This window comes from Glandiceps talaboti, chromosome 16, assembly GCF_964340395.1.
Source record: "Glandiceps talaboti chromosome 16, keGlaTala1.1, whole genome shotgun sequence".
Taxonomy (NCBI): domain Eukaryota; kingdom Metazoa; phylum Hemichordata; class Enteropneusta; family Spengelidae; genus Glandiceps; species Glandiceps talaboti.
In genome coordinates, this window is record NC_135564.1 from 6,860,229 (window position 1) to 6,922,860 (window position 62,632).

Consider the following 62,632-nt stretch of genomic DNA (forward strand, 5'->3'; position numbering starts at 1 on the left):
GTGCACGGTTTTCACTTACATTGCATTGAACTCACAAGAAGATTCAGTTCATGTACTTTGAGTGGTTGTCAATATGTATGCGACATATATTGGTGAGATCAAAGACAAGGTATTATTTATTTTTATGTATTGAGTCAAATTAGTTTATATGGGGGGGGGGTGCCTAATTAGCTTGTATTATATGTTCAGTGCGAGACAATATTTTACGACAAACAAGACTAGATGAAAGACAAATGCAGAATTCTGAGCCACAATTGTATTCATTCATACAAAGAATAACCCCAATTAGCAATCTACATTTTCCGACCTTCATGCGATCATAGGCATATTTTCCTGCTACATGAATATACCGTTATTTTCTATGATAAATCAAATTTGTTTCCTTATTCATTCTCGAAATGCTCTCGAAATGGGGTGTTGATATTAGTCGACGATGTTTTGACTAAATATTAAATGCAGTAGTGCTATATAAACAAAAAACCTTGGGATTTTGTCGGAAAGCGTCGTAAAAACAGACGTATTTCCTCTTCTCGTGTCATTTGCCATGAATCTTTATCAGGAACCCCTTCGCACTCTTTACCTTAATGGGGTTTTTACTTCTGTAAATATCATATCTTTTAGTTATTTAGTTATTAATACTCATTCATTCATTCATTCATTCATTCATTCATTCATTCATTCATTCATTCATTCATTCGTTCGTTCGTTCGATCTTTCATTCATTCATTCATTCATTCATTCGTTCGTTCGATCTTTCATTCATTCATTCATTCACTCATTCGTTCATTCATTCATTCAAAAAGTGAATGTTGAAACTTTATGATTAAAGTACTACGAATCGAAATTATAATAGTTTCACTAACCTGTCAATGCTTAGAGCACAGATGTTTATGACCGATGCCGTGCAAAATACAATGTCAAATGTTTTCCAGATATGCCGACCAGTCTGACCGAATAACCAGCCATCACCGTCTAGAACGATAGCAACATACGGTGCCATTACGAAACACCCGACACACAGATCTGCCATTGCCAGGGACACTAGGTAGTAGTCGTTAACTTTACGAAGCGTTTTTGAGTTACAGATAGCGGTCACAACCAGTAAATTGAATAAAATTGTACAAAAGGTGACGGTTGACAGAATGACGCAAGTACACATTTTCTCTACTGACGATATATGATTGACACTGGCGAACGTATCTGTAAATTCAGTTTCCATTTTCAGCAGAAATTTGGATTGAATGTTTTTTGAGTAACGCGTCTAGACTGAATGAAAGAGCAATCGCCGAACTTGTCAATGCAGTCGAAAGGTTGAAATGACGAGGGATTCTCTTAAAATATAAACTCGCACTTCCAATGCTACCTTGTGTGCGTGTACGCATGTGTGTAACCTTCCTCCCGAAGGGAATCATCTATTGTCTGGTTTTGAACCCCAAGAGACGGCATGATAAGCCAATTAGTCACATCTAATTTGAACTGAACATATACATGTATTAGCTATTTAAGCCAAATTATATCCAATGTGTGTTATCTGGAAACTAATTCATCCAGTTTTGCCTACACATCTCTTTTGCCAACTATTGATTTCAAGGTGATTTTAGATTTCAACAGGTTTCTGAAGCTTTGAATTGTGAGCAAACATCTTTAAAGTGAAAGATATTGTAACCAGAGTTTAAACCAGAAACTAAATGACTCCAGAAAGTACAAATGGAATTTTTGACGGTTGTTCCTAAACACACTGTCAGTTCATTTAAATTGTAAGTGTATGTGTATGTGTATTGAAGCACGAAGGAAAGCAGACAGCTCCCTCTCTTGATAGAAATGTAAATATCTGCCATAGTGAAAAAAGAATTAAATTAAAGGCCAGAGTTTCGATCAAAGGTACTTGCATTAGTATTATCTTAACATTTGATGTTATAAGGATTACATAGGATCACTTTTTTTTTTAAATTTGGATATGTGCTTTTTCCTTCCATATAAAAGGGAGGATATGTATTAGGGGTGAAAAGTCTGTGTGTGTGTGTGTGTGTGTGTGTCTGTCTGTCTGCCTGTTTGTCTGTCTGTATCACAATATTCTAAAAAAAACCGGGCTGGCTCATTTTAAACGAAATTTGGTACACGTGTCTCGTAGGGTAATGGCAAGAACTGATTAGGTTTTGGTAAACATCCAATGAATATTAATGAGCAATTTGCGTAATTAATAGTTTTCGGTAAGTAGGCTATATCTCGGGAATGCATGCTTCAAATTCAATATAATATGGTTCATACATTTGCGATACCAAAGCGCATCTGTCCTGAAAATATTATTGATGTAGCTTTCATTCCTTCCAGTGTGATGGAGCTATATTATTATACACTAGGTAAATATTATTTTTGTTTTAAATTGTTTTCTTTGAAATAAAATTTTTCATACTAGCTTAAGTATAACATAAATTTAAATAATATCACAAAAAATGAAACTAGTGACTGAGAATTTGATTATATGACTAAGAAACTTTTAATAAGTTATTGGCATATTTTCGTCAATTAGACCTGTAGACCACAAAAAAGAAAGTTATTGTTTCTGGTCAGGAAACGTTGTCTAAAGTGGTGTGACGATGCGAATTTTTTAAAAATTGTTTATGATTAGTTCTGCAGTTGTCTTCCCTGAAGTAGGAATTAATGTAGGGAGAGTTGTTTTGCGTTTTCCCTTGGAACTGCAGTCTGCATTGGCTGGACAAACACAAGAAAAAAATATCGAAGCGGGGTATTTAAGTGATGCACACTGACCAGAAACAATTCTTTTTTTTCTCTTGGTCTTAAAAACTCAAACCTTGAGATCTATGCTCCAACTTTCTATAAAAGCTTCCCATTATTACAAGTTGTGGCTGGCCGTAAGATTGCATCTGCAGGCAATCATGCTGGAGAATTAGCCTACATAAACGCATACCATCTCTTCACTATATCAAAATTGAAAATCTTGTTTTTACTTTGTTCGATAGTCCGAGCAGCCTAGGAAGTTGCCGGTGAAAACTGTGCCAATGCCAGTGAAATCATAAATATCGGCATTCAGCAGGTGACATTCTAGATTTACTGGTATATAAAAGGTGAAATTTCAAATTTATCGGCAATGTTGAAAGTCGCACTTGCAGGTAATTTATACCTCGCAGTGTAGACGAAATATCATGACTGACATACTCTGACTCCTGGACCAATGTATCAAAACATATGAAGACAGACAACGTTGTTGACGTTAGTTTTGATTGACACTTCCATTAGATAACAATGGACGACCAGTCACATGAGCAGTGTACACTAATTTGATAGGTTTGTTGTTGTACATGACCATGTCGGCAAGCCTTAGATTTCGACACAATTTGCCCTTTGGTTTTTCATTGGCTGCTCCCGTTTGCCCGGACATTGGTTTTAAAGATATTAGTTCAACATCCCTCCTGAAATCATGACAGTTTGACCGATTTGACACCGGTTCCAATATGAGTAAATGACATATAACCCATTTCTTTTCTCCATCTAATAAGCCAGGTACGAGTGATGGAAATGATGAAGAACCCGCTAATTGCAACAAGACAACTGGCGACATTTCAAATGTGGTGGCTTGAAAAGTTCAATCGTCACAGTCTGGAAAATTTAAGATGTAAAATTGGCACGATTGTTTGAACAATTTGAGTGGATGAATATCCATACCAGTGAAGACAGCACGTACCTAATATATGACAGTATTTAGAATATGGTGTTGATATTGTAAATTCTCGAAAAGAGAAGCCTGATTTCGTTTTGGAAGGGGGAAAATTGTGAAAATTGTATGATGACTATATCATTTACACACGTTATTGTAAGTATAACAATGTTTAAAAAACCGTCAATAGATGTTGTTTGCCCAGTGAAAGCGAGAAATAAAATCTATTACGAAAGATGAAAAACGTGACTGTGTACGTCACGGTCCCAGTGAAAGCGAGAAATAGAATCTATTATGAAAGATGAAAAACATGACTGTGTACGTCACGGTTTGTTTTCTGTAGTCAATCTATGAAATTCGTTTTCAGTGTAAATAAGTCATACGTCACATACTCACAAATGTTAAATGTCAATGCATGTCCTCCTACAACATTACGACTGTTTTCTGGCATTATTAGAACAGTTGATTGCATATTATGGATTTTCTGAACATTTTGTGATACGTATCATAAATTACGTCATCACATCGTTTATAGTTACTAGTATATCTAAATAGCACGTTTGAATTCAGTCAATAGGGAACTTGCAAACCCACCATGTTGAATGATGCATCATGGGAAATGTGATAATAAATATTAATCAATTAGTATTATACACAGTATTGTTACACTGTTTGCAAAATAATCAATTCACATTTACCCTGACCATTGTGGGAGGTTTTTTTTATCGTTAGCTCCAGATTAGTACGATAACCACAGATAATCCCATAGTCCTTTGCGTCTGAGCATGCTCAGGCTGGATTGCAAGTTTCCTATTGCAAATGATGGTTAAGTGTACTTCAGTAAGTACAATACTACGAGTACCTTATAAATATGCAGCAAAATGTGTACACAAATATGTTTAAACTCTTGTGCTCCTTTAAGCGTACTCTTTTGAGACTGTTTATGCAGAATCTCACGCTGAGTGTACAATTTTATCCCATATTAAAGTTAAACACAATAATAGCCTTGAGCCATTTCAGAAATGAGTAATTTTTATCTCAGCATGATAAACCCCCTTTGTGGGTGGTCTGATATTATATAATTAACAGAAGTCAGATATCAAAATAAATCAGCTGTAGGGTGTAAGGGTGCTGCTCAGTTCATTTTCAACAAATTTCTTAATTCATTTGGACTAATTATATTATTGTTATCAGTACACATTAGAGTGAAAACAAAGAACCTCAGGCACAGGTAACATCTTGGTTAGTGTTATAACCAAACACAGGTGCAGCTAACGAAGCTGCAGTGGGAGGGGATTTTTTCACATTTTTAACATTTGGGTTACGATGGGAACACCAAGACGTAGACCATGGATATATACCATTTGTTAGCCTGTTTACCCAATTTTGACAAAATTTGCTTAATCTTTCACTTTCCCTTATTTGGTTTGGCGTAATTAACCAGGGATCGCCACCAAAATATACTGAATCCGAACTCGTCTCATATTCAATCTATCCATAAGGTTTGTCTAAATGATAACAGATTGTTTATTTGTTTAATTTCAAATCTGTGGGATCGCGATCAATGTCTATTCGATTCACCCTTGTCACATCGGCAATCTCTACATAAATTATCGTAGTAATCCATCTCTAACTTTTTTTTAAATATCTTGCAAACAAATAAACAAACCTTTTTAATAAACAGACAAGCAGACGGATAGAAAGACAACCTGAGAACTAAACAGACAGAAAGACAGGCAGGCAGACAGACAGACAGACAGACAGACAGACAGACAGACAGACAGACAGACAGACAGACAGACAAACTGAGACAGGCGAGTGAAAATATAACGAATCCACCAAAACTCCCGTTGGCGGCGGTAACAACTGTGACCATCTGATGTGGGAATGGGCCATTTCACTAACTTCTGATTACATTTTGAATAAGGATGGGTATAAAAGTCTTTTGCATTGAATGGCATGGCAATAACGCATTTACTTCAAAAAGTATTATTCCATGAGTACTATAAACCCTTACTTTGCTTCAAATATTCTTAAAACGTTTACTTTAAAGGTACAAAATGAATTAAGTTTCCAATTTTATTGCATTTATTTTACATTGTATGGAGAATGTTAATTTTGAGCAATTTAAAACTTACAGGTTAACATTCGCTTGAAAATCTATTTCTATTTACATGGACAAACATGATATCGGAGGAATTCTGAAATTGTTTTTATCAAGGATTCTGATTAGATGTCATTCTGTTCACTGTAGGAGGTAATGGCTTTTGTGACTTCTGTCAATGACACACACAATAGGATATAAATGTACCAACAGCCTTCACGTTTTACTATATTTAGAGTTTCAATAAGTAAAAATACCACCAACGGCATTGTAGCACAACTACAGTTTGAAAAAAATGCTTATCCAGATGCTGTTCCATGGTAGGTGTGGGTGTTCATTTGCCAAATGTTTATCCAGTTGCCTATCCAGCTCTGTTGTTACCTTTACCATATACACCATCATTTGGCTGTTGCTATGGGCATTGTCTTGTTGCTAGGCATATTTGCATTCACCTATTAGATGTTTAGCCACTTGCCTAACCATCGCTGTCGATGTCTTTGCAATATACATCATCATATGGGGCATTGTCTTGTTGCTAGGCATATTTGCATACATTTTTTGAATGTTTATTCACTTGTTTATGAATCCCTGTCATTATCTTTGAGATAAACACCATCATTTGGCTGTTACTATGGGCGTAACTCCTATTTTTTTTTAAATTCAGACCAAATTTACATCACCTTGAATTTAACAATTCTGTATTAGGAAACACCAACAAACATCCCAACCAAATTCCCACGAGATCTTTGCTTTTGATAAAAAACCACACGTTTTAGACATTGAAAACAAATATGCATATAAACAGAAGGATCGTACAGTCTTAGGCCTCACTAGACTAATACCATCAATTTTATGACTTGACTACACCCTGTAGTGTTTCAGTTTCAGTAACTGTTTACATATGACTTTAACATGTACCGTTACTTATCTTTTTCTTGAACAATTCATCAACTTGACCCTAAAAGTAATGTTTCCACCTAGATTTTCACTGTAACCAGTCCAGTTGTTATTGCCTCATTTACACAACATGCTTCTCCATGCCTATAACACTACTGAATTGAATGAAATCAGAATTCACTTTAGCAAAACAAATGTCTCCTATACTAGGATCACCATGTCATGAAAGATCCTTCATATACACATCCCTATGTACAACCCTGCAAACTTTCAGGCCAGTCTGCCAAGCAATTTTGGAGTTTTCAAAAATCATTTTTTTACCCAAAATGCACATTTGTGATACTATCATTTTCTTTGAACAATTTTCCATCTATCAGCCTTTAAGTAATATCCCTCAGAATTCCAGGGCAATCAGTGTGATAGTTTTCGATTTTAACTCTTTACACACACACACACACACACACACACACACACACACTTCACCATGCCTATAACACTACTGAACCACTTCAGATGTGCTAAAAAGTAAGTTGAATTCAAGTGACACATAGTAATAAATAAAAAAGACACAAAGGCAGTGCATCCAAAATAAATGGATTTTTTTAATTCAAATGATAAATGACTTTAATTCATTTACAGTGAAAGAAAAAATGGACCTACAAGTTTTGAGATGAACACTCATGCTGACAAATTTCCTTATGTTTTCCTTTTTTGTGGCTCAAACAAAGCCTTGTCTATCTACATAGACAAACGCTGAATATGTCAAAAGTCTTAAATGCATTTAGATATGGCAGTTTTAATTGCTTTTATGTCCTTGTGACCTGAAGTCTCTGTTTGTTTGTCATTTTGCATACTGACTTAATACAATGCTGAAGTCGTCTTAACAAGGTCCAGGGTTTCCCTTTCTTCAGTAAACACGAAAGTGTATAAGTTCACCTTGAGGAGTGAAAATGGGTTTGCAAGAAACCAAGATATGACGTCTACTGTGAAGATCTTTGTGTGTAGAAATATCACTTGAAAGAAATATTAGCATTCAAGTACATTTTGTATTTTTATAGCCCTTTTATAGTAAGGTTCAAAAAAGTCATGAAACAACACATTGATTCTAGGACACACCTTTCACATTACATTATTGTAAATTAATGGTGTCCTTGGATTGGAAGACAAAGTAAATTTAATATGATGTGATGGTGAAAAATGAATGAATGAACGAAATATGTAAACATGACATGGTATGAAAAGTCACATTTAGAAATGGAAAATAAATATATTGGTTAAAATGTATAGTGTTGGATGACACACACACACACACAAGCATCCATCCATACATCGATCAATCAATCAATCAATCAATCAAATTCATATAGCACGATTTCCTGAGCAATGTTCTATTCAGTAGCGCTGAATGGCTAAAACACACCATATGCTTTGGTGAACAAATAGGTTTTCAGTTTTGTTTTGAAACAATCCAGGCTTGAGGCTTGGCGAATGTCAAGTGTCAAAGAGTTCCATAGTTTGGGGGCGACACATGACTGTAATTTGTTGTTGCAAGCAGACATACATACATACATACATACATACACACATACATACACACATACATACATACATACATACACACATACATATACACATACATACACACATACACACATACACACATACATACATACATACATACATACATACACACTTGTGCACATACACACATTCATACAATCATATGAAATGTAAAGCAATTGAGAACAAAAAATCATTGCTTCTCAATTTACAACTTTGAGTGATCCATGCTATTAAAATTCAGGAGTGTATACAATACTTCTGTATCAGTACTCAATAGGCCAGTAAGAAGGTTGTTCACAATCCTCTTTACTCTGTCCATCTCCACAAAACCTGTTGAACGTGCTCTTGCGGTCAAACCCCAAAATTGTTCGTTCATCATGAATGCGGAATGAAAATGTTGACACCGATGTCCCCATAAAATACCTTGTGATAAAATAAAAAATGATTATACTATTATTAGATTTTTTCAGCACTGAAATAAAAGGAATGTCTTGTGGTTGTCTGTATTTGACATATTTGCAATAATAATTTAATCTATGCATAAAATGCACAGTCTATGTTGTATTTTAGAATTTTGTACATGTATGTTTAGGAATTAATATTCTTTAGGTGGAGATATTAAATCATCGAAAGATACAAAAATAGCGCCCATGGAGTTGTAGCACAATTAAAAATGTTTACCCACATGCTGATCCATGCTAGGTAGGTATAGGTGTTCATTTGCAGAATGATTATCCAGTTGCCTATCCAGTCATGTTGTTATATTTGCAATATACGTGATCACATGGCTGTTGCTATGGGTGTGGTCATGTTGGTAGACATATTTGCATACAATTTTTGAATGTTTGTTCACTTGTCTATTAATCGCTGATGATATCTTTGCTATATACATCATCATATGGTGGTTGCTATGGGCGTGGTCTTGTTGCTAGGTATATTTGTATACATTTTTTGAATGTTTACTCACTTGCCTACCAGATGATGTTGTTATCTTAGCAAAATATTGTTACTAAGGGCATGGTCATGGTTGCTAGGGCCAATTGAGTCAAAATGTTTTGAACAAAATCTGAAGAATTACACTTCTAAAAACAAATTTCAGTCTCATTGACCAAGTACATTTTTGAGATATAACTTTCTTGACCAAAATTTCCATTTTTACACCTAATTTGCATATTGCTGATGATATCATTATATACTTAATATTTCTTCATCTATACACCCCCAAATGCATCCCCATTAAATTTCAGCCCAATCTACCAAGCAATCTAGCAATTTTAAAATTAAAGATCGTTGACCAAAAATACACATTTTGAGCCTTAATTTGCATATTATTGATGGAATCATCAAGTCATGAACAAATCTTAATCTACACACTCCTAAGAACACACCTGTGATGCAATCATTTTGCTTTGAACAATTTCCCAACTAGACACCAAAAGTAATGTCCCCATCAAATACCAAGGCAATCGGTTTGGAGGTTTTTGAGTTTTAGTCGTCCACACATACACAGACGCAAATACACACACATGCACACACACACAGACAGCCGGACAGACACCTCACCATGTCTATAACACTCTCGAATATTATCAGTTCAGTTGTGCTAAAAAAAATTCAAGGATTTGGCTTGATTTCAGATAAGATATCACACATCTATTAATAGAGAATCAACTAATTATAGCTAAGATTATAACAGATTTAGTAAAGTTTCCATAGATACAGCACACAATGCTATAACTGTTCACATTCTGCTAAATTTACACCATTCAGGGGTAGTGATAACCCCATGAGCATTTTCTCACTTAATAAACCTTTTTGACATATAAGACATCAGGATGACTGAGGTTACATTAGGTTACATCGCGATGATTAATGAATGGTGGCCATGAGTTACCTTTGCAACCATGTAGAACTGATAGGCAATTAGTGCATGTGTACAGGTTGCAATGTGAAGGCTTTAATCCTATGCGCTGAAATGGCTGCAATGGATTGTGTGCTCCCTGGGGAATTGAGGAAGACTAAAGGGCCGTTGTGCCGTTCTGATCCGAGCCAGGGGTAATAATTGTAAAGCGCTTTGAGCACGGCATGGGATAAGCGCTATATAAGAACCCAACATTATTATTATAGCTTGGGTCCACATGGGAATAGCGTACTAGCTTGGGTCTACGTGAGAACAAGCATAACAGCTTGGGTCTATATGGGAATAGCATACTAGCTTGGGTCTACATGAGAACAAATGTGATAGAGTGGGTCTACATGGGAATAACATACTAGCTTGGGTCTACATGAGAACAAACATAATAGCTTGGGTCTACATGGGAATAGCATGCTAGCTTGGGTCTACTTGAGAACAAACGTAATAGCTTGGGTCTACATGGGAATAGCATGCTAGCTTGGGTCTACATGAGGACAAACATAATAGCTTGGGTCTACATGGGAATAACATACTAGCTTGGGTCTACATGAGAACAAACATAATAGCTTGGGTCTAAATGGGAATAGCATGCTAGCTTGGGTCTACATGAGAACAAACATAATAGCTTGGGTCTACATGGGAATAGCATGCTAGCTTGGGTCTACATGAGAACAAACATAATAGCTTGGGTCTACATGGGAATAGCATGCTAGCTTGGGTCTACTTGAGAACAAACATAATAGCTTGGGTCTACATGGGAATAGCATGCTAGCTTGGGTCTACATGAGAACAAACATAATAGCTTGGGTCTACATGGGAATAGCATGCTAGCTTGGGTCTACATGAGAACAAACATAATAGCTTGGGTCTACATGGGAATAACATGCTAGCTTGGGTCTACTTGAGAACAAACATAATAGCTTGGGTCTACATGGGAATAGCTTGCTACAATAGTGTAACAGTTTGGATCTATGTCTAAGCTTGCTATGTTACTTACCTTGCATGTGCACAAATCCATTGATCAATAATTGCTATTCCGCCATCTTTGTATTTATCCAGGACTTCTGTAGGTGGGTCATACTTGAATACTTCTACTTTACCTTTCAAATGTTTTTTCAGTTCATTCATTTCTGACAAAAGAGCAGTTATGTAAGTTAAATTTTTAATTTGGAAACATAATAATCTTGCAGTCATAAATAAAAATATTCCAATTCAAGAATTGCACCCCTGATACATGTATTTAAAGACAAATAGCTACTATGGCTTTTTTTTAGTGTCTTTACTGAAATGACTAAAGTCCACATTAAATGATTAAGAGTAGAAATTAACTCATTTTGTGAATGAAATGGTCATTACCATATTTAGGGATCTAAAAATCACCATAACTTGTTCTGGCCGAGAGTCCCATAGTTCAGCTGTTAGGTGTCGTTATGGTTGCTTCAGAGTTTAGTCCCTGTTAGCTGTTGCTAACTGTTCTATGTTTGCATTTAACCTGCTTTCACATTTGCATTTGAAAAGCATATGAAATAAACTAATAACTTTTTGTTACTTTGTTCAACAAACTCAACCCAATTCTCAATTCAAACCAAAGGAAAAACAAGGGATCACCTGACAAATTATTTAAATAGAGGTCAAAATGATATCAAATTCTAAGAGATGTTGAGAACAAACATATGGAACTGATTACTGTAATAACTCTATGGGAAAATAAAAGATTGGTGATGTCTTTGAAAAACAAGACAGTGAACCCCAAATTTCTTTTATTATTTCAAAGGGACCAAGAACAAGCTTTCATACGGCAAATTTAGAAAAGATTCTAGGAACTGTCATTTTCAGGAAAATTGGTTCCGAAGGAGCATTCTTATCAGAGTAGCCATAACATTAAACTGGCAATGAAATGGAAATAAAATCTTCAGCTAATTCAAAACAAGATGTGTGTGTTTGTGTGTGTGTTATGGGAAAAGCTAACATGTTGTCCACTACTGTGATTCATAACATTGACTTCCGTGTACAGATGGCTACATATAAAACACATACATTGCAGACTTGCGACTTCTTAATAGTTTAGAAATGAAATTTTTACTGTTATTGACTTCAATAATTTATTATACGAAAATAATTTTTATCCCTTTACTTCATACCAATATGCAAAGGCCAGGGTTTCAATCGTAGCTTTAAGCATGAGGGTTATCTTATCAGTGAAGCAATAAAGATTAAGTAGAAGCATTCTTTTTGTTCTGGGCAAACTTTTACTATAGCTCTGCCAGATATCTTTTTCATACGGATTCCTAATATACAGTGGGCCTTTAAAGGATGGCAACACACTCTTATGAACTTCTATATGCACAGAGAAAAGAACCAGTTTCCTTCTATGCAAAGAACTTCTCTCTAAGTATAAAACGGTTATGTCAATGACATTATTTTTCTCAGCCACCTAAGGGACGATTGCACACTGTGTTACACACGCTCCAATACACAAACATTGGAGGGGGCCTGGTCTCTATGTGATTTCTGAACTTCATTTTTGCATTATTGACCAAATTCTGAAAATTTACACGCGTTCAATGATAACAGGCTCTGTATTTACTACTGAGATGTTGATAAGTTGATTAAAATTTACTTCTAATGTGATATACAGAGCTGGGTTTCTTGCATTTTAATGTGTTTCCCATCATGTTTTTACATTGCATCGAATGTAGTGGTGTAGCCACTACAATTTTCATCATGGGTTACCTCACAAATATAAAATGTGTCAATGTCGCACATTTGAAGGATTGTTTAGGAGGAGGGGTTTTTGTCCGAGATGAACAAGTTCATTTATTGAGCTTGTGCAACATTGTGTACTCATCCCTAAGAGAACATCTTGTTGTACTTCCTCTGACATGTAATGATGCATCCAAATGTTTTTATTAACACAAATGAATATTTGTTGTACAAAATCAATAATACTGATAATACTGAGCAGATTGGCTTGAAATTTGGTAAGGAAGTTCGAAAGGGTGCCTAGATTAAGAATTCTTCATAAACATATTGATGTTACAGTTGATATGAAAATTAGGAAAAGTGTAATTTTTTACTAAAACTACTGGGTAGAAAATTGGTTGGGATTCCGATATTTACAGGAATCTTTGGATGGAAAATTGTTCAAGATGGAATATCTCACAAGTTGGGGATTTTTTTGTGGCTTGTGTGAGACAAAAATTCCCCAACGAGTTTGAGATATTTCATCTCTGCCCACAGGTGTGTGGGATTGTTTTTCTCATGTCTCTTTTACTTCTGGCAGGAAAACAAGGTAAAACCAGTCTATTACTGACTGTAATAACAACACCAAGGTCGTCTTTGCTTTTGTGTGTGTTTTGTGTCACTCCACAAAAACACATGGTTCTTTTCATTCAAATTCACATTCATATATTTCAAACCATAATTGAGATCAACAGTGTTTACTCTCAAAGACTCACATCTGTATTACATACAGTAATAAATATTAAATTATTCAAAAACTTTGATCATTTCTGAGTTTATTAGTTAATATGTTTTTATCAAATTCTGATGGTTAAGTCGTAAACATGTTTTTCTCAGAATTCAATAAAAGCAACAAGTAGATTTCCTGTTTTCAAATTTCTATAATATATATACAAGTGTAAACTCATTGAAATTCATTGACCTACTACGTACCAAGCTATTGTTACAGAAATGACCTCAGAAATATGACGTGCAATTTTTCCAATTAATTGTTACTATGGATACATAAAATATCAAGTTTACATTCCATTTTCCTGACTGCTGTCATATTCCAAATACATCACAAATTACTTGTATATGAAAATATATTTCCATATTATCTGTTATATATTCTTCTTTGTGTGTGTGTGTGTGTGTGTGTGTGTGTGTGTGTGTGTGTGTGTGTGTGTGTATGAATGTATGTATGTATGTATGTATGTATGTATGTATGTATGTATGTATGTATATGTGCATATGTGTGTGTGTATGTATGTATGTATGTATGTATGCATGTATGTATGTATGTATATGTGCATATGTGTGTGTGTGGGGGGGGGGGTGTTCCTGTGTGTTGTGCAATTGGATGACTCACCTTCTTTTGGTGCATCTGTTGCAACATAAAGTTTCTTAAGTTTTTTTTCTTTTAGCACTTTCTTGATCTGTTTTGCTGCTTCTTTCAATGAAGGTACATCTTTGCTGTGACTATGTACGAAGTCTTTCCTCCTCAAATGGACTGCCATATATGGACCCCCTACAGCTGATCCTGTTTCAGGCTACAAGAAAAAGTCATAAAATGATAGCAATCTCATTGAATACTTAAACAAATGTCTGACTGTGTGTAATAAATATGCCACGTTCACTTGCAATGCATGTGTTCTCACTGAACAAGGTGATATGGGTGCTGAGCCCTCTTGTAATATCTGTGTTCTCTCTGAACAAGGTAATAGGGGCAATGACTCAAATCTCTTGCAATTTATGTGCTCTTTGAACATGGTGATTGTTGGGGCACTGAACCCTCTTGTAATTGCATACCAGTACAACATACATTCACCTATTAAAATAGAACTACCAAATCAAATAATACAATTATTTTCTTGTGAATTCCACAGTCAGTCTATGCCATATAGTTGTAATGTATTATACACTCAGTAATCTCAGAATAGAAATAATTGGCATAATTTAAATTTCTAGTTTAACTTTCATTTGGTTCCAAAATTACTGTTTTAAAAGTTCAGTCTGCTGTGGCAGTCATGACCATATACCTGAATGGACTTGCAACACATACATGTAACTGCAACTTTTTCAGGTTAAAATTCAGGGATTCTACCCTACATTTGATGCTATACAGCTAGCTGTATTAAACAGGTACATAGGTATATGACCGAGTATGACTATTCTGTTGAAATTTTTAACAAATAGGTTTGGCAAAGAATGAATCCAGCCAATGTATAATAATTTGCATAGTTATTAAACATTTGCATATTCATGAACCAATGAGATTTACATACTTTCATTTCTCTCCAATCATCTGCCAAAACTGTCTTATCTCTTTCATCGTCTGAATCAAGGTATTCTTTCCTAAATTCATCTCCAATGTCTCTCAGATGTTTAGCAAACCTCATACTCCGTCTTGCCTGAAAAACAACAACATATGGTGGTTTATTAAAGTATGACACTTAGATATTTTTAGCGTATGCAAAGTGTATGCGATGCAATTACAGGAATGGAGAGGTTATTACTGTTATTCGTTTTCATCCTTGTGTGCAGGCAAAACTATAGTAAAAGGACGTTGTAGTTATTCAACACAATGGTGGGCTACAAATTAATACAGTGACATGTATTGTTATAAATTACACCAAGAGATATTACAAATTTCTGAACTGAGTTTATTGCAATTTACTCAAATACTATTTCAAAGTACTGCAGTATTAGAAATTACTGCAGTATTACAATTCTGCAGTACATTGTATATTACAATTTACTTCAGTATTACAAAGTACTTCAGTATTAGAAATTACTGCAGTATTTGAAATTACTGCAGCATTTGAAATTACTGCAGTATTAGAAATTACTTCAGCATTACAATTTACTGCAGTATTAAAATTTGTTGCAGTGTTACAAATGACTGCAGTATTAGAAATTACTGCAGTATTACAGGTACTGCAGTACAGTATGCATATTCACACAATATCAAATTCAAATGCCATAAGTATTATATTATTTTTCCATATATTTTCCATGCTTCTAAGAAACATATTTTACATTTTGTATTATGAATAATATATATATATATCTGAGGTATATAGCTGAGGTATCCTTCACAACTTGAAAATTATCATGTTGGATTTGTTTAATTTCCCTTGAGTAGTACCACTCATTGCAGTGATAAAAATACAAAGTGTGTCAGGAGTGTATATATTTATCGTGGATAAAAATACAAAATGCACCTCGTGTATATCGTCTCCCATGAAGTCCAGTGAGGGCCATCTCTCATGGGTTCAGTGTTAATGCAGGAGGAAACCGGAGTACCTGGGGAAAACCTGCGTTGTTCGGTAGAGTCAAACTGAATGACACTCTTCTTACTTACAGCGTGGTAAGAGGCAAGTGGTTTAACCACTTGGCCACCGACAACCCTAATTGTAAACAACTGTTGTGTCCCTAATTGCCTCCATGCTTGTTCCTAGGACAAATGTTTACATTTTTAATGGCTTCCAAAGCAAGCTAAGGTATTGAAGAAACTTAAAATTCTCTTTTGAATGGAAAAGTCTTCTTCATACATTTTAGAATACCCAGATACAAACCTCCTGGCTCATACAGAGGTTATGAAAGAGGCAAATAAAGGAGTTACTATAATAAGACAGTGTGCTAGCTTGAATGCACTGTAGGGCAAAGTGTAGGTGATAATTACATGCCATCAGCTCTGCTCTTCACACATACAATAAAACTGGGGTTGGGAGGTTTCACAGACAATGAAGAGGCTGGCAGAAGTTGCCAGAAACATGGTGACAGTATGGCAACTGATAGCGCAGCAGAACAGGGGAGAAAGCCAGCATGATGAGTCTATCACTCTGATTCTGGACAACAGAAAACAAAGCCTATGTTGTGGCACACTGTTGTGAAAAAATAAAATGGTTAAATTTATCACTTACATCCCAGTAGTCTTTCTGACCGTAGTTTTTGTGTAATACTTCTTCAGCACGATCAATAAATACAGATCTAAGTGAAATAATCATATCATCAAAAGAAGGGAAGAAATAACTATATTGTTATGAAAGATAGATCTGTATATAGCCAAACAGGGCAATATAGATAAGAATAGTTTATATTTTTGTTTATCAGTTATATTTGAAATGGTGAATTGTTCTGTTGTTGGCAATACACAAAATATTTTTATGGGCTGTTCATTTAATTTTTGAGGCCAGGAATTCAATCTTAGGTTATTAATATTAACTTTACTAAATAAGTTGCAAAATAAGTATGTACAATGTGTTACAAGTGTTTTATTGTTTGTACAGGTGATTGTAAATTAACTGGATAAACACAAGTAAGCTGTACATCACATCCAGTCTGTGTATGACAATGTGTCTGTGGAGTCTCCATATATTGAAACATCACATGCATGAATGGTTTGATTACTTTTACTTGTGTTTACTTTGTGAAAACAAGTGATTAAATGTACATGTACTTGGTTTACCTTGTTTGTTTACAAATCACTTCCTTTATATACAAAAACACACTCTTTTACACATTTTTAAAGTGTTTTTTTTTTGCAACTCATGGACTGGGTTTTTTCAAGTTACTGTAGAAAATATAGTAACTATTTCATTCATTAACCCCCCCCACCCCCAAAAAAACAAAAAACAAACACAAAAAAACCAAAAAAAAAAAAAAACAACAACAACAACAACAAACAAACAAACAAACAAAAAACCAACAAAAACAAAAAAAAAAAAAAAAAAAAAACCAACCCAAACAGTGTTTTTGCTAAGGTTTGGGAACCCCGGTAACAGAAAAGGGGAAAGAGGTAAAACTGGTAGTGCTTCCCATGCAATGTATCATAGTTTAGGTGGGGAACCCAGGTAAAATGACGTGGGAACCCCGGTAGATTTTACCTACTTACCGCCCTTAAATAAAACACTGCCAAAAAACCACCCAGTTCTCGTATGTATGGCCACTTTAAAATATTCTTCTGGTTTGCAGATTCACATCTACTAGAATTCTATGTGAACAGCATAACAATTCACCATTTCAAATAAAACCTGTGAAAAATTCTACCATTCTTATGAATATTGCTCTCTTTAAAAACAACTCGTCACTTACAGTCCAATAATCACGTCCTCCGAAGTTACCATGGTGAACTCTTTCTGCTCTGTCTATGAAGACGGATCTGTGAGATATGAATTGTCACATGTTGCACAACAATGCCGAATTATCACAATAGAAAATAGTAAAGAGAACTTAAGAGAAAAAAACTGTATAGAACTAGACACGGTGAGGAAAAATGCCTAGAATTTTTTCTCAGTCATTTAGAATTTAAAATGACCAGGATCCTATATGTATACAAATGTAAGTTTTCATATATAATCTTTGTTAACCAAAGAATCGAATCAAATCTTACATAATTTCAAATCATGGTTGTGAAAAATGAAACTTTGTTCATCACCATGTACTACCTACAGTGGACTGATTACCATCAGGGAATCACAATTGGTACTTATGCAATTCTATTAGATCATCTATGAATATATATTTAAAAAGACAATACACCAACATCACTTACACAGTGTCTGCTCTGTATTTCGTTAAAATAATTATAATTGTTTTTGTTATTATTAACAAAATACAGAGCAGACACTGTGTAAGAGATGTTTGTGTGTTATCTTTATTGTGTCTACAGAGCAGACACTGTGTAAGGGATGTGTGTGTTATCTTTATTGTGGCTACAGAGCAGACACTGTGTAAGGGATGTTTGTGTTATCTTTATTGTGTCTACAGAGCAGACACTGTGTAAGGGATGTTTGTGTGTTATCTTTATTGTGTCTACAGAGCAGACACTGGAAGGGATGTTTGTGTGTTATCTTTATTGTGTCTACAGAGCAGACACTATCATGTAAGGAATGTTTGTGTGTTATCTTTATTGTGTCTACAGAGCAGACACTGTGTAAGGGATGTTTGTGTGTTATCCGTATAGAGCAGACACTGTGTAAGGGATGTCTGTGTGTTATCTTTATTGTGTCTACAGAGTAGACACTGTGTAAGGGTGTTTGTGTGTTATCTGTATTGTGTCTATCTCATCATAGAACCTTGTGATCAGTCTCACTGATCTTGATACAACGTTTAATAGTATTTGCAAACTAGGATAAAATCTCCTGTAAAGAGTTTATATTATACCATTTATAAGCCAAGAGATTGTCTTTGAACACAAAACATGGATTATATACCCTGGTCCTTCTACATCACAACAACCTGTGTCTACATAACCGATAACAGCGGTGTTCGAAATATGCACCAAAACATTCCAAATTGCCATTGTTTTTCCCCAATTTTTCATGAATTATGCTCGAGGAGGTATATTAATAATATTACTCCCCAATATTTTTTTATCATTCAGCCAGAAAATACTTGTGACCTAAGGGTTTGTCACTACTCAACCAGCGACTTGTAGTGACAAGGCCCCTAAGATCACTATACTTTTCTTGGATGAATGAAGAAAAATATTGGGAGAATAAGATATAATTATTAATGGGCATTGCATCTACAGGTTAGAACAAGATGCGTTGTTATGAGGGCACCTTAAATCACTTGTGACATATACACTACTCATGTACAATGAATCCTTAATTAGTTTTGTAGCAAATGATGACAGGAGCATCCACAACTACATACATGTACATGTAACTACAGGTATACTAAAAACTATAATATCAATAACACTAACCTGGCAGTGGTGTTTTTCAACAGAAGTGGTACTAATATTTCAGCAAATCCCTGCACAGAAATACACTTGAAGTTTTTAGCATACGCTTCAGTATACCCCCAGAAGAAACCCCTGTAGACACCATTGGAATCTTCCCTATAAACTGGATTATCAACACAATCTCTCTCATCTACTTTTTCCTCCCATTTACCATTTGTCCATCCCTCTTTATATCTTTGTAAGTAGTATAGATCATCTATCACTGGCCCTCCAGTTTCTAAAAAAAAAAAAAATATTTTTAAAAATGCAAAGAAAAGAAGTGATGTATTTAAGTGGATGTGGTATAGGTATCGTAACTATGACAAATGTTTACAATACATAATATCCTGTTTAAAATGGACAATATAATATATATAAATATTAGACTTTCCTAGAATCCAGTCATGAGGACATTTTGCTATCACTTTACCCCTACTACACCTCATATTTTGCTAGAAAAGTTGTATATTCAAATTTAAAATTAAGTACAATAACAAACTTTTGCACACATTTTGCTTTTTGCAATGTATTGAATTAAAAACACACACTTGGTCTGTGTTGTTTCACATTGATTTTTCAAGTAGGACCCCATGATAAAATTGTTTTACAAATTAAAAAAATTAAAAATAATAAATACATGTATCCAATCCTCATCCATATGGCCACTTTAACTTACAGAGACAGGAGTGGAAACAGCAAGAATCTTTATACTTGGAAGAAAGTACTGGTAAGTTGAGTAAGTTATGTCATGGAGACTTACCTTTTATATACTGTTCAAACTCAATGACAGGCACATGTTTGCTTAGACTGTCTATATCAAAAAACAAAGACCAGGGGATTTTCATTTGACGTAGATGATGTGATTGCCAGTGATATACTCTACCCCATGGTGGTAAGACTAAAGTCCAGTCTTGTGTCTCTCGAAGTTTTTTAACTAGATTGGTTACTCTCATATAGACATCCCTTCTCAGATTAAACCCTTCACCTGGGTTCACTTCATACAGTAAATATCTGCCAAACAAAATGACATAAGTAAACATTATTGCAAAATTAACACAAACTTAAAAAAAAAAAAATTGTTTTCCTTTATATACATGCATAAGGATTGTACAATTTCCAAATGAAATAACTGAACATAAATAGCCACATTTAAATAACAATATATATATACTGGTGAACTGGTGGTCCCCGGACCAGTGCTTAAAAAAATACAGTGGTCCTGCTGAAAGAATTAGTGGTCCTAGGTTCCACTAATGTGAAACATTAAATCTTACCTATGAATCTGTTCATTCAGACGACTTTTTAACATAGTTATTAACAGTAATGTACTGGTCCATATATATAGACTTAATTCAAAAGAATAAGGATGTAATAAGTCGTGTTATACATTGTATATATATATATATATATGTGCAGGGTTCAACTTAAATCACAGCTTGACTAATTTTCCTTATTATATTTTCATGTTAATAATGCCATGCTATAATACATGCAAAGAGAGTTAAAAAACAAACTTTTGAAATTACTGAATTTGTTTTCCCTGATAACAATTGTACAAAATCTTAAATTATGCTTTCCTGTATAAAGGTCCATACATGTACATGAGTGACACAGTGAACACTGTATGCATATACTGAAAATTGGATTTTGGCAAGAGCGCCCTCACATTCACAAAAAAATTTGAGCTTGCCGTGTATACATGTTATTTTGTACACACATGTGGTACAAGATGTACAGTATTTAGCTAATATACCCTAATACAGCTTTTCTGAACAGTGAATATGATGAACAATACGTATGACGGCAAGGCACATTCACTTTATATCAGGGAACTTATAAGTTATAATTACCAGAAGTTGTCTCTGACATAAAACCCTCCAATAGCAGCTACATAACATGTCATTTTGAATTCTATTACAATATACATGTAAATAAGTGTCAACTGACTAAAATTGACAATTATTTTCTCCCAAGTATATTCATATGTATATTTTGAAGTGTAGCTCACAGTATCTGACTCCCAGAATGTAATTTTAATTTGTTACAAGGCAGTGAGGATTCAACACATGTGCAGTACCAGCTGCACTCATGAACAACTCCTATAATATTTTGTTAGGCTGCATTCACAAGCATCACAAGAGGGGGTACTTGAACATTTTGGGGACACATGAGAGGGGAGGGGTAACTGAAAAAATGCTGTGATTAAAAGGGCAGGAACTTGAAAATATATACTGTCATTGAATGCCCCAGCTGCTATTATTGTAATTGGCAGGAACAGCAAAAATGTAGTCTTCATTACTCAGACACCTCTGACTTCTGCCACCGCTCATATGTTGAAAATGGCTTTAATGTTGCTTTTAGTAACACAGTTCCTATATTGGTAATAGATGTATGTTGTAATGAATAGCATGGTTCCTAGATGTCTGTTGTAATGAATCATAGCGTGGTTCCTAGATGTCTGTTGTAATGAATAGCATAGTTTCTATATTTGTAATAGATAGTGTAGATGTAGTTGCTTTATTTGTATGTATGCCTATGAAATTCATCATATCTATCACCACCTGCAGTTGACTTGTCAACAACCTACTGGCACAGCTTTAATTTTTGTTTTTCACTAAGTATATTTCTACTGTAATAGATGGTGCCTTTGCCATATGGGTTTCAAATTTATCATATTTATTATCACCTGCACTGAATAAATACCTTTACTGTCAAAAATGATAATGGCTTTCAATACTTTTGCTGTCACTTTAAGTTTTCTATCATAATAAACAATTTAGTACTTGTATTTGTATGTGTAGTTCCTATATTTGCATTATCTATGCATTTGAAATTTATCAATCATGTTAATTATTACCACCTGCACTTGTGAATGATTCTATTTTTTATTTTAGAAATGATAATGGCTTTATTAACTTTGCTTTCACTTACTATGATATTTCTACAATAATATATAATGTAGTTGATATACTTGCATTTATAATACATGTATATGTACATTTTTGTACATGTATGAACTTAGTCTTATTTACTGTCACCTGGACTGTGAATATTTTAATTTTTTATCTTAAAAATTATATCTGGCCCTGTTGCTTTCACTATGTATACCATAAAGTATATGCCTATAAAAGAGATAGTTTCGCCGCAATTACAAGTTGTACAGTGTGTTATGTAACCACCAATGAAATTTCAAGGCAAGCCAACATGACACAGAGTATACTGTACTTTTGATCATCTGTCAAGCAAGGAAGCGACCGACGACTACTACACTATCTATACGTTCACAGAATGAATGAACGACAATTACCCCACGCCACGTAAGCACTACAATGACAATGTCATTAGGGAGAATATACTTATTACTATGCAAATGACTCAGTGGATAATCGTTCGGTCTGAAAGTGAAAACGTGTAACTGTAAGCACCACAGTGGACCTATGGCACTGTAGTTCCTATGGCACCGTACTATGAAAAGTGGTACTCCATTTCGTTTTCAAATAAAAAGAGTCTGTTTCACCCTATAGGTCTAAACTTTACACATTTAGATTACGAGTCGCGTCCCGAATCATACATCGCCCACAAGAATAGACCAGAAGTCCATCGAACTATGCAAAGGAAACTATCCTTGCGATTCAATGCAAACCTTCGATCGCAACATAACAAGTTACCTACTAGTGTCTACTCACCGTCGAGGACGAGCAACACCAACATTGAGAGCCTGTTGTGTCCCCGGTTGAAAAGCTAGGTTATCACCAATTTCTTCGTCAACTGCATGCAGTTCAAGTACCGTAATCGCTAGATAAATAATGAGGAAGGCCAACTTTGGGTTTAGGGACGCCATTTTGAAATGCGAAGTGATGTGCGTCTGCGCAAATGAATTGCCCAATCAAATCACCAATCATAGAGTTCTACACGCTATCGCAGAATGTGTCGTCTGCTGTACTGCGAAATTTGACAACCAGCTTTGACTGATGAATTGATTATCCCGGGATTGATTTTGGTATGTATGATGTTATTCATAAAGTTTATATCATTTTCCATTTTAAAAATAGTAACCCTGTGCATGAAACAACAAAGAACTTTTCAGCCTGTCGCCTACACTACACCTAAACTGATGATATGAGAGACCACTATAAAGGCCCAGTTTCACGGGGCGACGCATGAAGCAATTCGTCGCATGCGACGAGCTAGCAACTACGACGGTGCATGGGTGTGCGTACACGAAAATTAGTTGCTTGACGAGTCGCAAGGGCCAAGGGCTGTCGCAAGTCGTGTTGTTGGCGAGTTACAAGGCTAACTGTTGCACTAGCTGCAATAATTGTAGCGTCTTGTTGCGGTTTTGTGGGTTTTTTCGCCTGTTTTGGTGACTTTTTAAGTTTTTGTGTTTAACCCGCACCTAACGTTAGTTGCGGGTTAAACACAAAAACTTAAAAAGTCACCAAAACAGACGAAAAAACCCACAAAACCGCAACAAGACGCTACAATTATTGCAGCTAACTGTTGCACATGCGTAGACATACATTGTATAACGGTTACAGGTCATAAAGGTCAAGTCTTCTAGCGGCAGGAAATGAGAAGAAATGTTATAAAATTGATAATATTACCAATAAAATGACTGAAAACTTGTAGCGCTATCGACAGTAAAACTATTTTATATTCAAGTCGAAATTCGTTTACGGCGATGTTGATCTTTCCGACGTCACTACTTGCATTCAAGTTAGAAATAAAATAATATTCAGAAGAGATCAAGGGTAATCCAGAGGCAAAGGACTATGGGATTATCTGTGGTTATCGTAATACTTAATCTAGAGCTACCGATAAAAATAAACCTCCCACAAAGGTCAGGGTAACTATGAATTGATTATTCAACATTCAACATGGCGGGTTTGCAAGTTCCCTATTAAACACTAGATTGTAAACGAAACTTTTTTCATTCCGATTTGGGTTTACAAGACAAGCCTTAGAATGAGGTGACAGGGCTCGCTATCACACGCGTACGTATAGAATAGAATGTGCTGTGGAATAGAACTGACAAGACAAGGTCCTTTCCATGTTTGTTTCCAATCAGTTTAGGCCCAGAGCCTATCCCCGAGTCACCCAGGCAAGGCAACGGTAACACCCCTCCGTAGCATCAGGCGACCTCAAAGTAATTACTCGTCCCTACTTCTCTCGCTTTAATTTTTCGCCACAGGGAGCCGGTACATCCCTCAACATAGTCTACATACTTATGTAATTGATTTCCATGACGATCTATGATCATCTGTGATGCACGCTGGGAGTGAAGTATGGCACGCAATAGTATGTCTTGATTGAGCAAAATAAATATTTTGAAAAAATGACAGACAGACAGACAGACAGACAGACAGACAGGCAGACAGACAGACAGACAGACATACAGACAGACAGACAGACAGACAGACAGACAGAGACAGACAGACAGGCAGGCATACATGCAGACAGACAGACAGACAGACAGACAGACAGACAGACAGACAGGCAGGCAGGAAGACAAACAGACAGACAGACAGACAGAGGGACAGACAGACAGACAGACAGACAGACAGACCTTGATATAAGTTTTTAATATCATGTGGCAGTATGAGACAGAATACATTGGACATCCATATGAAGCTGTAATTAGGTTTAGAAACGATCATAATCTTCTAATAGTAATTAGAACAGACATAAATGTCGGCCGAGGACTAACTTAAAAGACAGACAGACAGACAGACAGACAGACAGACAGACAGACAGACAGACAGACAGACAGACACAACCACACTGATATACAGATAAATATTACAACTAATAACAAAGTGATATTTCGTATGTCGGATATCCGATATCCTTTTAATAGATGTAGAAGAACCGATCCAATCCGTCCTCAGTAATAACAGCCTTCTGCATCGGAAGCCTGAGCGCAATATGATTTGCTTGGCCATGGGGAGATGCATCAATTCGAGCGTATCCTTTAATGTAACAAAGTAGGGATAACAGCATGGAATTTTTTGTATAACATGTATCACGTTGAAAACAACCTAAACGTAGCTGTGGATACGATAAAAAAATCGCCGAAAATCATCCGATAAAAACACGTAATTCTGCATCCGACGTTTTTTTTTATTTAGTCCTCAAAGAAATCAATTACAATATCGATTTGTCACCATGACATTCGGAATAAAACATCTGAAAAATATAGAAAACCCGGTCATGTGATAAAAGAAATTCCTATCAGTAAAGATTTCTTGAACTTTCTCGTTATTTACCGATTCTGTTTAGTATTGACAACTTTGGTATTTAAATGTCCCCTTTGTATCCTTTTAATTAATTCATCTTTACATTGTGTCTACCTTGTTTCGCTGACAAATTGTATAGTTATTGCCGTCAGAAAGGAAGCAATCTCCTTAATATCGATAGCTGTCACAAAGTTCTTTAAGCTGATTTCCGTAGCGGATATAGGCTGGTTAAAGACAGCTTAAGTTAATGTATCACCCTCAATAAGGACATGTAGCGCCACTTCACTTTCAATTATATCTACGGTATTCACTAATACTGAAGTAATCGTGTATTTGAATGATCAATTTCACATTCTTTGTGATTTTTCATTCCCTCTCTTTGCAGCTATAAATGATATCAAACGATGTGTAGAAACCGCCCACGACATCTTGCACGTCATGATGTCTTTTACCGGCTATTAAACTGATTTCAAACAACGTCGAAGTAGAATCCGCCAACAACACCTTACTGGGTCTTAACACATCAACTTGGTGTCATTTTCAACTTTTAATACCAAGTGCAGTAGTACGTTCTTCTAGTCATTCGATAAGAAAATAAAACCGAGCGATGTACATGAGCGAAAAAAACCATAACATTACAGAGGAAAGGGCAGTCCACTAAACATCACTGCACTGTACGAACGAAGAAGTTTAAAAAATGAGGTCATGAAAATTTGACTTTAATCGGCTTGGTTTTTTATAGGTAATGTTCATCTAAATAATATGCTATGAGATAATAATTGACAAAGGTCATTAGTATTATATGTACTTCATGATTTAACTACCTATTCATCACATGATTGGTGTCTCTAAGATACAGGATGTGAAATTTGATTTGTCATTTCGATTTATAACCAGTCATGAATTCTTAAGTCTAATTCTCTGATCGATCCACTCGACCTTTCAACTACGAAACAAATACCATAATAAATTAAAGTTCTACACAAACCACATAAAAAGACACATACTATTTTTCTCTGTGTATAACTATCTATCTATCTATCTGTCTGTCTGTCTGTCTGTCCGTCTGTCTGTCTGTCTGTCTGTCTGTCTGTCTGTCTGTCTGTCTGTCTGTCTGTCTGTCTGTCTGTGTGTGTGTGTATGTATGTATGTATGTATGTATGTATGTATGTATGTATGTATGTGTGTGTGTATGTATGTGTGTATGTATGTAAACTATGTATGTATGTATGTATGTATGTACGTATGTATGTATGTATGTATGTGTGTGTGTGTATGTATGTATGTATGTATGTATGTATGTATGTATGTATGTATGTATGTATGTATGCATGCATGCATGCATGCAAATCGAGAGGATGTTTAAGGTATAGGAGTCACAAGTTAATCTGTGAATAAACCTATCAAGATACACATATATCGCCCATTATAGCATGCACGAGCCAGTTTAAACAAGAAATGGAATACATACTCTGGTCGTACTACGTCACGACAACACGTTTCTACCCCATTGCATTGGCTCTGCTTAGTTCGAAATATAAGTCAAAACGCTCAAGATTACCATTACTTTCCCCGAGTTTTTTATTCATACTTCTGGCGATTGTATAATTATATTATTCCTCAATATTTTTCTTCGTTCAGCTGGAAAATAATCGTGACATAAAGGTTTTCACTACGAGTCGCTAGACGAGTAGTGACAAGGGCCCCTTAGGTCACTCGTAGTTTCATTCGTTGAATAAATGAATGAAGAAAAATATTGGGGAATTCGAATAACATCTAAGGGACCGGACAGAATTTACGGCAGGGGGGGGGGGGGGGCTGGGGAGAAATTATCTCTGACTTGGTTTTTTTCCTGGCCCCCCCCATCCACTGTGACCAAAATTTCACAGCCCCCCCTTTCAAAAGTATAAAAATTTCATGGCCCCCCCCCCCAAAAAAAGAAAAAAAGTGCACAATATCCTGTCCCCTACAATAACTAAAAAGAGTACAATTTTTTTTGTTACTGTAGTAGACTGTCGACAGTCGCTCGCGCCTTTTTCCCCCTACGTTTTATCTAAACTCCGATCCGGCGCAACACTAGTCTAATCGCAAACTGATATCGAGGGCCGAAGGCCCGAGTCACAGTGATCGAGGGCCGAAGGCCCGAGCGACTCGCTTGGGCCTTCGCAATTCGGCCCTCGAAATCAGTTTGCGATTATACTAGTGTTGCGCCGGACCGGAGTTTAGATAAAACGTAGGAAAAAAAGGCGCGAGCGACTGTCGACAGTCTGTTACTGTAGCACAACTGTAATATTTCTTTTGGTACTACTATTATGTTACTATTTCAGCCCAAACAACTTAGTAGTTGTAGAGGAAGTTTTTTAGAAAACAAAACAAAATAAAACATTTTGACCATACATGTAATCATACACATGTGGTATAATCTTGTTTATTTCCCAACTAGACACCATAAGTAGTCATCACTTAATACCAAGGCATTTGATGTGGTGGTTTTAACTGTCATTCGCTGATACATACACAGAAACACAGACACAGAGTAAACACACATTCACATGCGTGATTTGTGAAAAACTGTAGTGGGGACATTTGTGGGGAGTATCTAAGGACATCACATCACCTACATAGTGTATTCAAATATCTATTTATACTCATAACACAATAACTATCTAATGTCAGACATTTGTGATGTCATGAAGTGCTAGCAAACTAAGGATTTTATGCACACTGAGGTCTGACAAATATAGCTTTCACTTTCCTACACCAAATGCATTACCAATACATATGTAAATGTAAGACATTTGTGACTTCATGAAAGTGCAAAAAAATTCAGAATGTTGTGGAATACTTAGATGTAATCAATATGCTTTCAGTTCCAAAACCATACATATTTAAACCTATAGTGTCAGGCATTTGTGACTTCATGAAACATTGGCTTGGTTTAGTGAAAGCCAAACAAAATGATGTTTCTCATATAAGTGACATTGCAAGAAGATTCCCACAGAATGAAGTTGTTGTTAGCGAACGACACAGGAAGACAAGGAGAAAGAAGGAAAATAAAAGAAAAGTAAGAAGATGGAAAGAGAAAAGAACAATTAGTCAAGCACAAACACTGTTGTTAACTGTTTTTAGTGAGCAACTTGTGGATAAGGTTGTAGGAAAATACAGCCAGAAGGCAACTACCAAAGTTAGTGCAAAGTCACAGATGAAAAAACACTTAACACCACACAGACATCTAAATGCTTTACAATATTTAGTACAGATAGATGCATTTGATGATGCTGAGGAGGGAAATAGTTTAATTTCACTGGTTTTAGATAGAAAGAAAGTCTTGCCTCACATCTTCAGACTCTAGTGAGTCTGAGAGTGAAACTCAAGAATAGTGTCAAGGAAAGAAATAAAACACCTATCTAAATTAATCTGGCCAGACGTTTTTGTATTTACATTTTTCACCAAAAGGTCACTTTTTAATCACATAAATTACAGGTCCTATGCTAGTATATTACCATATATATATGTATCATTGATGGTAATTACACACTGAACCTGTTTCCACAGTGCTAAAATGTATGTATGTATGTATGTATGTATGTATGTATGTATACATATGTGTGTGTGTAAGTGTGTGTGTGAACAACTTGGAGTATATAAGAGTAATTCAGGGTGTATCAAATTAATCTTGAGTAGTGTTTTTATGCTTCACTAAATATGTACATACAAACGTACACACTTCCATTTTAATACATAAATGAAAGTGTAGACATTCAATATTAAAGGCGATATCAAGTGCTATCTCATGCAATGTTAACTTTTCTAACATATTCATTTTTTTCAATGACAAAATATTTCGCGGCCCCCCTCTCAAACCATGAGAATTTTCATGGCCCCCCCTTCAAGCCTCCCATTTTTTTCATGGCCCCCCCAATTTCTCCCCAGGCCCCCCCCCCTCTGCCGTAAATTCTGTCCGGCCCCTAAGTACCGACATTTCATGTGTGACAGATGTTCAATTACTTATTGATCACCGGGGAGTCAACATAACACGACGCATAATTCGTGAAAGGAAACAAGAAACGTAGAAAACTGGTGATATCTCATCGTCCTATATTATAATATTTCACCAATTGTTCACCAATTACAGACTTAGCATCGTTAAGGATAGTAAAAAGGTCAAGTGCTATCTAAAGTGTACAATATTGCAAATTGCACCCTTGTACCGTATTACTTCAGATGTATCAAATAAGTGCATTTTCAGTTGAAGATTACCTGTTTTATTAGACACTCTCGCTGACAACCCCAGCACACAACTTCAAGCCCCACCTCTGGCCCGCTTTTACACCCCACACACCCCACACAGGCTTACACACACGCTTACACACACACACACACACACACACACACACACACACACACACACACACACACACACACACACACACACACACGTACGTTAATTTTCTTTATGTGTAACAGTCATTGCTTTGTATATTAAAAGAGTGAGTTGATATGTTTGTAACATTGAACCATGACCAGTGAGCTTGGATTGATTTATTTCGAACACTTGAGGAATTGTATGTAGGCGTTAGATATGTAATATCATGTTGTTCTTCCCATGGACAGTAAGATAGACCGGGGTGCACTACACACCGCATTGTACATACTAGAGGAATTGAAGTCATGGTACTTCGTCCTGTTCATCTTAAGCTTGTTTTCAAATAATTTATTGGTAGAATGCTATCAACGTAAAACACGAATTTAAGTCCATTAAACATGAATTCACGACCTCTTTTGATATCGATCTTTTCGTATTAAAATGCGAATAAACATTTGTTATTTAGGTCTACTTCTACAAATGAAACCATGCATGTATCCATCAGCGGTAACCATGGATACGCTGACAGTACTTGCTAATTGTTGTTTTATCTGATATACAATGACTATGTGAAATGCAAAGGAAACCTCAATAAGCGAATTAACGTCAATTTCTTCAACCTCCTGCAGATACTAAGAAGCCATCATAAGCCATCCTCTTTAGATGGTGAAGATAAGGCACAGGTGAAGTGGTAAGCCCCACACTTGTATTATATAATTATATATCAGCATATGTTATACATGAAGCATAATACAACTTAGTATGTAATTGTCTGTGCTGAAATATCGATAGGGACAAACACTATACAACTTGTGATAGGGGTATATCCAGTTACAATGGAAGCGGCTAATAGGGAACATGCAAACCCGCGATCTTGAATATCCTGACTGTTGCATCATGGGAAATAATATGATAAATATGAATCAATCAGCATTGCAAACAATCCTGTTACATTGTTTTGCAACCACAAATGATTTACCATGACCATTGTAAGAGATTTATTTTATCGATAGCTCCAGATTAGGTAATACGATAACTACAGATAATCCCACACACTTTTGCTTCTGAGCATGCTCAGTCTCGATTGCAAATTCTCTAGTAGGTAAAACCAAATCATCGCTGTCAGTTCATCGTTTGGTAAGACAACAATTGAAGAACATATATATATGTTATGTTAATGCGCTGACATGCCTGAAAGTGTGTGTGTAGCTTGTAAGAGTTCTTTCGCACCAGACGATAAAATGTAGCAATGCGAGTAGGAATTTTTGTTGCACCAAATAACGTTTTGTTGCTGCTCAACTGATTTTTATCGCAGTGTGTTCAATTTTGAATCTGACGAACTTCTGTTTTTAAATCATTCTGTTTTGACTTTGTTTTGTACTATCCCCATTTCTATCCCTGACTCTGTTCTTCTCGAATTCACGGCTCAAAAAGAGTCACTGTTATGTGAGAAAACTCTAGATTTGATAGCGAGATACAAAGTGTTGTCGCAAGTGTTATTGATAAACTGTTGCCAAATGAATCTCTAGTAATTCCCGTTTCCTTCATATTGTTGGCTGTCTACATAGCCATATCGTATCATATAAAAAATAATAATTAGCAAGTATTGAAAACGTATCCATGGTTACCACTGACAAGTACATATTTATAGGAATAAAGTACAAAGGCAAAGACATTTCATAATGATATTCGACTATGTACGTACATACACATTCCCCAATATTTTTCTTCGTTCGGCCAAGAAAAAAGAGAAGTCTCCTAAGGGACCTTGTCACTACGACTCGCTTGACAAGTAATGACGAACCCATTATATCACGAGTATTTTGTGGCTGAATAAAGGAATATATTGGTTAATGATATTATTATACACTTATGAGAAATCGCGAAAAATACTGGCGATTTGGGGCATTTTGACTCGTAGTTCGAGCACCACCAGAACCTGTGACATAGACACGGGTTGTCATGATGTAGAACGACTAGGGTTTATAATCCACCTGGCTTGTGCATGGTATGATTCTTGTTTAATACCTGATGCCTGTTTATATAGTCAAGCAGATATCTACAAAATGTTATTTTAAGGTTAGTCTCACTGGTATCATGGCGAAAGGATATAGAAATCACGTATCTTTGACCATAGACTCTCCACCAAGGGTGGCAGGTCTATGCTTTGACTGTCGCCAGACAATAAAATATCAAAATGTCACTGCGATCCAGACGACAATTTTTTTTTACCCAGCATATTTCCATTGTACTTTAGAGTCCCGATACTGTGACAGTCGTAGAAAAGAATCCATGTACAACACGCAAGTCTTTTGTTTCAATTTGCATTTTTAATCTAAACATAAAACAAAATTAATCTCATAAAGTATATATTTGTTTAGAAAAAAATAGTAATTGAATCTTAAAGTTTGCAGATGTGTTTGCACGCGAGGTAACTCACGTTGTTAACATTTTGCTGTCAATCGAAAGTTACTTGTGTAAATAAATAATGCGGTATAAATATCATGAACATTTGAATTAATATTTGAGTAAAAATGATAATATTACGGCTAACGGCTAGTCTATACTTCATTTTGATCAGAAAATATAGAGCATGTAAAGAGGACGAAACAAAAAGTCTTGAACTCTGCATTCTCAACTTCTTACATTACACAATCAATATATGAAAAGTAGCAATTCAAACAAATTAACAGTTGTCATAGTAATAAACTCGCAATCTTCAGCTTCATACCGCTATTTCCTATGACCAGAAATAATCATATGAATCACGAAATAAATTGTCCTTCTGTACTAGCACGGTCAACTTCTATTTAGTTCGTGACTTTCTGTGGGGGTGTAAAGCCCCTCCTTAAAAAATTTACAAATGACGCGATTCAGCTTTAGCGTAGGCTTTAGTTATTTTACAAGAAGAGTCCTTTACTGGTACCGTGCGAAGAAGTTTGCAAGAAACTTTTCAGGTCCCTCTGAAATAAAAATTCAGACGAAAAACAATAAGTTAGCATTAATAAGTAATAGTCAGATACGAACTTTCAACCAACCAACCAACCAACCAACCAACCAACCAACCAACCACACACACACACACACACACACACACACACACACACATACATACATACATACATACACACACACATACACATACACACATGCGCTATTTTTCCTTTCAATATAAACCCGTTCATCCCATTATTAGCGTCTGTCTTTGAATCATTACTCCTCTCTGATAGACTTTTCTTTTCGCACGTTGTTTCAATGTAAACATCACATGGTGTTTTTTCGCTCAATAGAAATGGCACAAAATGTGTTTTACGTCTGAAAGAGTATATTCTGTATGTATTATAAGAACGAAAAAATACCTTCGAATTCTTTGTCCATTACTGAGGGATATCCAACCTGTTTAATGGCACCATCCCAAGATCGACCATACCTGTAGGTGAAAGGAAGTCGCTATTAACATATGAAGCCGTGGAAGGATATGTTTCCAACATTTACAGTCTTTTCAGAAGGTCTACACAGATGTAAGAACAATGCAATTCGGACGTAGACATAGCTAGTATCTTATGTATTTCAGCTGCATAGTTGTATGACGTCAATGGAGATGTGACAGAATAGCATACTCTCCTCATGGCCTAACATTCGTTAGAATGTTCCAGTTGTATGTGAAGTAAAAGTGTAATAAATGAGAGGAATTGGCTGAAAAACAAGGAAACAAATCTTAATCATTGATATTATATCCTGCTGTACTCTTTCAATAACTAAAACAGCTGTCACAAGAACAAGTCACTAATCAAACACAGGAACGAGGGAAAAACTAACAAAATGAACGGTATAATTTGCATTGCGATATTACCTCGTCATAACCTTTCATTTAAAAAAATCATTTCTATCTTTTATTTCATGCATGCATGAATAGTTTGTGTTTGAAATGTCAGATTATCTAGGTTTGGTCACTCTCACTTAAAAATATCTAAAGTTGAACCCAACAATACACTCCGTCAGGATTTAAACTTAATCCTATATTAAACTCAACCCCATGTATCCAAAGAGAAGAAAGATGATATTGAAAGGTGGAACGTTTCCTGCCACCGCCATCTGCTTCTCTAAGTAAAGTATACACTAATCGCTGACTCTCTTTCACAATCTCATCAAGAATGACAGTTATGTATGATTCAAACCATTCACGGTATATCAGATTAAATGATACTCTTCTTCATACAAACGCCTGTCTCAAAATGCTATTATACGTTTAAGACGCCGAAGGTTATACCTTCATTTGTTTCAAATACTATAACTTCAGGATGAGCTTCTATGCAACACTCTGAGTGGACATTTTCGAGATTGTGAATTTTATAAGACTGTTGAACGTTTGGATAAGTATTTCTATTCCGAGTTTAGAACACAATCAGTGTAAGGAGCTTGCTACATTCAGAGTGATGTTTACTGCAGGACTTCATTAACCTTGGCGGTATAAGGAACGATTCCACAGGCTAAACAATGCAATCCATGGAATGTTTGGTATCAGCAGATAGTTCGGATGTTATTTTCTATACCATATAATCTATTTTGATTTTCTATTTTCCTAAAACGACATCATTTCACAGCTCAGTAAAAAGGAAAAGCAACAAACAAACAAACAAACAGACAAACAAACATACATACATACATACATACATACATACATACATACATACATACATACATACACACATAATCAAACAAACAAACAAAAAACAAACAAACAAACAAACAAACAAACAAACAAAACAAACAAACACATATATAGCAGAAAATTCAAAAAGAAACAAAGGTGCAGGCCAAAGGTTGAGCATCGTGGTGACTAATAGTACAAAGCTCTTGCTGTACCGAACACTCCAAATATGTAGACATTGCATGTTGCATGTATCAATTACTAATATGTACATCGGAGCAAATAGACATAAACATTTCGGACAAGTAGATCGGAAACGTTCAGTGCTCGTAGTAACTTAAATATTGTTTCTCCATAAGTATTTAAAAAAATAAAAATAAAACGGCCATTTTATAATTTGATTGCAAATCATATGCACCATTACAGTTACCCAACAACATAGATTTGGACACCTACTGTTATAGAATCCAAGTTTCAATTAAACAATTGTTCTTTACATTGATGTGTGGCTGATATTTATTGCTTCTAGTATATTGTAAGCTTTATTTTTAACATTTCAAGCAGTCATTTTTGATTGATAATGTAGTCCGTTTGAACGCTTGAGGAACTGAAATCTTTAAAGAACTATGATCAGAGTGTTTCCTCCTGTTCACCTGGGTCTCAATCTATTACACCAGTCACAAAAGGGAAATGCTGAGCACAGCTGTTGTCCACGTAATTACAATCCTCACTTCTAAGCTGATTCGAAGTTTAAGCCGAAACAAGGTCAGCAATTTCAACAGTGGCCTGTACGCTTAATTGCCTTTCTTATAAGTTTAAGTGATACATTTAATTTTGAATTCAGAAAATAAAATAGTGTTCGCTTTGAGGTTGTACATATTTTTATAGATAGAAGTACTTTCACACACCAAAAGTGATTTATCTAAATACCCAGAGTGAACAACAGCAATATGCTATAAAATACAAATAGAAAATAGAGCTTAAAAGAAAGTGAAATGTGGAAAAGATAGAACTGAGTCAACAGATGAACAGAACTGATTGTAATGATTGCATGATTGAGGAGAAGACACCAATCTACATATATGTATTATGATCTCTGAGAAGTACATATCAAGGTATAAAGATGTTAGAAGTTTCACACTTCTTCTGCGATCATCAGACGACTATCAAATTGAGATTTCTAAGGTCTATATATATCTACACGTAGAATCTGTATATTCATTGCTTAACACTGGTCGGACTAATCTACTCCTTATGGGGGTATATCCATATGTATGTATGTATGTATGTATGTATGTATGTATGTATGTATGTATGTATGTATGTATGTATGTATGTATGTATGTATGTATGTTTGTTCAATTTGAGTGCATGTACATTGGGTAAGAGACTATGTGTCTGTGTCTGTGTCTGTGTCTGTGTGTACTATGTCTGTGTCTAGTGTGTCTGTGTGTCTGTCTGTGTGCGTGTGTCTGTCTGTCTGTCTGTCTGTCTGTCTGTGTGTTGTATGTCTGTCCGTGGTACGTCGTCAGTGGTGTCGGTAATGTGTCAGAATGTCGGGATGTTGAGATATGGTTACATTTGCAAATAATAATCACGGGGCATGTGTGATGAAAGAGTATCAGAGTTTGACTCGCGTAATTATTGGCAGACGTTATTACCGGATGAGAACGAACGGATGTAAGTGAAAATAAACGACCTCGCAAATGATAGGGAAGGTCGTTGAAAACAGACAAATCAAAAGAATTCAATACGAGAGTTTTCGATTCAGCGAATGACATTTACTAACCCGTTAGCCTTCAAAAGAATATAAATATATTAATTTGGAGGTTTTTTGATGACTTGTTGGAAGTTGTTTCAAGAGTTTTAATCTGTACGAGTATAATAATTCTGTGTATGGGCTCAGATGTCACATCGTGTGTCTGATGCAACTTGTGTATTTCTGAAGTGAGTGATAGACACAAACAGCGTGGTTCAAACTTACCTTTGTTTGCCACAGTATCGGAGGTAGCTAATCACATTTGAGACGTACTCTGCTAACGATTGCTTGGCACCTTTGCGTGGCTGATCACCACATACGATTTCTGAAGTGACTTGATGAACAACAAAACTGATGCATACCGCAAGGAGGATAATCTGACAATTCTTCATCATTAAATACTTTGATAGTCGCTCTATCTTCTGTAAGAAGGAAGACATTAAGAGAGTAAGACGTTTTTAGGATGGGGACCAATTATAAACGGATTTTAAGTAAGACGTCATAGGCACCCCGACTGGAGATTAAACAGTTTAACTCTGCGTATTAGTGAGGGCTGTATATGCCTGGTCTAGACACAAAGACTGCAAAGAGATATTTCGTTTTAATCACGAATTACTATTATTTACAACACAATGCAATATACTGATTAACGTACACCTGGTTTTACTGTACCATATCGGATTCTCGCCATCCTGCTTGGCGACTAAAATATTGCTTTAATTCAGGAACAGCTTAGCTTTCTGGCGATGCTTAAGGTCTTATTTGTCAGTCATGAATCAAAGCAATTCTATGGATAATATATCATCTTTCAACTTTATCACGTATACGAAAGATGTGCAATTTGCAAAGGATATGCATAAAACGATATATAGCTAAAGGTCATTCGAACTTTTAACATTTCTGATAGCGGTAGTTCTGAAAAGTTTTAAAAGAAAGTTGCCTGGTTACGAATGAAATACTTGATTATTAACGATTATTAGTGGTGTCTTTGACATCCTGCATATCACCTATATAAAAGAAATGCGTATACGTCATGTGACCATGAATGCGGAATCTGGGCAGAAACCTACATATCATCTCACATACGTAGGGAATCGTGGCAACAACCTACACATCTTTTCACGTACATAGTAATCTGGACAGCTCTCTACAAGTCATCACGTGCGTGCCACACTACACAATATGTACGTACGGGCATCACCCAGCCTGCAGGTCATGTCACGTACGTACATAATCTGAACGCAACCCAGAACGTCATGTACATACAGAGTATATGCCGTACACTTGGAGAATTGTGTCGTACCTTTGTTTACTTATTATAGTGAAGAAAATTAGACATAAGGTCATACAAAATAGACACAGGTGGTTAGTGTTCAAAATGATTTCAATGAGCATACAAGCATTTAGCTTACACCGTCATTATTGTCTATCCTAGGTATAAGTGGTCTTTGGGCATATATTTCGATGGCAGTTGAAAGAAAAGATTATCATTTCAGGTTTGTACCAATCATATTGTATAGATGAGTTGTGCCTCGTTCAATATTGCACATCCTTGAAGAAATAAACCATGTGTTAGTCGGATTTAAGGTAAACGCAGAATATATAGATACGACAATCATGTAATATTTTGCCGTTTCACACACTAGTAATAGTTGAACCGTTACATATGAATAGATTATGTCAGTGAAACATTATGGTCAACCTTTTTATAAACAATTTCCCAGCAGATGAGATAGGTTTGTTAAATCTATAAATTGTTATATGTATTTCCTTCTACCCCTCCAGGTTCCTCGCTTTAGTATACTTTGTGTTCTAACACACAATTACAAAAGTTTGACGAACAATCTGCCTGCGTCTAAGAACGATTATGTATAAATGTTTGTGAAACCATATTATTGCTTTAAAAACTAGTAATGGCCATTACCTTACCAAATTATGATTTATTCAAATGTTCACGGCTCCTGAAAGGTAGTCAGTGCACATTCTTCATACATGAACGCATATGTTTATCGCACATTCGTTACTCCTGTCCACTTACCAGTACCCATACGCTGGACGAAATCTTATTTTATCAAAGGAACCAGTTTAGTTTGCTTTTTATTTTTCTTTCGTTTATGATAATGCTTCTAATATCATGTTTGATCGTTTCCCTTCACTATCCATCTACCTTCCCCCTCCTCCCATCTCTCGCTATGTCTTTCTTTGCCTGTCTTTCCACTCCAATACTATCATTTCGTCTCTATCACTCACTATTTCGTTGATTTTGTGTAAGAGCTAATGATTTCATATTAACTATAAAGTCATGAAATGATAGTAAATCATGGCACGAAAGCATCACTGATGATGTCTGTACAGTGAAAATGAATATTTATGGCTGTTTTTCCTAATTGCAGCTTTTTAGTTTCGAGAGCTCTCGTTGACAACTTTACACCTTTCTGTGTACATTCGAATAGTAGAAAATGCAAGTAGTTCTCACAAACCAGCTAAAAAAACAATTTAATATATCTTCACACTTGAAGGTAACATTTATCCAAGTTGCAATAACTAAGACTACACTGATGATCACAAGTGTCAATGACAAATCCATCACGAACCATGACACACATCACCGTAGTTAAGAAAAAACAAATATACATTTCACGTCTTGGAACGATGACACACAAGATAAGTTCCGATAGAGTCAAATCCATATTTTACAAACTATCAATTTAAATGTATGACGATAGACGATGGAGGTTTGTGTGCTATAAATATCAGTTTGAAGGTTGAAACGTTAAGTCTAGTGATGACTTTGATCGCCTTAAAGAATACTCCCTCGATAACGTATCACTAAGCGATCATACATGTTAACGTCTTACTAGTACAATTGAATTACTAGTTTTAGCTAGTTCGTTAACATTGCAATACTTTCTTCAAATGGAATGGGCTTTAAGAAATCAAACAGCAACTCAGACATACCCATCGATATTGTCCACAAGTTAGACTGTGATAAGAGGATACACCCGACCAGTGTCGTAAAGGATATATATTATATTAATTAAGAATATATGGGTCTTGTTGATGTTGTTTTTCAAATAAAATTTTCATAAATGTAAAAAATCTTTTCTACCTGACCTGAAGCGCATGACTATAAACCAATTTGATGGTAAACTGACTAAGCGTAATTTGTATTAATATGAAAACGTTAAAAATATATTGGCCTTCGATTCTGGTGACACTCGGATGTCTTTTGAAGATGTAGGTTACTGCCTTTCTCAAATTCTTGCTAAAGATATATCAAGAATTACATTATTTTAATTTTCTGTGGTTCATTCATTAGTCCTATGTTTCAATACTTTGTAGATTATTTTCAATTCTCAAGGTTTCAAATAGTCGAAAGTTGGCAAACCCGTAGGAATGATGCTGATCCTACCTGCATATAAAGTGCAGAGTTCTAGATGGACCACACTGTAGAAACTGGGGACGGCGAATTATTAATCATAACTAGGTGAATTCAGACACGGAGACCTCTAAACTAAGAACTAGATCTTTACAAACATAACCACTACGTCAGATTCAATGGATATTTCTCATTTTAAGCTGTCATTATTTAAAATGATCAGTTATGTATACATATACATCTTGGTGCAGAAAAGGACACTTTCGATGGCTTTGATGAATTATACTTTCGAAACACTTAAAGAGTTGGTCCGGTAAACTCGTTTTTAAATATACACAATTTTGTAAGTTTGAAGTCGCGGTCAGTATTCAATTATCTTGGATAAATACGTTTGCCTTTAAAAATAAGCTTTAACAAACTAAGCAGGAGTAAATATTTTTAGAAAGGCTTAACCTAATTTTTCGCTTGGATATTAGTTGAATGTCTCGACGTATCAAATCGTACTATCACACTATACTCTGGACTGTTGCAATGCGGCTAACGATATTCTATCAACCCTTCTACTTATATTAGACATACTGATAGAGAACTTGTAATGAGTATCTTTCCTAATCATTCAAATTCAGCTAAGGAACGTTTCTGTGCTTTACAGTAAGTTTATGTTCATAGTTCTAAGAATAATGTATCGTTGACCATTGTTACATTATCGGCATCAAGACCAGTGTGCTTTGATGTTAAATGCAGTAGTAGTCACATTGATATATAGCTTCTATTAATATAATTTTCGTAACTCAAAATCAACTGGTTCAATAATTATTGACAAACAACTCAATAACCAAAAAATAAAGTCAAACAGCACTAGATTTTGAACATTTCGTTCGTTTATCATTGAATAAAGTATACGATAAAAAGAAAGATCAAGTGAGAAGGAGAGACCGTTCTTACCTGGTACTTGAAGCTTGATCCCTGTAAACCCCGAGTTTCGCGACGCTTTAATGCGAAAACGCACAAAAGCCTAAAGTGAGTCTTCTTGCCGATATACGGTACAATCTTGTAGTAATTGGTATCACATGAAGATGGATTTATATACAACACATTTAATCCCACCGTTATTGATATGCAAATGACGGGGATAGGATACTGATTATGTTGACACCTTTACTAGTGTAATACTCCCACAACGCATGAATTAGTGCCATATCATTTTAATGATTGATGTATTTTTTATCCCCTGCTCATGGTTAAACCCCCACACATATCCTGATTGGTGGTACTGCTGAAAGAAATAAGACAGTCATATCCTTGTGAAAGGTCGCAATGAAACAAACATTTCACGAAGTGCTCTCTACGTCTGACGTCAAGTGTGACAGATCAGCATCTGTTCAGATTAAAAATTGGTATTTAACAGCATTAACCTTTATCACGAGATGTATTTTGGCGTTTGGACTATGGAATACATGTAAAGGATCATAAAGAAGATCTTCAAGAAACTTTCTTTTTGAATATCCGTTCTATTAAAAAAGAAGAGCACAGAGATAGTACTATCTGTGACACTTCTATTGAAGTGATTGAAAGTATTTGATTTATGGAATCTATGACAATAGTTAGAGTATAATAGAAATGTCTTGATTAATTTGTTAACAAAATATCAATGGATAGGTATGTGGTGATTTATACCTTTCTTTGTCTTGACCGATTGCGATAATTGAAAGCGTTGGCTGAATATTCTAGACGGCCACCTGATGCTGTTTTATTTTATTTCACTTAAATCACCCACGGCCATATATATAATACTAGACGTGTGTCTAGTTGGTTACGTTTGCATGATATGATTTCTAGTTGAATTGTACGTTTTTGTGTGAAAAGCTCCATAAAAATTATACAAAAACTCACGATAATGTAATAATCACAATGGTTCGCAAATATGAGGAGCAAAGTAGAATCGTGACAATCATCACATGACGCATCTATCACCTTGACGACAAGATTACGGAATAAAAACAATTAAGGAATACGAATGATCTATCAAGGAGTGAACAAGTCTGATAATTTACAGTTGAAAGGTCTCAGCTCATCTCAGCTCATAGAATGGTTAGAGTGGCCGGCTTTAAATCTGCACGTTGCAGGTTCGAGCCCCATTGCTGCCGTTTGATTCTGAATGCCTAAAGTCCTTGGGCAAGATTTGAATCACGATTGTGCCTCAGTCAACCCAGCTGTATAATTGGGCACCTGGTAGGATAGAGGTTGCAATGTGAATGCTTTAATCCTATCCTTGGGCAAGATTTGAATGCTCCCCAGAGAGTTGTAAAGAGCCGTTTAGCAGTTAATGATCCGTGCCAGGGGTAATAATTGTAAAGCGCTTTGAGCACAAAGCGCTATATAAAATCCAAAAAATTATTATTATTATTGTTATTATTATTATTATTATTATTATTATTATTATTATTATTATTATTATTATTATTATTATTATTATCATTAAAATTTTAGTACTCATGAGTCTACCACAACAGTTGCATTTCTACCAGTGTTACGAATCAAGAATTTACTAATTTTACCAAAATTGTGACTTGAAAGGCAGAAGCACCTCCATGGTCGTGTGCTACGTGTGCTACGTGTGTTACGCTCAATGTACTCAAAATTACGAACCGAGTTTTCGCAATCGGCCCAAGTTTTGGTAGTCTGTTCATGGAGTCCGTAGAAAACAATGTTGTTTCTTGAACTTTGTGAGTGTAGATTTGCATAATCAGTTTCAAGATCTACATTTTGCTGTTTCAACAATTCTTGAATTTGTTTTTCAATGTTCAATACTGGCAGTAAATACCACGTAGATCCTGTTTCCACGAGTACTAAATCACCTTAAATTAGCAGCGAGTTTAGCCTGACGGGTAGTAGTACCTTTATTGACTTATTGTAGCTTGGAAAATTAGTCTAATTAGACATAGTCATACAAAAACAGACACAGATGGTTTTACTTTCAAGTGTTCAAATCGATTTGAAGGAGCAAACAACTGGACGCATTTAGCTTATACCGATTAGAGTGGTTGGATCATTACCGTCATTATTGTGTATTATTGAGGATTGGCAGTCGAAAGAAAATGTTACGTCATCACTTAAGTGTTATACGTACAGTACCATGTAGATGAGACGTGCTTCGTTCAAAATTGCTGGTCCTTAAAGAAAATCAGATTAAATTGGACACAATACACTGATAATTATAGATATCATAACAATCGTGTTATATTTTGTCATGTTATGTACGAGTTATAGGTGAACTATTACAGGTGAATTGATCACATTGTGTCAGTGAACCATTATCTGAGTTTAAATTAAATCAAAAGTGACAAAATTTAATCATTTTTGTAAACAATTTCCAAGCAGATGAGACACTTTTGCTAAATCTTAACTATACAGGTTCCTCGCTTTAGTAATATGTGTTCTAACACATATTACTTGTAATTATTTGACGTACAATTTGCCTGTCTCTAAGAGCAAATGTGTATAAATATCATCCAAGCCATATAACTACTTAGAACACCCGGCTAGTTATCACTATTCCCTTATCTAATTGTGATTTATTCAAATTTGAATAGTTAAACTCCTTGAGTAAGATTTGAACCACCAATGTGCTTTAGTCATCTCAGCTGTATAATTGAGTAGTATACCTTGTAGGACCGTGGTTGCTATGTGCGTACGTGCTTTAATCGTATGCGCTTATAGAGGCTGCAGTGGATTGTAGTATTGTTATTCCCGTAAAGGGTAATAATTGTACAGCGTATTAATGATCCAGAGTCAAAACCGGTCGTAAACGTACTTGTCCACACAACTGAGAGATATTTGCCCGAGTGTAGGACTGATTTTTGAGTCGTTGAAATTGCGATATCAGTGGGCATGATACAGGTCAAAATCTAGTGTGGCACAGTAAAATTGCAATTTTTCTTCTTAAAACGTTACTGAACATGTCAAGATCCAAAAATAGTATATATGGCAATCACATACAACTATTTTATATGTTCATTAGTGGTTTCATGTAACTGGGGGTACGTTAATATTTGTCATCTTTGCCGTGTATCATAACATGACACACATTATGTTTTCACCATCCCTGACGTATGACGTATGTTGTATGTACGTAAATGTGACATGAACTATAATATTACAAATGCAATGTTTTCTTCATCTCAGACGTGTACCATAAAAAGATAGTATGTTTTCGTCTTGAAGTTTGACGTGTACCATAACATCACAAACACTGTGTCTTTGTCCATAACACGGAGGTGTAGCATAACATGACGTACAAAGACTTACGTTTCCTCTGTGACAAATTGCTGTTTTTGTCTTCAGCACGTGTGCCAAATACTATGTTTATTATTGACGTTTGACGCAAAAAAAATAACACGTATAGTACATTTTCGCCTTCATAGAAGTATATTTAATCATTGTCACACTATAATGTCGACATGTAATTGTACATGTAATGTAATGCCGGCTACCAGTTCTCGGGATCTGCAATAGCTTTTAGCTCATGCTAGATGGTCAAATAGAACAAGAAGGTCGACTTATTTTCATGTGCGCCTACAGTAATGCATGAAAAGCGCTTTGAGCGGAAGTTATGCATGGTGTCGACCAAGAAATCGAATGTCGGTTATTACCTCCCGTAAGGGGATGTTAAGGTATGCGCCTGTCTGTCTGTCTGTCTGTCTGTCTGTCTGTCTGTCTGTCTGTCTGTCTGTCTGTCTGTCTGTCTGTCTGTCTGTCTGTCTGTATGTCTGTCTGTCTGTCTGTCTGTCTCACTGTCTGTGTATGTGTCTCTGTCTGTCTGTCTGTCTGTCTGTCTGTCTGTCTGTCTGTCTGTCTGTCTGTGAACACAATAAATAAAAAACTGCTTCATTGATTCAAATGAAACTTGCTACACATCTTCCATATGGTAATGACAAGAACCGATTAGATTTTGGTAAACATCTAATGAACATTAATTAGTCATTTGCATAATTAATGGCTTTTAGTAAAAGCGCATATGTGCTATAAAGCTTGTTGATTTACCCATAGACCCTCGTAAAGGGTCTATGATTTACCTTAAAGCTTTAATGAGTAATTTGCATAATTAATGATTTTCGGTAATTAGGCTATACCTTAAGAATGCAAGCTTCAAATTTTATAAAATTTGGTTCATATATCAACCCTAATAATACGCACATGTCCAATAAAGTTTGCTTATATAGCTTTTTCATTTTTTAAATTTTAATTGCTAATTTGCATAAATGATAATTTTCGGTAATTAGGTTATATCTAATAAGTAGGCAAAATGTTGACTATCCAAGCTCTAAATTTCATATAGTTCCATATATAATTAACTTTCCATGAAGGGGTACATCATGCGTGATAGCTACAACTCAGAATTTTGCATTCCAACAATGTGGGTATGTTCAAAAATCTATGGTTTTGCCCTTACCAGAGGCATTCAGTTTAAATCTGTTTTTGATGAGGGGCCTAGACAGTAATATTCTATCTCATTACTGGGAATTGCGTTCTCAGATGTGTAGGGAAAGAAAACGTTCGCCTAACCATATGTTGTTGGATGTATGAAACAATATATAGACTGTAACAGTTCGCTTTCCTTAAACTGTTGGGGTTTTTTTCTGGGCGGCAAAATAAGTTGATGGCGCAGAGTCACAAATAACATGTATGCCACTACACACTAAAAAGTCGTCGAGTTTTCAGAACGCATACGATTTTATAGTTATACTAACATTTGAGAAAATATTCCTGTTACCGTATCACTTTCCTCATATCCTTAACAGTTTATGAAATTTGTGAATCCTATTTGATTAAAAATAAATTCCCTCGTGTCTACCTGGTCTGATCCAATCGGACTAGGAACTGTCCCTATTTAGACACAGGTGGAGATTCCGGATTGACGTAAAAGGGATGATTTCAAGCCAGCAAATAGCATTTCTAATGTTGGTCAGGTCAGTTACATAGATTTCAAGCGTCACGAGAGAGATAACCTTTGGCACATTGAATGTCGTCGATCAACGCAATGTAATTGGCTAGAAATTTCATCCGGTCTAGTACCGGTATTCCATCATTAGGCCCTTTTCACATGTAATGCCAGCTAGCAATTGCATGTTCTACCTAGATGTATAGCGACAGATAAAGTACTGCTAATGCTAAAGCTGCTTGGGATGGATTGAAAACTATGATGGGGAAACAACAAAGTAAGCAGCAAACTCCATATCTGTCCTTTCAAACGAACTGAATAACTTTTATGCTCGTTTTGATACGAGGGACTTTTGTAAGAAATGTTTAGAATTATATCAGAATCTTCGACTGATCCCATCACATTTCTGAATTTCTGATGTTGAATCGAGTTTTTCTAAGTTAAGTGGAAACAAGGTGGCTGGCCCTGATAGAATCACAACTAGGGTTCTGAAAACCTGTGCTAGACAACTCAGTCCTGTATTCACCTACATTTTTCAAATGTTCCTAAATTGCCATGTTGTTTCACGCACATGGAATTCGAAGACATCCACAATCATTAGGAAGTTTCTGCTTTGACCTATTATACTATTTAATTTAATTCACAGCATTTGGAACGTAAGAATGCGTACGTACTGATTCTTTTAATAGACTTCTTCAACGCGTCCAATATACTATACAGCCATAACTCAAGCATTTGATAGAGTTAAATGTTAATTCTATCTTTAGCCTCGGATCCACGACTTTCTTAAGGACACACTTCAGCGGGTTTGCGTCAATAGTTATATGTCTGATGAAATTGTACTGAACGTTGGTACTCCCCAAGGTTGTGTGTTATTTTCAATTTATACTGATCACATGAGATGCAATACTGTAATAAGTTGTCTGTTTAAATTTGCCGATGACATGACACGTGTGGTCTATGATTTGATGAAGACTCTTTATCTGAATTTTCATAACTGACATAGAAATTTTAAAGAATTGGTGTAAAGACAGCCTTTTAGAAATGAAGGTTGCAAAAATAAAAGAATTAGTTGTAGCACACAAAGTAACTGATCAATGACGACTCTGTCGAAATTGTTATTAGTTTCAAACACTTTTGTTCAGTTCTTGATGGCAAGCTCTCTTTCTCCGAATCAGTGTACATCTCGAAAAAAGCTCAACAAAGACTGTATCTCCTTAGGATATTAAAGTCATTCGATGTCAGTCAGAACGTGTTCCAATTGGTGTATAGGTATATCATTGAAAGTGTTTTGACTTTCAATATAATCCTTTGGTATGGTAACCTCACGAGAAATAAACTCTGTCGTCGAATTGTAAATACAGCAGAGAAGGTCATTTGCTGTCGTCAGACTACATTGGCAAGTCACTATCATACGACAGGAAAACTCAGTAAATTGTTAACGGTCATATGCACCCCTTCCACAACTCTTTTGATACGCTCCCATTTTGACGCTGTTACAGAATGCCTTTTGCAACGAAAAACCTCTTCAAAAATCATTTATTCCAACAGCTGTGTCTATTTTAAACTCATTGTAAAGACAATCTTAAACTCACAGAATTGTATATTGCACTTGTGTAAATTGTATTTTGAGCCTAAAGACTAATTTACGCATTCATATAAGGATAATAAAGTTATTGGATTGGAATGCATTGATGCGGAATTACGCGTAACCATAAGTCTTATGCTTTTTAAAAAAAGTTAGCAGTTATGAAGCAACAAAATATAACAACTGCTATTTTTTACTTGTCTCACACTTCAGTGCGCCTTTGACATGATATAGAGATAGTTTTAGAAACATCAAAATGTATATTTTTAACTAACACTTCGTAGCATTACACATGTGCGTGTGGAGATTAAAACAAACTAGTCCCAGAATCAATGGTTTAAATCCCACGCTGTCACCACGTTGAAAGTTTTAACGGTGCTGTTTATTTCCCAACTACTACTACTACTACTACTACTACTACTACTACTACTACTACTACTATCACCAAGGTGAATTTGTGTGAAATCGACACTGTATTGATGAATACCTGTGATTGGATCTCATTGGCTGAGCTAAGACCAGAAAATTAACCCCAAACACTATAGATGGGCACACTCCCGATATTACCGGGACCGAGAGTAACACCTCCACAATACTATCCCTAATACCTTATCCAACTGTTCTCGTTTTACTCCCGTGAGACCCCACTGTGACTTCTCTCTTCACATCAACCTGACAGTTAATTCACTCCATCGTTGTCAGCAGCGATTTGATTGACATGGTCTGATATTACGGTACCTAGCCCTAACAATAACCCTAACAATAACCCTAACCCCAACCCTATCCCTAACCGATGTGGCAGCAATGGGATGCCAATATAGTTAGTCAAAGTAAAATGTAGCCCTTCCCTTTATCCCATTTTCTAAAATATGGCCCTCGTCCGAGAACCGATTTATAAAAAGTGATACTCCCATTCCCCAGGTCCTCCTTCCTTATAATCACTGAAGGCTCGCTTACCCACGAGAGCAACATAAGTTTAAATATACTTGGAAATCAAGCCAACAACCCCCCCCCCCCCAAAAAAAAAAATGCACACAAGAGCAGTGTCACGAACATTACCGAACGAGTTGAGAATAAAAAACATGTCCTTCACCCACCTCTCTGATCTGTTCTGTTTGAAATGGCTGTTATTACCTACTTTGGAAATGCGTCATGTTTGGCATCCGCCGATAATTTTTTACAGACAATTTCAAATCAACAGCCAGTGCTGTTGATGGATGCTGCACAATCACCACTTCACATATGGTCACTTGACACTTCAAACAAATACTGTTGTTACATTGCTAAGAACGTACAGGGGACGTAGCGTGTTATATTATAGTAGAGTACTAATGGTGGTGTATACATAGCAGCAATTTCCCGATGGTTTTATATCAACACATAAAGCAATTTAAAGTCTGGAGATTTTAGACTCCTTAGTAAAATGGCACAAGCTGAGTTTATAAGCTTTTCACTCAAGTGAAAATAGAAAATGTACCTACATAAAACCACATTCAGTCACTTGCGAGCTGTGCTTAAGTAAGTTTCAGTAAGTAGAATACTGTGAGTACCTTTTAATTATGCAGCAAAAACTGTACCCAAATTATTTATAAACTCAGCTTGTGTCCCTTTAATAACTAAATTAAGAGGAGAAAAGTAGTATAATTGGAGAATCTAAATAAAGATTTCCATATAAACTGAACCCAAGTTATTTATAAACTCAGCTTGTGTCCCTTTAATAACTAAATTAAGAGGAGAAAAGTAGTATAATTGGAGAATCTAAATAAAGATTTCCATATAAACTGAACCCAAGTTATTTATAAACTCAGCTTGTGTCCCTTTAATAACTAAATTAAGAGGGGAAAAGTGGTATAATTGGAGAATCTAAATAAAGATTTCCATATAAACTGAACCCAAATTATTTATAAACTCAGCTTGTGTCCCTTTAATAACTAAATTAAGAGGGGAAAAGTGGTATAATTGGAGAATCTAAATAAAGATTTACATTGGAATGTTTATATTTTCACTAAACAATTTCAATTTATATTATCTGTCTTTTTACTGCAATATTTAGGTGATATGATTCAGTGATAAACGGAGGAGTTTGATTTAAGGCGCATAACATTTCATAGGAGCGGAGATTTAAACCCAGCGACCTACGATCCTACTTGAACAGTGAAGGCTTGTTACGGAACGTGGTTAAAGAAAGACTCACTTACACTATCTCACTCTCATGCGGATCTTCATATAAATGAGATATAATTTTTAACATGTCACACAAAAATAAACCAAAATGAACTCTAGTGTTTTAGTAGCCCCTCCCCAATCATCACATGCTACACAGATATTTCGACCCTCCCCACATTGAATTGAATTGAATTGAATTGAAATTCATTGTTTTTATTTTATTTTTTATTTATTTATTCGGAAAACCAACATCCCAAATTACAGGCTCCGCAGAACATACAAAACAAACAAATACGTACAAAACAATATACATTAAAAAGCAACAATAAAAAGCGCATCAAGTATAAAAATAATTCTGTACATTAGTTTTGAAATGACTGTCAAATATGTCAATACTCGAGTTATATTTGACAATTTCATTCATAGTGGATAGATCTAGAGCCCGTGGAATGAAAGAATGCTTACGAACATTAATTCTGGTTGCAGGTACCCGAAAAGGAAAATTAAACCTTAAATTACAATTGAACATTTAGAGGGATTTGTGTCAAATAAGAACAGCTAACCACTGAATGGACACATTTGTATAAAAAAGAACGAGATCAGAAACTCTCCTACGATTGAAAAGAGGGGGTAGTTTGAAAAACTTACACAATTTCTAAATAATCTGAAGAACCATAACGTATATTTTGTTCAAAGCACAAAAATATTTGATAAATTTCCTTTGGACACGCTCGATCGTATCCACTAGATTATTTTGCCATGGGTTCCATATAAGGGAACAAAACTCAAGGCCGCTCCGTACCAAGGATATGTACAGGGTCTTTATAGACTTTACATTATTACAATCTTGACAATGCCGCTTCATCAGGAATCCCAGATTGCGTATTGCCTTCTTAACTACATTGCATTGTCAATATGCTCTGAAAAATCCATGGAACCACAAAGAATGACACCAAGGTCCTTAATTGATGTGAACCGTGTGATTGAAATTGTATTAATTTAATAATTGAAAATGAACTTCTTAGTCTTATTCGTGAAACCGATAAAGCCACATTTCTCAATATTTAGTTTCAGCTTCCATGTTGAACACCAACAAACAACCCTGTCTAAATCACCCTGCAACAACGCGCAGCCAGAAATTGACTGGACTGTTGTATAAAGCTTCGAATCATCGGCATATAAAATTGCATTGGATGACCGAGCACATGCTGACAAATCATTAACGTACAAAATAAATAACAGGGGGCCAATAATAGACCCCTGAGGCACACCAGATAAAACTGGCAATATACAATTGTGTAGACTGTCGACAGTCGCTCGCGCCTTTTTTTCCCTACATTTTATCTAAATGTAAGTCGTTGCGGTGCACCACACCGGCGCAATACTACTATAATCGCATACTGATATCAAGGGCCGAAGGCCCGAGCTCGGCCTTCGTCCCTCGATATCAGTATGCGATTATAGTAGTGTTGCGCCGGATCGGAGCGTGGCGACGACTTAAGTTTAGATAAAACGTAGGAAAAAAGGCGCGAGCGACTGTCGACAGGCTTCACAATTGTGTAGTATACTGACATACTATGAAAGCATATACCATACGTGTAGGGTCTATGATAAAAATAATAATAACAAATGACTTCAGAGTTCGCAAGAGTTCTTGTTGAATAGATATCCCCCTTCACAAGTTGCGTCAGTGTACAGCGCAATTTATCTCTGGCATGAGACCGACGATTTCAATCACGCTAAACACAAAAGGGGTGACATGCAAGTTTTTGTATGTAGGGTCGCATGCAAGTATTTGGACATAGCCAGAAGTGTTATAGAGGTAAAAGTGTCTGCTTGAATTGGCCTATACACCTCAATTTTGTTTAGTAACATTATATCAAAATAAGGAAATATCAAAATAAGGAAATAGATGTGCCTTCAGTGGAGACTTGTTAGATTTATTCTGTGGCATGTTGACAGGTATTTATGAAATGAAATGTCAGAACGTGTCAGTTCACATCTGGTCCACAGTAAGCGTAATTAAATAATCTGGCTTATAATTTATCAGGAGAATGTTAGTGACCTTGGGTCACTTGAATATCGTGATATGGATTTAACTTATTTAATGAATTTAACGGAGCGTTCGATTTTTACGGCCGATGTGGGCCGGCGATGTTTTGTACTAAAATAGACTGACTAGTGAAAATTTTATTTTACGAGATCACAATCTTTGGATGCAAGTCACCTTTTGTCTTTCGGTATTTCCCTCTCTTTTTTGTTTTCTTCTGTTTTCAAAGGCTTGTAAAAGGATGTATTTCTTCTTCGTTTTTAACGAAAAAAAAAAGATTTAAAAAGAGAAATAGACTGACTGCTCTGAGCACTTATCAGAACAAAGTATCCCCCTCCACCCCAACAAATATAAAAAAGTACAATGACCATCCCTCTCTGTAAGCGCATATAGGATTCAATTTTGTTGCACGTTTAGTGTTAGTAACTTTACCTGCACGTGTTGTGCTTGCTCTAATGTTATGTAGTTTTGCTGTGCTTTTAAGAAACATGTAAATGAGTCTTGCTCACATTGGTATTCCTGCAAATATAATAAAATAAAATAAAATGAAAATAAAATGAATTACTCAACGGAAGTAGCCATACATTCAATCAAGCACAAGTTTTACTTCGTCGTGATTAATCCTACTGTTATCTTGAGATGTCAGTGGCGCACCCTAATTCATTTATGGTTTGATGATAAAGCTAGCCTGTTTCCTTATTGACGTACCAAATATATACGCATTCTTGCTAAACTTGCCAACATCTCGCCCTCAAAAACCAGGATTTAAGTTTCTTTCGTATATACATATCTGACATTCGCATGACGTATTAGTATATGTTATACATCCACATGCACGCGACACCGTTGGAGTTGTTAACTCACCGAAAGATAAAAGTAAATATTCATTTTCAATAGCTTTCCATTGCCACCAACAGAGATAAGATCTTTGATTTGATGACATTCAAGGTATGCAAAATAAAATTCTTGACATGAAAGGGAAAATTTGATTCGATTCGCTAGATTAGGACATGCAGGCATGCGTTTGAGTATGAATATGAGTGTCAGAAGAGCGCCAACAAGTGACGACACGCAACATGTTATAGTTTACGTAATACTTGCTTGTGGTGTGTTTAAAGTGTAATGGTCATCCAATGCGCATGTCCGAGTTTTAAAAAACATGATGCATCGCGTCATGACCATCACTATGTAATCTCTTACCAATCCCAAGTTCTAAGAGAATTTGGCCTATTTCCTGACGCCAGAGTTCAGTTTGGATAAAATCCTGTCTTTAATCATTTTAATCTCTGTTCGGAACCAAACTTTTATTTGAGCGTCCTTAGTTATATATCGGTTAGGTTTTCGTAGCGTGGGACCCCAAAGCATGCGCGTACATGTACCTCACGGACGACTGTGTCATTCTTGTGCTTTAAATTGTATTGAATATTATTCATTTACTGGACAGACCTTGTTTTCCTGCAAGTTGAAAAACAGCTTTGCTTCAGTTTTAACTTGAATCGTAACTAAGATCTGCGAAACAATCACGAACGCATTTTATTGAGAAAGCTAACTGAAGTTTGAAACAATCCATTATAATTCTACCCCTGGTTTTTCAGATATTAAAATAAAAACAACTTTTAAAATGTTAACAAATACCAAGATCATAGTAGAAATTCTTTTTAAAAAACTTCCCAGTCTCGCCAATAAAGATTTCATGTTGTAAACGTGATGCGTAAGTCGTTTACATCATGCCTAATCATTGTACCAAAATATTTATTATTACTACCAAACGTAAGGAGAACATACCTACACTGAGACTGTAATATCTTACCCTTATATGACGTGTAAGTGTTTAAATGATGGAAAATGCATATTTTCTATCACTGATATCACCTTGTATAAATCGCGGTATAGACGAGTTACTACTTTTTTTGTAACATATTCCTCTTTACAATTGGCAACAAGATTCACCTGCCAGACAAGTATCGCAGACAGTAGCAAGATTACATGTTTCTGTTGAGACATGCAGGAATACGCCGCCCAACATTACACTTGTACTATCATACATATATTACCACACGTTTGCCGTCGATTCATTTGACCATCTCATAGATTGACAATGCTAAAACATCTTATTTCAAGTTGTTGTTAATAGTTTCTCCCGAATTAGATAAGCATACAACCGAAGGACACCGTTCAATCAATTGATAATCATTGATTGCTTGACTTTGTGGTATTTTTGTTCACCATTAACAGTGACACCTGCCTTCTTGGCTTTATTTAGATCGCCATCTGTTCTTTCTGCCTTAGATATTGGCACATGAATTAATCTAATTTTTTGAAAATGTTGTAATCTGAAGGCATCTTACAAGGACAGTGACATTTCTCGATGACAGAGATCTCGAACCAGGCTGCATTCATATTTCTAAATTGATACCGTAGTTTATATTTAGTATGGGGATTTGAGACATTCGTACTTCACACTTCCACCATTCTGGTCATGTTCGTAGATCCAGATAAAACGTTCGATAACATATTTAAAATAAGAGTCCCCTCTTGTTCCAATACCTGAATTGTCCATTGCAAACAAGACTCCATGTGAGCCATCAGGCGTAACAAGTCTATCATGTTGCGATAAATCAATATGTTTGTCTCTCTCCGCCTCTCTCAGTCTCTGTCACTGTCTCTGTTTCTGTCCGTCTCTCTGTCTGTTTCTGTCCGTCTGTCAGTCCTTGCGTCAGTATCTCTGTCTGTCTATCTGTCTCTGTCTCTCCCTGTCTCTTTGTCTCTCCCTGTCTCTCTGTCTCTCTGTCTCCCTATCTCTCTCTGTTTCTCTGTCTCTCTCTGTCTGTCTGTCCCTGTCTATCTATCTGTCTGTCTGTCTGTCTGTCTGTCTGTCTGTCTGTCTGTCTGTCTGTCTGTCTGTCTGTATGTTTGTCTGTCTGTCTGTTTGTCTGTCTGTCTGTCTCTCTGTCTGTCTCTCTGTCTCTCTGTCTCTGTCTCTCTGTCTTTCTGTCTCTGTTGCTCTGCTGTAAACTCGTTCGTGGGCAGCATACAGACCTCGACCACTATGTAGCATCAAACACCTTTATGGAGATTTTAACAAGTTAAGGCATCCTGTAGAGCGAATGTGATAAAATTTGTGCCAAAAGTTGCCGCTACTGTAGTCAATCAAAGGCAATGATATGAATTTCAGTTTTATGACGACAGTTGCTCACTGGATCTATTCGTTACCATGAAATCTAATCTTTGCATATGACGCTTATAATTATCATAACGTGTCCAATAAAGCGGTGACTGTGCTAACCATTTAATTGCTAATGAAGAACTTCCCGCAATACGAAATTTACTATTTTCTTTCTTTTTGAAACATATTCTTTGATTAATTTGACGAAGTAAGTAAAAAAAGCAGAACAAAGAAAACTGATGGTATACATGTAAGTTGTACAGTTCGATTAATATTCACATAATTTGATATATATAACTAGGATTATTGCCATTTATTAAGTTCGCCTAGGATAATTAAACATCATACCATAAAGATACCATTGATGACAGCCCATAAATTCTCATAATCTGTCAAACAATATTAAACTAACCCGCGGCGTCAAAAATTCTATATACGACTGTGATATCGTTAAGGCAGGGAAATGCTTGTCATCTCGTTCTAGTAGGAAGTGTGTTACTTTTCAACAAATCAGACTTGCTGATTTAAACAGTCCTCGAATATGAACTCAAGCAACTACACACATAATTCGGGAGAGTCTGAAATATATATTGTTATCTGACAATATCAAACCGTGTAAAAACTTAACGAAAACATAAATCGTATAATACACATCTAAATGTATTCACCTCGAAGTACATGCTTGTCAATTATCTATGCAATCTGTCCGATGTATCATAAATTCATTAAAATCTGTAATAGCAGATCTAGCTCGAGAATAATTAAATCTTAATCAACCTATGTACACATTGTTTTATTACCATGGTAATCTGAGGAAAAGTATCAGTGGAGAAGAAAAACACCAATCGGACAAAATATGCTTTCAAATTATCTCCCAATCTGAGAGCAGAACCGATTACATTTTAACTCTCTCTCTCTCTCTCTCTCTCTCTCTCTCTCTCTCTCTCTCTCTCTCTCTCTCTCTCTCTCTCTCTCTCTCTCTCTCTCTCTCTCTCTCTCTCTCTCTCTCTCTCTCTCTCTCTCTCCCTCCTCTAAGACACGCTTTCCTTTCCACCTGTACTGTTCTATTTCATCCCTCCTCTCCCTTTCTAACATTTCCATTTTAATATCCCCATTCTGTTCTTTGTAAATTTTCAAGTATGTGTTTCTTTTATAAATAAGGTTTCTTTGGACCAGGTATTAGACAATGTACCGCTGAACTAAGAAATTGCAAATGATATAGGAAAGAGAAATGTAATATTGACCTTGGAATTGCATGGATATCATTATGTGTAGTTCATCTCTTTCAATGATAGATAACATGGCCTTAATTTCACAATACATGTTATATTGGTCATGAATACAGCATGCAAAGATTTGTTTCCTGAATGACATAAACCTCCCATTTTTGTCCTATTTTTAGAGGACAATAACCAGCATTATGTATGTCACCGTACTACATCTATACACCACGTCAATTCGTTGAGACTCCCGTGGATTCTTTTAAGAAATACGGGTTAATATAAAGGGTTTCGCAGCATATTCCTTACTTAATGAAATCAAAACTTTGAAACGTATACCCGTTTCCTGCCTTATCATGCGTGTCATATTACCAGACAATAACTCTGCATTTGCTAACAGAACACAATTATGATGAAAAACAAATAATGCCAGGAAAGAATCAAAGTGCGTCAACTCATGTGTGATTCCTAATCTAAATAGATTAGAATTTATGATAGCAGTGACCTCCTACTACATACACGCCCCATCAGTCATAGCTTCCGCATTGTCTCTGATCTTGTTAAGTTCCCTATAAAAGGCATCGCTTCATACGTCTATTATTTACCCGGAGTTAGCACCTTGCCAAGTCGCTAGCACATGATAAATTATTGGCTGCACTGACGATTATTCAAGGTAAGCATTGATTTTTTTGTTTTTCGCTTCATTCACAAACAAATAAAATGTGTTACTTTATAACAGAGCCGCTTTTGCTCGAAATGTCTGTTTTGATTAGTACTCTAAGGAATGGTTTTAAAAATCACCACTTCCAATATTTTCAAAATGAATGTGGTGACCGAATCCCTGTACACGTAGTTGACATTCTCCTGCCATATTTCATTGGGCATGTCCTTCTACTGTCTTATGTCAGTTAGCATCATTTCCAGATGCCACAAACCTTGTGCGAATGCTAGTAATATAACCTTCTAATAAACCATTTTCCGTTATACAGGAAATGAAAACATTCAAACATGTTCGCTTATTTTTGTTATTGGTATTTGTTTAATTACAGAGAGGAAAACCTTCTACTTCAAACACATACCATGAACACCAAGTTTATTTTTCTTCTGATGGTCACCCTGCTGTCTGTTGCTATGGCCCAACGACGTCGTCCAGTGGCTTGTAGGGACTACTGGTCAGAATATTGTGGGAAAAATCCAGGATTCAAGCGATCTCCTCCAGGTAAGAAATATCAAAGTGTTTGGTTTAAGTAGAGATGAATGTTATTTTTGTGTGTATAATCTAAATCAATTTGTTTCATGTGTAAATATGCAATCAATTTTTTACTGTGGCCATCTATAGTTATCCGCATTTTTGTGGTAATTTCATTTTCTAAATGCCGAATGAAAGTTAATCAAATACAATTTGCAGCGTCAATAAATATTTGGATTTTTTTATGTACAAAAAACTGATTATACAATAGTTCGTATCACTCTAGTGTCACCTAACTTTAAATATGACAATATTTTGTTCCTAAGCATTCTGCTCAGAATTACCAATTCGTATTCACGCACAATGTGATAAAAATTCACAAAACTGTTATAAAATATTTGACCATTATTTCGAATTGATGCATTATCCATACTAAAATGACTGTATCGATGTCATATTTTTTTAAATTTATATTTAAATTCTAATGTAATAGCTGTGGAGCTATACTTCCGCTCAAAATTCTAGTTTAGAATATATCATTAACATTTTCCGAGGGTACAGATTCCTGTTGTGAATGTGTATATCTACACTTAACTTTCGCTGAATTATGATATGTCGTGCAGCGATAATGACTACAGAATAGTGTAACAACAGAATTTACTTCCCAAGGTCTTATCGCATCTAGTTTGTTTAAATGGATCTTACAGAGCAAATCGGTGATTCCGTGTTATTAAGAAGAAGCCATTCGGATACACATTCTTGGTTAATATCCTCGCCAACAAACGTTGTTCTGTTATTTGCCAAGGTGTAATTAATTGCCCAACGTTCGGTGAACTAAATTGTCCCTATGAAGGCAATCTAAGTTTGTACAAAAGAGTCCAAATTGAGTCCTACGCACGTCTTTAACCTTTTAATGACTTGGTTTCTAGTAAGTCGGGACGTCTGTGTAATTATACCCTTAAATAGGGTGTCTGTCTTTAAAAGGGTTAACATAGAATATGCCTCAGAATGAACCTCTCAAAATTTTGCTGTTAATTTAATTAAGAAAATTACATAAGATCCCCTGGGTGTCGATTAGTTTGTTAATATGAACTTTAAATTGCATTTTGTCGTGTTAATGTCATATTACATATGCAGGGAATCTCAGTTAAAAGCTATTTCAACTCTCCTGATCGTAAAGTTTTTGTGAAGAGCAACTTAATTGAACCTCATTCAATATAGACTACTATAAACAGTTATATAATCATCTCGAACAAAAATTGTCCCGATTTGGCGTACTTAATGAGAACATTTTAAAATTAGTAGCCCTTTTATGTGTGTTTATGTGTGTATGTCTTTTTTCGTGTTTGTTTGTTTGTTTATTTGTTTGTTTGTTTGTTTGTTTGTTTGTTTGTTTGTTTGTTTGTTTGTTTATTTATGTGTGTGTGTTGATGCTTTCGAAAAGCATATGTTCAGGAACATGCTATGCACCTTCTTGGCTGTTATATCTAGAACACAACATACAACAAACTTACATAAGTATTTGACGTACAATATTAGTTGGATTGGGGAAAACACGGTTTTTTTTGTATTTTTAATTTCAGAAATTCCAGCTTCCGCGTGGGAACGGTTTTTCCAGCAATTGGTACTTGCCAGAAGGTCATCCGATGCAGAGGGTTCGAATACGAATACGTTACCCATCAATTAGAAGACTGCACATTAAATTGATATTTCTAAGAATTTTCAATTGAAATAATAGTGAATTAAAAAGTAACTTATTTAAACAAAACGTAGTATGCTGACTTTTGTGAGTTTTAGTGAAGTAGGTCTTCTGGTAGATGTGAAGTATTGCTCTACACATAGTATACAGAATTCCCAAAGTTCTGCAATTGATATATTGGACGATATAATAGAAGCCAGTTGAGTTGAAAGAAACCGTCGTTTGGCTCAACAAAACCCTGCTAACACTGAGACATGTATGATTGCAGGGCATGTATGAAGGCCATTTTATCGTTTGGCGCGACACAAATCTTGCTAACAGTATTTCTCTCACTTTTGCACCGTCTGACATGACAAAAAGCTTACCAATATCGCTACATATTGTCATTATGTGAACTAGCTTTATCTGACTAGATTATTCCCAGATCATATACATTGTAACAGCCTATGTTTTTTTTCGATCATGTAAGAGCATTCAAATGTAACAATTTGTGTCAGCTTTTGTCGTTTCAGACAGTAAGATGTAGCAATTTTGATAAGATATTTGTGGATTCAGACGGTATAATTTTAGCGCCAGAAAATAGAATGTAGCAATGATGTTGTCGAACTCGACGACGATTTGTTTCAACTGGCTTCCAATGTAATTAAGGCTTGTATGAAAAAAACTAATGGTCATTTACCAACATTGGGTCTTTGTGTCTGCAGCGGATTAACACTTTTGGACAACGTTAAGTGTTTAATTAATTTTATTACGTGTAATTTTAATAGTTTATTTGATTACCATGTTACATATACATCCTGCCCAGCTTGCAGAGAATACCATAATATTAAGGTCATCACTTTGTCGTCTTGTCGTCTGCACATGACATTTTCATCGTTACGTTTGAGTGATAGGTTCACTCCTTATGTGTTTTTACGATTTATAACTTCCGTCATATTAGTTGTTTGATGTGATGGACCACATTACCAGTTTGTGCGTATGTAATGTCATCAGCGTTAAAGGAAATAAAAAGTATTTAATAGGAGACACATACTAGCTGTCAATATCTGTCATAATTTCTGTGCAGCCAGTTCAATAATCTTCAATTTCACCAGGCTGTAACTTTACATTTGTGTTGTCACTGATGAATGCTAAAACAGAGCGAACTCTGTCCCTTTTGTGATAAGGTATTTGACAAAAGGAAGGTCACTTCATTATCAAAGGGAGTAATGAAAATTACATGGAAACTCACACGTAGTGATTTACGACAGCGAACAGCGAACAATTTGGACAGGGTCTGAAAATGAAGATAGAGATAAACCCCTGGAGATAGTTTTATTGAAAGTTGATATTCTGCACAATTACCGTCCACATCTATTCGAACTCATAATGTGGTAGCCAAAGTCTATCTATCTTTGGTTGTAGCTGTCATAACTAAAATTCAAGGCGATCTTCAAATTTTAATTGATATCCAGCGAGTTTTATCTGTATTTTTATCTGTTGAATGTGACCTGATGCAACAATTCACGAATATATTTTGAAAAGTGTATGTTTTCAGAATGGTTTCTATAATATAACAGCGCATGCGCATGCGAGAAGTTAAATCAAATCAGAGAGTAAATTTTAAATTTTTGTTCACTATGGGTAAATCAAAAGGCTTTGACTTACACTGATTCCTACCATTGCTGCCAAATTAATGTTCAAATTCCATTAAAATGGCTAACCAAAACACTATCTTTTATTTTATTTTCGTTTTTAAAAAAAAAACATCTCAACACAATTATGTTTTTCTAAACAAATATAACGAAAAACTATTGCGCTTGATAAAAAAATAAAATGGAGGAACACTGTAAGCTTGTATGTCAATGTCAATGTCAAAGTTTTGAACAAATACAACCATATGAATCTCTATTACATGTTGAGTAATTTTGCGATTCATACGCACACGCCTTTGTTTCCACGCTGCAAAAGCCCAGTTGTTGATACTTCCATGCTGAAAGTGAACTGTTTGCCAAAATGTTTTGACTATAGTTTTACACGTGCATAATTTACTTTAGTCTTGTCCCCAGGTGAACTGTAGAATCACACAAAGCAGCCAATTGTTGGTCAGTCAGACTTTATAGCGACGTACATGTCAACAAACAAACTAAAAAGCGCTTCACTCAGACACAACTGGCGAAGACCAGGAAGAAATATTTAGAGATGTTTAACATTCATGTGTAAATATCGGAAGACAGTTATGTGGCCCTAAGACTCTCAACGGTTAAATAAAACATCTTCGTGTCCAAATCGCGCTTTCTCTTTTAAAGGAAGTTGAACAAGCATGTACGTTATGTTCTCTTTATTTCTCGACTATTCCTTACTTTTAATTTAGACTGACTTTCTGCACACAGTACATGGATAAACATGAATTATGTATGGAGAAATTGCAGAATTCCCTATCCATAACGGATTTGATTATCTTTTCAGAATAATTTACTGAACAATCACCATGACAACAAATTGTTGTATAATAGCTTATAATCCACGACAGAAAGAACGAAGAATCAAAACATCACTCCAAAAATTAATTTGCAATGTATAGCTATGGCGATTGATATTTGCGTCACCACTAATATCATAAGGCAATAGTAAGCGCGAATAAATAAATTGGGGTGAGGGTGATATGCAAACTCGATTTCTAGATTTTGGTTTGTAGTACACGATATCGATTACTGACGAACATTGTAAATAATTCTTTTTAAATCCAAATAAGACTCAAAAGTGGGATTACATTTTACCCCCTAAAAACTGAGTGACGATTACTTTATTTTTTGTAACAAGGAAGTTGACACCATTGACATGTAATCGGACTGCATTAAAATATAACCAACTTCAATGATCAGTTCAAAATTGTAATGTCAGTGCAGTTTTACTCACCTACTTTCTCCAAATAATAGTGTTAGTACTGTTACTAGTATTAAGTAGATGACTGTAGATCATTATTCCATATTTATTTGTCTAATACATCTAAGTTTAACTACCAGCACCTGTCTACAATTCTCTACTTCGTCCGATTAGAATTTCAGGAACTATAATAAAAATTACAGGTAAACAGGTCAGAGACCAGGACACATAGAGGTGAATTAATGGGTTTTACCCATGTCCCTCCATTGAGAAGGCATTGCTACAAAGACAGTTTTACCTTTGTTTGTGGTGGTTTTACCCACTTCCAATTTTGGTCCAATCCCATTCAATTTTTCTATCGGTGTACTACGTCACTCAGTGTCAGGTGAACTGCCTTTATATTGACCATGCTACTCAGGTGAAAGGTCGCCAATCTCATTTACTTTTGGTTGTACTACGCCACTCGGGTGAATGGACTTTGACATTAGACGAGGGACTGTTACAATGTGCCCTGTCCGTCCGGGCGTCCATCTGTGTGTCCATCTGTCCGTAATACATCATTTCTCTGACATACAATGTCCAAATTCAATCAAACCAGAGATGACATATCATATGGGACATATGCACATCACCATATTTTGCAACATGTGCAAATTTTACCGAATGGCGGCCATATTTATAGGTGAAAATCAATATTTAACTCCAAGACCATAATTTTTATAAAGAAAAATAAACCAGTGCTGTC

The 62,632-nt window shown here is 35.7% G+C and overlaps 1 protein-coding gene and 2 long non-coding RNA genes across 3 annotated transcripts; 1 reads left to right on the forward strand and 2 right to left on the reverse strand.

Moving 5' to 3' along the window:
- Window positions 1-8,467: 8,467 nt before the first annotated feature.
- Window positions 8,468-23,453, reverse strand: LOC144447729 (GDP-fucose protein O-fucosyltransferase 2-like). Its single transcript, XM_078137808.1, has 8 exons — window positions 23,299-23,453; window positions 20,373-20,623; window positions 19,595-19,850; window positions 16,806-16,872; window positions 15,165-15,290; window positions 14,249-14,429; window positions 11,153-11,285; window positions 8,468-8,663 (listed from the first exon to the last, which is right to left on the reverse strand). Exons 1-8 carry the CDS (start codon window positions 23,451-23,453, stop codon window positions 8,504-8,506), a joined length of 1,329 nt encoding a protein of 442 aa, XP_077993934.1. The 3' UTR covers window positions 8,468-8,503.
- Window positions 23,454-32,524: 9,071 nt separating this feature from the next.
- On the reverse strand, window positions 32,525-41,045 carry LOC144447636 (uncharacterized). Its single transcript, XR_013482040.1, has 4 exons — window positions 40,949-41,045; window positions 36,850-37,046; window positions 33,574-33,644; window positions 32,525-33,177 (listed from the first exon to the last, which is right to left on the reverse strand). It is a non-coding gene; the product is annotated as an uncharacterized LOC144447636 (long non-coding RNA).
- A 15,700-nt stretch (window positions 41,046-56,745) lies between these two features.
- Window positions 56,746-59,769, forward strand: LOC144447819 (uncharacterized). The gene is made up of 3 exons (XR_013482051.1): window positions 56,746-56,807; window positions 57,184-57,353; window positions 58,907-59,769. It is a non-coding gene; the product is annotated as an uncharacterized LOC144447819 (long non-coding RNA).
- Window positions 59,770-62,632: the final 2,863 nt, after the last annotated feature.

What these genes read in the sequence shown, in the direction of transcription:
- LOC144447729 (XM_078137808.1), bottom strand. Translation starts at nt 23,453, where the DNA reads ATGGCGTCCCTAAACCCAAAGTTGGCCTTCCTCATTATTTATCTAGCG. An exon ending in GTTTGAACAGTATATAAAAG is followed by an intron (nt 19,851 to 20,372) that starts GTAAGTCTCCAT and finishes TTTTTTTTTTAG; the next exon opens with AAACTGGAGGGCCAGTGATA. An exon ending in GTCAGAAAGACTACTGGGAT is followed by an intron (nt 15,291 to 16,805) that starts GTAAGTGATAAA and finishes GTTGTTTTTCAG; the next exon opens with GCAAGACGGAGTATGAGGTT.